At 37.8% G+C, this 60,948-nt stretch overlaps 5 protein-coding genes, 2 long non-coding RNA genes and 1 pseudogene across 13 annotated transcripts; 6 read left to right on the top strand and 2 right to left on the bottom strand.

Moving 5' to 3' along the window:
* Positions 1-2,922: 2,922 nt before the first annotated feature.
* LOC130723041 (F-box protein At2g32560-like) lies at positions 2,923-8,764 on the top strand (annotated as a pseudogene).
* LOC130723033 (protein MAIN-LIKE 1-like) lies at positions 8,256-10,356 on the top strand. The gene is made up of 3 exons (XM_057573956.1): positions 8,256-9,223; positions 9,305-10,065; positions 10,147-10,356. Exons 1-3 carry the CDS (start codon positions 8,818-8,820, stop codon positions 10,354-10,356), a joined length of 1,377 nt encoding a protein of 458 aa, XP_057429939.1. The 5' UTR covers positions 8,256-8,817.
* Positions 10,357-10,600: 244 nt separating this feature from the next.
* Positions 10,601-11,578, bottom strand: LOC130732575 (uncharacterized). 2 transcript variants are annotated; one of them, XM_057584592.1, is made up of 4 exons: positions 11,207-11,578; positions 11,021-11,122; positions 10,877-10,942; positions 10,601-10,784 (listed from the first exon to the last, which is right to left on the bottom strand). In XM_057584592.1, the coding sequence occupies exons 1-4, from the start codon at positions 11,564-11,566 to the stop codon at positions 10,725-10,727; spliced, it is 588 nt and encodes a 195-aa protein (XP_057440575.1). In that variant the 5' UTR covers positions 11,567-11,578; the 3' UTR covers positions 10,601-10,724. The 2 variants fall into 2 exon arrangements, with proteins under 2 accessions (XP_057440575.1, XP_057440574.1); XM_057584591.1 differs by having other exon boundaries at positions 11,021-11,578.
* Positions 11,579-12,750: 1,172 nt separating this feature from the next.
* Positions 12,751-14,968, bottom strand: LOC130723027 (uncharacterized). Its single transcript, XM_057573944.1, has 5 exons — positions 14,951-14,968; positions 14,268-14,876; positions 13,988-14,198; positions 13,699-13,897; positions 12,751-13,603 (listed from the first exon to the last, which is right to left on the bottom strand). The coding sequence occupies exons 1-5, from the start codon at positions 14,966-14,968 to the stop codon at positions 12,751-12,753; spliced, it is 1,890 nt and encodes a 629-aa protein (XP_057429927.1).
* A 5,155-nt stretch (positions 14,969-20,123) lies between these two features.
* On the top strand, positions 20,124-23,874 carry LOC130730073 (uncharacterized). Its single transcript, XR_009016227.1, has 4 exons — positions 20,124-20,746; positions 20,942-21,114; positions 21,354-21,428; positions 23,526-23,874. It is a non-coding gene; the product is annotated as an uncharacterized LOC130730073 (long non-coding RNA).
* Positions 23,875-25,791: 1,917 nt separating this feature from the next.
* On the top strand, positions 25,792-33,163 carry LOC130730071 (F-box protein At2g26850-like). Of its 5 annotated transcripts, XM_057581955.1 has the most exons (10): positions 26,072-26,209; positions 26,317-26,352; positions 26,421-26,482; positions 27,113-27,187; positions 30,201-30,265; positions 31,008-31,490; positions 31,603-31,670; positions 32,115-32,284; positions 32,460-32,534; positions 32,652-33,163. In XM_057581955.1, the coding sequence occupies exons 6-10, from the start codon at positions 31,026-31,028 to the stop codon at positions 32,831-32,833; spliced, it is 960 nt and encodes a 319-aa protein (XP_057437938.1). In that variant the 5' UTR covers positions 26,072-26,209; positions 26,317-26,352; positions 26,421-26,482; positions 27,113-27,187; positions 30,201-30,265; positions 31,008-31,025; the 3' UTR covers positions 32,834-33,163. The 5 variants fall into 5 exon arrangements, with proteins under 5 accessions (XP_057437942.1, XP_057437941.1, XP_057437938.1 ...); XM_057581956.1 differs by lacking the exon at positions 26,072-26,209 and having other exon boundaries at positions 26,300-26,352; XM_057581957.1 differs by lacking the exons at positions 26,072-26,209; positions 26,317-26,352; positions 26,421-26,482 and adding an exon at positions 26,798-26,863.
* Positions 33,164-35,666: 2,503 nt separating this feature from the next.
* On the top strand, positions 35,667-37,818 carry LOC130730069 (F-box protein At2g26850-like). Of its 2 annotated transcripts, XM_057581953.1 has the most exons (5): positions 35,667-36,217; positions 36,343-36,410; positions 36,919-37,088; positions 37,262-37,336; positions 37,453-37,818. In XM_057581953.1, the coding sequence occupies exons 1-5, from the start codon at positions 36,155-36,157 to the stop codon at positions 37,623-37,625; spliced, it is 549 nt and encodes a 182-aa protein (XP_057437936.1). In that variant the 5' UTR covers positions 35,667-36,154; the 3' UTR covers positions 37,626-37,818. The 2 variants fall into 2 exon arrangements, with proteins under 2 accessions (XP_057437936.1, XP_057437937.1); XM_057581954.1 differs by lacking the exon at positions 37,262-37,336.
* A 5,715-nt stretch (positions 37,819-43,533) lies between these two features.
* Positions 43,534-45,603, top strand: LOC130730070 (uncharacterized). Its single transcript, XR_009016226.1, has 2 exons — positions 43,534-43,613; positions 45,320-45,603. It is a non-coding gene; the product is annotated as an uncharacterized LOC130730070 (long non-coding RNA).
* The last annotated feature ends 15,345 nt before the right edge of the window (positions 45,604-60,948 follow it).

Below are 60,948 nucleotides of genomic sequence, written 5' to 3'. Positions count from 1 at the left end.
TGCAACGTGCGGCATTCCTCTGTGACGTGGCCCATGGCCTGGTGATAAACGCACCATTCACCTCCCGGTTCGCCGCTTATTCACGTCACTAACGGTTCCCGAAAGATTTCCGATTTAGACTTTCTGTCCCAGCACATCAGCTTTCCTTTTGGAGATGAATTTCTCCACTCCCTCGAGGATTTCCAATAGCTTTTCCTTTGCAATGTCCGAGGCTCCGCTGTTGTATTTGCTCCTCGGGCCTTCGTGTCTTGCTGCTTCAAACCACTGCTTACGTCGCGAATCAGCCACCTCCAATCTCTGAGAGTGTCCAACGGCTGAGGTGATGACGGTTCTTCTTCTGAGGGTTTCAACAAGGAGACTGAAGACTCCGCCTCCTTTTCGCGTCGCCTTCTATACGCGTGGCGCGGACCACGCGTGTGTTGCATCCTTTGTTCGCTTCGTCGATGTTGCGCTTCCATCAAGTGCCACTAACGAATCAAGAATTTTGACCAAAAAAATCAAAAACCAAAGAGAATTGCACGAAAAATCGAACTTCTCTCAGCCAAACCACAATCCACGTAGTCCGGGAATCGAAATCTACTGTTCCCCACAGACGACGTCAAATGTTCCATCCATGAACATTGAGATGAGGTATAGTACCTAAGGTGCAAGAACGTGATGTGAGATTCCTAAAGAGAATAAGAGCGTAACTGCTTTGGAGAGAGAATAACTGAATTTCAATCTTGTTATTTCACAAATGAGCCAAGAGTCCTTTACAATTGCTATCTCTCCCCTATTTATAGTTGGGGGAGTTGGGCTTAGCGCCTCTAACTCATCCTAATTGGCTAGTTGGCCTCCGGGAGGAAGGCCCAAGTCCCTGGCCCGCTCATCGCCCTAGGTCAACGCTCCTGGGCGAGGGACCCTGGGGTCTCGCCCAATCCAGTGGGTTTACATATTTCTACATAGATCCATTCGCAAGTGTAGCAACTTTGGTTTTTGGTTCATTGCAAGAGTCGAACAACTACAGTACAAAGAGTCTTCAACATCATATCTTCCAGGTGTAGTGGTGTTTAAGTACCATGCCTAAAACGATGAAGATGATCTTCACCACGCTCTTCTCTTCTTTTTATATAAGCATTAGTCATCTTCACTATTATATCCCCCACTTTCGCTCTCTTGTTTTCCTTTTATTTTCTAAAGCCTACTGGTGTGAATCTTTCACGATAAATTGAGTTCTTTTATAATGATGATGCAATTATTTTGGTATGTTGCTTTGGAGAATACATATTTTGATTAATTCTTTTTTTAGTAACTAAAGTATCTTGTATGTAAGTTGTGAACCTAGGCGCAACTTACAAGCAAAATGCTATAATTACCTATTAATTCATTGAAGTTTTTGTAAACGCTAAGATAGCAACCTAAGAGGGGAGAGTGAGTTAGGTTTACAGCAATGTAGTCAATTTAAAAACGCAAATTAAAAGTTCAAACGTAACGGAAGCTTAATCATACATATTAGGATGAAATCAAATATAACAACAAATAGAAATGCTGAAAAGTAAAAAGATAATGGATAAGAAGATCACAAATAAATGTATTCTAGTGCACCTTCACCAACCGAAGGGTACGTCCAGTCCCCCTTTCTGATTCAGGGATTTTTCCACTATATATGTAAGCAATGTTCAGTATGCCTCACACCAAGATTCTCTAGAACATCCTCAAGAAAACCACTTTCTTGTTTACACAGCACACACAAAACCCAATAGTGGACTCTGAATCACCCTGATTCAAAGAACCTTTTAACAATCACCAAACTCTATGATGATCTTTACCAAACACTATGGTGGAACAAGAATTAAACCGATTCAAGAAGAAGAAGAAGCTTTTACAATGGCTTAGAACTTCTATACTCAATCTTAGAACATAGATTTTTTTTTATGTTCACTATCAAGCACGTACAGTAACACTCAAGACTCTTAAATTTTTGTTTTGTGAAAGTTTGACAGCATTTTTCTATTTAAGATTTGAAGAACTCTCTCAAAGACTTGAGTTTTTGTAATCTGAATATTGTTCTTTTTGTTTTCAGAATCTAAAGGTGTATATGTAGTAGATTAGTTTGTAAAGAAACACAATGGTTCAAGACATCTGTTAAATGATTAAAAACGTACTGCTTGAGATTTAAAAGAAATTTCCGTTCAACAATTGTACTGCTTGAGTTTAACGATAAGACTATGTTTGAATTGATGGAACATAATGGAATGAAACGAAGCGGAATATAATGGAATGGAATGGAACGGAACGGAATGAAATGAAAATCTCATTCAATTGTTTGGGTATTTTATGATGGAACAGAACAAAGTTATCACTTCATTGTTTGGAGCGGAATAGGTTATAACTTTTTTATTCCTATATTACCCTTTCTTATATTTTTATAATTTTTCAAATATAATTCTCAAATCATATATCCCAAGTAAACATATTCCTTTTCTTTTTTATATTTTTTAATTCTTTCATTTTATCTCTCTTGAGTCTTGTCACAGAATTCATTTAGTATCTATCATTCATTCATTTTTTTTATAAAAAAAAAAAACTCAAATATTTGAGCTGTGTAGTATCAGGTGCCAACATTCTTTCTCACTACAACTCTGTATCTATCGATCTGTCCAGGATTATCTGATGCGTGAAGATAATAAGGAGACATGACATGGATGCTGCCTTCATCACCCGTGACTTCATCATTTGGTGTGCCTTCATCACCTTTAACTTTATCATCGGGTCCATCGTTCTTTGGCGGGGTAACCTTTTTCTTATTCCCAGCCATACCGATGCAATATCACGTTAACAGGTTTTTGGCTCTAGATACCATGTAAAATATTGTATTGTATTATATGCATAATTCAATTCCTCGTACACCATGTATCTATTTATAGGACAAGAGTCGCCTACGGTTGTTAACTCTATCCTATTATAAACAAATAGATAAAACAGAATCATCTACAAAAGATAAGGAACAGAAATAGATATAACAGATCTTGATATAACAGATCCTACTTATCTTTATCTACAAACTAGAACAAATATCAGCTGCAATCCATCAGTGTGACTCGGGGAGCCCTAGGAAGACGAAACATCACAGTGCGTTTTCCACTCGGAACTCTCCTTCAATGGAGAACACTGAAAAACGGGGTAACATGATCTCTCTCTTGAACCTGCCTGAACACGTTCTGGACTGCACCCTCAAACGCCTCTCACCAATGGAGCTCATCAAAATGTCCGAGGTGTGCACTTGTTTAAGGGACGCATGTCGAAGTGATCATCTGTGGGAAAACCACATGAAACAGAAATGGGGTAGAATCATTGGTGATGATACTTTCGAGGAATGGCAATGGCACCTAACAACTATAAAGTCAGGAAAAACCCTCTTGAATCAAGACATCAATCAGAATGGTTCACTTGGGTCTTTCTGTGATTCTAGGCCTGTGCTATACTTTGGTTCATATTTAGAAGGTTGCAAGGATGTTAAGACTTAAGAGCTTCTTATTAAATAACTTCATGATGGGTCTTTACTTGTCTCTAGAGGGTGGCAAGTTCTGGTTTTCAGCTCAAGTTTACAGGGTAAACTCTAGCTGCAGTTATCTAATTTTAATTTTATGGTTTTCATATAATGCTATTTTTCTTCAGGGCACGCTGGTTTCCAACGGCTTATTTAGCTATGACTTCAAAAGTGATACCTTTAAAGCAAGGTAAGGGAAGAATGACACCTTATTATTAAGTATTAACCATTTTTGAAATGTTACTTAATATTAACATTAGTGATTTAATGGGTTTATTTGGCGAATTAGTTTGAGTATGATACGGTTCGCGGTTCCTGACTCCGTGTGTAGGTTAGTGCATTTTTGCAAATCCTTTATTTTGAAGCTGAAATCAATTCTGGCTCAAGAAGCTTCCTGGTGACAGAATTGATTTAGTGGAAAAAAAACTAATTCAAATGTGCTATATACTAGGCCACCATGTGGGGGATGGCTGCGTATGTTGGACGGTATCCTCTGGGAAAAGCTGAGACTTTCCCCAGTTGAAGTCCCTCCATGTGTTCCTTACGTCTCTGACTGTTTGGAAGACTTAAAGCCCGGTGATCATATTGAGATCCAATGCAAAAACAATGGTGAACCTCATTATGGTAGGTTTCTATTTTCTAATTGAACTCATTCTATAAATTTTAAGCTGAAAACAACCATTGATCAGATTTATGTAGGTTTCGATTATCAATTTCTGTCTGCATTGCATGTTAATTTTTCTAATCAGTGGTGTTGTTGATAGCTTTACCTTAATTTTCATTTGCAAAATGAATAATGAAGTATTGAATTAAGGTTTATCAATTATCACTAAGGAATTGTAATGAGTGGTTTGCAGATTGGTCGCATGCTATTATTGGTCACTTGGACTCATGTAATGAGAATAAGGTTTACTGTAGCTGTCGTGATTCAGGTGAGAAATCATTTTGCATAACTTGAATTGTCTTGTATCAGTCACATTGTTATGCTTAATTGATTATTTGATTTGATTATCCTAGAAAATGAGTGTTGGCAGCACTCCTCTATTTAAATGAGTCTCCTGTCACCAAAAAATGAGCTTAGACAACTGTTACTTAGCAAACTAGTATTTTTAGAGAGCAAGGGTTTGTCGCGTCAACAACACATTTTTGCTCCATTCACGTTTAGTGCCTAGAATGCAAAATGTCTGTTGATTTTGCATCAGTGACATTTTGCAGCACTCCTAAACTATTTTCTGATGCAAAATCAATTGACATTTTGAGTTTTTCATAAGTTCAAACACACACTAAACCATTTTGTATAAATTGAATTGTCTTGTATCAATCAAATTGGTTATGTATAGCTGATTATTTGATTATCCCCGAAAATGAGTGTTGGTAGCACTCCTCTATTTAAATGAGCCTCCTGTCACACAATAAAGATACCATACAAGCATAGACATCTGTTACTTAGCCAACTAGTATTTTCAGAGAGCAAGGGTCTTTTTGCATAGACGTGTGTTTCGTTCAATGTCAACAACACATTTTTGCTCCATTCATCTTTGGTGCCTAGAATGCGCAATGTCACTTTCTGATGCAAAATCAACTGACATTTTGAGTTTTCAAAAGTTCAAACACACTAAACCACTTGGCATAAATTTCAGTCTTGTATCAATCAAACTAACTGCTGCATATTCTAAAAACAAAAGATCTACATAATATCTTAGAATACTGTAATGTAAGGCACACTCCCTGCTGCAAAATACAACCCCATAATTCCCCCACATACCTGTCCTTTCACTGGTATTTGCTTCATGATTCTTTGAGCACGGTATGATTTTAATTCTCTTTCCTGATTACAGAGACACTGGTCCTAGAGTTCAGGCAATTTCCTTCTCAGGGGAATGCCTTGAGACGAGTTAAGCTATCGAGACACAATAATGGGGAACAAGCAGACCAAGAGATCGGTATTTTTGGAGGAATTAGAAAGCTTCGCACTGAAGAGGAGATTGGAAAATGGAATGAGCATTTAACCTCAGGGTCCTCTATATAAACTTTGCATTTCAGTATACTTTATTTTCAGTAAGGATTGTTATTACGAATTTTTTATAAACAAAACACATTAGTGCATTACTGTCTAAGTTGAACTCCGAGCCCTGGATTTGGCACCCCAGGGCTTAGAAATGCCACCCCACTTAAAAGTGGGGAAATACTATTATGCCCCTCCGTGTTTTATTTCGGAATACCCATTTCCGAAGTCTTTCTGATTTTGAGATTCTGATATGCTTCGGAGGGTAAAGTTCCGAAGGCTGTTGTATTAATTCAAAACACGGGCTCATTTCCCATTTCATTCCGAATTCCTTCTTGAACTTCCATTTCCGAAGCCCTCCAAACCTTCACAGCCTTCATCAGAGCTCTCCCTTCATCGCTCTTCATCATCTTCTTCGTCAACTGGAAGTAGAATTCCGCCCGCAATAGAGGTAAGGGCCTTCATAATCTTCGTGATCTTGTTGTTGCTGTCAGGGTTACGGATTCGAATTGTTGCTCTTGAAATTGTTGAATGCGGTTTGGTATTTCGTGTATTAGGGTTTTAGTGATTTGTGGATTGTGCGGTTTTAGGGTTTGTTGAAATTGTTGGGTGCGATTTGTTGGGTGAAATTGTTGGGTGCAGCTTGAACAATTGTGCGGTTTTAGTATCTCATTCTTGAAGATGTCTGATTGAAGCTCTTGTTGATGTTGGTTTACTGTAAATTAACTTGTTCATGTTCATGCAGAGCCAAGGGAGCATGCTTTCTGCCTTGATTGTGCTAGAAGTGATTCACTGTGCTACCTGTAAGGATTTCTTATCTTCTGATCCTGATCTTCATATAGTAAAACAATGGACACTAGTGGCTTTTGTATGTTTTACTTTTATGCTTCATATAATAGGAAAGTCTGGTGCTTAAATATGTTGATTTTGGTGCTTAATATGTTGAATGAGATACTCAACCAAGTAAGGCTAATCCAATACTTGATACTCTTAACTAGGACAAACAGCCCTTACTCTACCGTGATAAATGAACACCTCTAATGGTTGTGGCATGCAGATCATATTGGTCCCAACCAATTCCCATAGTGTTTCTGTACAGAACTATGAAAACACACTTATGCTCTATCTTTGATAATTTTTTAGTTTAGTTATTTTGGATTGGCTTTTTCATCAGTTAACTTTAGTTAAGTCATATTTAACATTGTGCCAACATGTTTATATTTTACATTCATTTATATTGCCAGAATTAATTCACTTCTGAGGAGAGAAAAGAGAAGTTATCCAAACATGCTATGAGAGTACCAACTTTATGACTTGCTGCTAAAAGCATTGTATAGTGGAAATGGCAATCACACTTGTCACTACAGCTACTATTATCATAACCAGTGCTATAATTTTATCCCTTCTTGCTGATATACCATATGCATCCCTGTCATTGTAAACAACAAAGAAAATTAGGAACCTGATATGGATGTTGATTTCAGGCAGATTTGATTAGTTAGGTTAATTTAGCATATTTCAATTTTTATTTTTATATCTTTATTAGTTAGGAAATATTATATTTTTATTAGTAATGATTTGAATGTTTTTCTTTAACAGATAAGATTTGATTGTTTCTTATCTTATTAGATATAGGATCTTTTTAATTAGATAAGATTCTAGTTTCCCTAATTAGATAAGATTCTAGTTTCCCTATTTGCTTGTACTCAACCCTTAAGTTGATAATCTTAGTTTCTACTTTTTAATTTGAATAGAAACACTGGCCTTGCTACTCATGCAGCTGTGTGCTTTTTGCTGAATGAGATGCTCAACCAGAACACTTTTGTTTCTTTTTCCATTTGATAATCAATTTTGTTTAAAGAAAAGTTGATCTAAACATCCTCAACATACTTGATACATGTTTTGCCCTCCGTACTTTCAGTTTTCATTCTTAGAAAACTGTGTTCAAGTTGAGTAGCATTTACATATACTGGTTTATTCTTTTCAGTACATAAATATGCTAGACATGCTTATTGATCAAGTATGTTAGACATTCTTTTTATTTACATATACTGGTTTACATATAGCATTTACATATACTGGTTTACATATACTGGTTTATTGATAATCTTAGTTTCTACTTTTTAATTTGAATAGAAACACTGGCCTTGCTACTCATGCAGCTGTGTGCTTTTTGCTGAATGAGATACTCAACCATAACACTTTTGTTTCTTTTCCCTTTGATAATCAATTTTGTTTAAAGAAAAGTTGATCTAAACATCCTCAACATACTTGATACATGTTTTGCCCTCCATACTTTCAGTTTTCATTCTTAGAAAACTGTCTTCAAGTTGAGTAGCATTTACATATACTGGTTTATTCTTTTCAGTACATAAATATGCTAGACATGCTTATTGATCAAGTATGTTAGACATTCTTTTTATTTACATATACTGGTTTATTGATCAGGAAACTGTTGAAAAGATTAGAGTTGCAATCAAAGAACAAACAGAAATCACTGTTCAGTTTATCAGAGGTAAATAACCTGTCTTGGTTGATATATGTAGCCTCTTGAATATTAAGTTTCTTCTAGCTTTCAGCTGATTGCATGAATATTAAGTTGATAATCTGTCTTGGTACATATCTCTTGCTGATTGCATGAATATTCAGTTATAAAGCTCATCAATTGGTACTTTTACAATTATCTGATGAGTATTATTTTTTAATAGATGGCTAAGAGGAAGAGCCAAGGTCGCAGGAAATCACATGTTGTTGGGAGCTCCCATGATGCCACGGAGGATGTTGAGGATCGCCACACAGCCCCGGATGATGTTGAGGATCGCCACAGACGGCTGCATGCTTCTTTTCGTAGAGTCAGAGGCAGATTTGGTGAGGACCAGGATGTTGGTGGGACATCAAATGAGGAGCGTCGAGACCCTTGTGAGATGATTCCTGAGCCTTCTCGTCAGACGACTCCCGAGCCTTCTCCGCCTTCTCCGCCTTCTCGTCAGATGACTCCTCAGAGTTCGACAGAGAATGAGCATGAGGTTGATGTGGAGCATGAGGCTGATGTGGAGCTTCAGGTTGATGTGGAGCCTGAGGTTGGTGTGGAGCTTGAGAGTGATGCTGGAGCACGACGGGATGAGGTGCCAGTCCAGACAGAGGCACCGTTGTCAGGGGGCCTGATGATCTGTCACTTTTGGTCCGTTACCCACATCACGTTGCGCCGTGTCTGTGGCATCATATTATAGGCACCGACCCGCGTTACCCCGATCGAGGTGTGTTGAAGTTTGCCATCGCTGGGATGAAGCTGGAAAAGCTGACATGTGAGGGCGAGGGAGACGATATGAGCGCTGTTCGTCAGCGTGTGGAGGGGACCGGACTCTATCCGCTCTTCAGTTGCACCTATCCGGAGATAGACACACCCCTTCTATCTACCCTCGTCGAGAGATGGCATGAGGATACCAGCAGCTTCCACATGCCATTCGGGGAGATGACCATCACCCTGGATGACGTGTCATCTATACTTCATCTGCCGATGGGTGATAGGTTTTATACTCCCGGACAGGCCAACAGAGAACAGGCAGCGGAGACCTGTGTTCTGCTCTTAGGAGGGGTAGCCACAGACTACATCATGGAGTTTAAGGCGGTGAAGACCATTGGCTTGCGGTTCGGGTTCTTGCAGACTCTTTACACTAGGGCTCTTGCTGGTTAGTTATACTGTATATTTAATTTATTTTCAACTATTATATGTGAATTAAATGATTAATGGTTTCTTTGTTGTACTTTAGAGCATCGGCATGACCATGCAGCACGGATGTGGCTACTTCACCTCCTCGGCTCGACCTTGTTTGCGAACAAGAGTGGAGGACACTACACTTCTGTCCATTGGATCGGCATGCTGCAGCACCTTGATCGGGTGTTAGAGTATGCGTGGGGCGCCATTGCACTAGCTACACTGTATGATGCACTTGGTCATGCCTCACGGAGGAAGACCAAGCAGATGAGCGGTTGTTCTTCCCTCCTGGTAGCTTGGGTGTTTGAGCACTTCCCACCCACCATTATTCAGCGGATTGAGGTCCCCGAGTACACGGAGGACCAGCCCAGAGTGTGCAGGTGGATGGAGTCACGGGCTGGGCATGCAGGACTGATGGAGAGGCGAGTTCTCTTTGATGAGATGACGGCAGAGGACGTCATATGGACACCGTATGAGGAGCACAGGAGTCACAGAGAGCTGGACGTCCGAGCTTTATACTCAGGCTACATCCGGACTCCCATCCGGGCGGCCGTGCGACCTCATCTTCCTGAGCGTGTGATGCGGCAGTTTGGGTACGTGCAGCCTATCCCGCGACACCCATCTGTTGTGATGGGCATGAGTTCTGCTGCGGAGGTCGATGATGCAGCATACCTGGATTATGAGCCACACTTGATTCCAGAGGGGGTCCCTAGTATAGTGGATGGAGCGGCAGTAGATGATTACCTGGACTGGTACACCGGTGTATCTCACCGGTTCATCATCCCGGATGAGAGTAGGGCCGATCTCAGTGCTGTGGTAAGTGTGAACTTAATTTTCTTTATGCATTTGTGGTTTTGTGTATGCGGTTTACTAACATGTATATTGATTTATTTTCAGGCTTCTTTGCGTCGGGTCGTTGATTTGCTAGAGCAGGGACTTGAGGTCGATGACGGTCCCCCTAGAGATACACGCTCCCGCACTTTATTAGAGAAGTGCCTCACTGTCATCAGGGACTTGAGCAGGACCCAGGGCGTCGCTTTCGTTGGTGTACGAGGAGGCAGAGGTCGAGGTAGAGGAGGAGGCGGAGGTGGAGGTGGAGATAGATGAGGTGGCAGAGGCGGAGGCAGAGGTCGTAGGGGTAGGGTGGGTCGTAGGGGCAGGGGACAGTGACATTATTATTATGTGTACTTTTATCGCACTATTAGTTTATACACGCTTTATTATCGGTCTGTACTTTTATCGCATTATTAGTTTGGATTTCACATTATCACGCTTTACTTGATTTAATTACATTTTTATCTCTTTTTAAATCAAGTAAAATAACAAACAAAATCCAATGGGAAGTAAAATAACGCACATAATCCAATTGAAGCAAAATAACGTACATAATTCAAGGGACGCAACATAGCCTACATAATCCAGGTCAAGGATTTTTTAAAGTTGCAAATAATTCAAAATTAGCCAAATAACATTAATCAATCTTCTGTAATGTCGGTGAATGTTTCTGATGGAGGTCCACAGTCACTGGAGAATACCTGTGAAAATTCACATAAATGAAAATTGAGATGTGTAAAAATCCACAGTCACTTTTATTTTAATTATATATGTGTAAAAAAGATTTTCATACCTTAACTATGTTGGGCAATGTTATGTTCAGGTAACAATTAGATTTTCTAGGAGAAAACACAGCTACCTAAAAGCAAAAAAGGAAGAAATAATGTTTAGTCTAAAGAAGTAGAAACAATAGTCAAGTCGGTTAGAAATAATAAACCTTCTGGATAAGCATAACAGATCCAACATTTATGTCCTTCGCGAATTCGCTTTCAGTGAAAACCTTGTGATGGACACTAGCACCGACAGTGCCCGTAGGATCCTGAAACTCAAACTCATATGGCATTGACAGAGGACATTTAAATACCATGACATTGATGAAAAAGAACGCGGAAGATGGAAATACCTTCAGGGTAACTGACACATCGCCGAATCCGTTTGGCGTGCATGATTTGATAACTGCGACGATGAGATCGACCCTTTCTAGATGGTGAGTGATGGAACCCAGAGGAGTTGCAGATCCGCCTAATTGCAGGGCTGAAAGCCAAGCATTGGAGTGAAAATCGGGATCAGTGTCGTGACCGTCTTCGACGACGCGCCAAACAAATTGTTGGGTTGGAATGAGGTGTCCGTCGGTGGTGGAGCTGCGTTGAATCATGGCGGCCTGGACAACACCAGCAGGGCCGGGAATGAGAGGACGAGAACTTGCAAAAGAGTTGCCTCGGAGTTTGCAAGGGCTGATGAAGGTGGGCAAATCTTGTTCCATTTTGATTTTGAAGGTTTCGTTGAAAGAATGGATGAATACCAGAAAGCTTAAATCAAGCAAATTTATAGATGAAGGAGTAATGGGGTTGGTTGTTGTTGGTGGTTGATAGTAATTAGGTTGGCTGTGGTTGGTTGAGAGTAATGAGGTTGGTTGTGGTTGGTTGTGGATAGTGATGGAGAGATTTAAAATTAAAATGAGAAAAAAAATTAAAGTTCGAATCCCCATATTCCGAAGTTGTTCGGAAAGTAAATGTCAATCGTGTTCCGAACTATAGTTTTCGGACTAGAGCCTTCCGAATGGTGAAAACAAATGGGGTGGCAAGTTACCTGACTCTAATAATACGGACATTAGCTTTCCGAAGTACTTCGGAAACCAAAGTTCCGAAATCTGCTTAACCAGTTAAAATGACAGTACCAGAAACAATGCAGGCAGAAACCACAAATTCTCATAACCAGCTACATTGCAGGGCAGAAACAGATAAAATGCACATGAGAAACAGTTTAATACTACATCATAATACTTTGAACTTCTAATTAGTGGTACATATGTCATAGATACAAATTAACAAACATCAATCCTAGTCTCAATCTTCTCCAAGGTCTATAAAGACATTCTCTTGAGGACCACCCGTAGCATCAATCCAAGCATTCAATTCTGCCGTAAATGTAGCCAAACGCGCCGCATACGGGATGATCCATTGGTCGGTGGGTTCTTTGGCCAAAAACGGCCATTGGGGAGCTAGTGTTGGCATAGGATGTCCCGGCTTTAGCTTGAGCTACATTTGAGAGTATAGCAATAAAGTTAGATAAGAACAAAGTGGCTGAGTACAAAGTATACTAATTTAACGTGACAAGCGAGTGTAAGGTACTTAACAAAAGTTATACCTGAACAAAGTGGTTGGTGACGTGACCAACTGCTATAACGGGATGTACTTCCGGTGGGGCGCCTCCTCTCAATGGCAGATAAGTGTAACAACCGTCTAGTGAAATGGAGATGAAGACAACTTGAAACCTCGTAGCAATGAGGTACCCCATCTCCGGTAGAGACATCCACTTGTCTTCAGTTGCAATTGTACCAATCGGAAGGATGAGACGATTTTGTAGAGACTGAACCCTCTCGTAACCAAATATGTTGCTATAGTAAGCGGTATTCTATGAGAGTTCTACAAGAAACTCTTCCCTAATCTAAGGCCAACCGTCTTGACCTATGTCGGGTCTGAACAATGCAGCAACTGATCTATAACCACAATTACCATCTGGAATAACATCTATGACTTTTTCTATATATTGATGGAAGAAAGATGGCAAATCATCCAAGTATATGTTGGTGGAGGACTGCTTGCTCTTCTTAGATTTCTTGTTTCGAGGACAAGAGACTTTGTTAGGTGTTGGCTTGAGGCTATTGTTAACATGTTCCCAATAACAAGGATCACGCTGTAAGGATGGTTTTTGTTGACTAGGTGGTTTACTCTCCATAGCCTTGGACGAGCGCTTGGGCTTTATCTTCACTTGAGGAGGACACAGTGAACTACTAGAAGGACAATAGAGCTCCTTTACCTTCCTCCTTAGCATACTTTGGCCCGCAACATCCAAAGTGTTGAAATAAGCGGTCAAGCAATCAATCTCTGACTTGAGGTCTCCTTGGTTTGAGGCTTGACTCCCAATGGGTACATGGTCCCAACCAAGTATCTTCCAGAAAGTATGGATTGCCTCATACGGAATTCTATCATAACTATGAAGTGCACACGCACAAGGAAGCCCATGGGTAACTTGGAACGCGCATCCACAACTATCACGCATCACTCTGTTCTGTTCATCTTCCATGAGTTGCATGGCCTTTCTGGACACAAATCCCCTGATATTTGTATACATGGGCGACTTGAAACGATGTTCTACAAGGTTGATACTGCGCTCAAATGATGCCTTGATTTCATTGTGTCGTACAGTGGTCAACCTATCCACTGCATCCCACGAGGCGCACAAGTCACCTCTGCCGTCTTTCAGCATCCTCTTCAAGGTTGAGTGTGCACTTTCAGCCCTGCATACAAAAGATCATACTCTATCAATTTCTGGTAATAAAGCAAGACTATGAAATGAAAAAAAATATCACAACCAATAAAGTGTGCATTGTACCTGTTACTCGTTGTTGTTCCAAAATGCAACACAGAATTGGTCCACGCACTCACAAATTTATCCTTGTGCTTTAACCATGTAGTAGAAATGTAGGATATGAAATCTGGGAAGTCCTTACACATGACACACATTTCCTTCCATTCCTCATCAAATTGTTCCACTGTTTCAGCATATATCAGGCATTTCCAGTTCTCCATCACTGAAAGGGCAAAATCATCCGTGCCAATCAACACTTTGCACTTTGCCTCCACATTCTTGTTTATGTGGAACAGGCATAATAAATTGGTACAATTGGGAAGACATTGCTTAACAGCACTCAGTAAAGCCAAATCTCTGTCAGTCACAATCACTTGAGGTAATCTGGCATCATCGGCAATAAGAGACTTCATGCACTCCAAGGCCCAAACATAGTCAATTGTGTGCTCCCTAACTATGTAGCAAAATGCTATGGAGAAAGTCAACCCCGTAGAAGTGAGACCAACCATTTCAAGCAAGGGGATCTGATATTTGTTTGTCTTGTACGTGCAATCCATGATGACCACATGAGGGAATGTGTTGAAGAGTCTGACCGCATCAGGATGAGCCCAAAAGAGATCCCTAATCTCACTTGAATCAGCTTGTTGCCTTTCAAAGTGAACATACTTGGCTTCTACCAACTTCTTCATCAAATGTTGCATTTCTGTCAATGGTCCCCTCTCATCTTTTTTAAACCTTTTGTTGCAACTGTAAACTTGAGTGATTGTAGTCAAGTTACCTGGATTGTTTTCCTTCAATGCCGCTAGTATTTGTCTCGGTGGAGTCCAAGTACTAGTCATGGTGCCCACAAGCCCCTTTTCTTCCTCTGTAAGTCGACCAACGTAGGGGTGGCCAACTAGTGATTTAGCTGATTCATGGTTGTGTTTACCATCCATCACTTTCAGCCGCCACATTCTATCACCCTTCGCAGGTCGTCCTTTGAGATTAAACTTACAATCAGTCTTTTGTGATGCGGTCTTTTTGTACTTGAATGTATTCGGGTCCTTGTATGGCTTGTAAATACCATGCTTCGCACACTTAATAGTAACAAATACCTTTCCTCCACTTATAGCATAGTCAGACCTTGCGATCACCAGCACATAACCATTCGCCTTTCCAACATTCTTAGCCCATTGTTCAAGCTCATCACGAGTATCAAATATCTGTTCAATGATAACATATTGCTTTAGAAATAAAATATCCTACCAACCATCACTAATTATTCAATGATCATCACATCATTTTCCAAATACATAGTAGTATGTTCCAACAATAATTATTCAATGAATACCTGATCAGTTGTAAATAAATGTGTGGCGTCCACGCTTATACGAGGGGGCACCCACGGAATGATATTGTTAGGCTCAACATTCCCAGAACCGCATGCGGCATCGCATGCGGCATCAACCAGTAAATCTTCTTCATATAGGTACGGTTCAGTCATTCAGCCTGCATGTAACAAACTGCAACTGGTTAACAATTTCGGATATTGTGATTCTGAAACAATTCGGATAGAGACAATCCGAATTAGTTCGGATACAGACAATCCGTAACAAGCTCGACAGCATCAGAATACAAGCAAACAATGGTGGTGCAAAACGAACTTCCAACAAACAACAATGAAATGTAACTACAATGATAAGTAAAGCAGGATATGAAGGGGGAGAGAAATGAAACTTACCAGAAGGAACTTGGTAGCAAGGTGGAACTTGGAAGGAGATGGTGGTTGAGGGTGGAGCAAGTGGAACTTGGAAGGAGATGGTTGTGAGGGGGAGGAAAACAAACGTGGAGGAAGAAGAGGAAGAGTGGTGGTGGTGGAGTTTTTTGAATCTGATTGTAATGGGGGGGTGGTGATGGGGTTGGTGGTGGAGGAGTAATGGTGATGGAGTTGGTGGTGGAGGAGTAATGGTGCTCAAAAGGTGGCAGTGTGCGACAGGTTTTCGGACTCAAAGAATCCGAACTAGTTCGGATAGTAATGTTCCGAATTATGTCTGTCATTTAAGTGTCTGATTCAACAAGGTATTATTCGAAACTTTGGATTCCGAAGTGTTACGGATACCTTGTGTCTGAAAGGGTAGTTCTGGCATTTTTTAAAAAATCTGGGGTGGCATTTCTAAGCCCTGGGGTGCCAAATCCAGGGCTCTTGAACTCCTAGTAGCTTTTTTGGGAGCTGAATTTATTATAGAGGATCTGAACTTGAATCCAAACATGGTATTAGTGTATGGTGTGTACACACATGCAAAATCTTAACTATACAATATACTATGGGTTAAAATTTAAAGAGGACTAAGTTATAATATATTGTCAATTTTGAAAATCAAAGGCAGAAGTTTTCTGGTGTCAAACTCTAATTTCTATGTAGCTGAACAGTTAAGTTCATTTTAATTCAGCTTCATATGTACCTAACATGACTAGCACACTTTGTTTTTGTTTTTGTTTTTGTTTTTGTTTTTGTTTTTGTTTTTGTTGTGTATCTAGATAGATAGAGATCAGTATGATTTGAATCCTGGACTTCAGAAATCTTAATCCATCAAGTTCCATATAGGTTATCCATACCAGTCTTTTTTTTTCTTTTTCTTTTAGTGTACAAAATTTAGCATTTGTGTCATTCATTGTGCGGAACTCGACACAAAAAGTGAGCAAATTAAGAGATTCTACATGTAATTTATAAATAATAATAATAAGATTTGAGGATAAATATAGTCGTAGTTTATCAAGAAGATCACTTCAAATTAACTTTTTTCCTTAAAATCATACACAAAAATGTATGAATCAACTTAATGATGATTAATTTGAATGGAAAAATTTCTTTCTGAGTTTAATTTTGATGCACCGACGGTGTAAAGTTTTTTTACACCGTCAACCAATTAGATTTTAAGGATGTGAGAAAATCTCTCTTTTTATTTAATTTCATTAATTGACGTGGCATATTCTCGAAATCTGATTGGTTGACGGTATAAAAAAACTTTACACCGTCGGTGCATCAAACTTTTTCTCTTTCTAGAATATGAATTATGTGTTCTTCGCTCAATCGTGTTCATATCCAATTCATTAAATGGCAATTTTCCAACATCAATTTGATCTCAACCAATAGAACTTTGAGAAGATTTATATATATATATATATATATATATATATATATATATATATATATATATATATATATATATATATATATATGAGATGTATCATATGAGAAAGCTTTTTTTTATGAGAAAATGAAAATGAGTTTTGAGCCATTAGATTAAAATAAATGGCTATGATTAAAACCCTTAAGTAATTAAGTCACGTGCCTCCTTTCAGTGAAACTTTTTACTATGTGCGTTTAAGGGTTCATATTCTGGCCAGACGCTGAGGCCGCCGTCTTCCTGCCAATAATTTACTGTGATGTTCTCCACATAAACCACAACGCACAACGCCACAACCCCTATATCACATGCCTTCATGGAGGTTGAATTGTTCAATTTATTGGAGGTTCTTCAAATTTTAGGAGAAAAAGAACATGACAGATGGATGTGTGGCATTGATTGCAGTGGGAATTTGTTTCCCCTATATTAGATGAAGTTAAAAAGGTATCGCAGTGGAAGAATGATTGCAGGGGGAATGACTCTCGCAAGTAATGGGCAGCGGTGGCGAGCAAATTTTGTAGGGAGGAAGAGTGAAACTCTATCACGTGACTTTAGTAATCAAATATTTTAATCAAATCTAATGGCTTAAAATCATTCACATTTTCTCATATAAAAAAAACTTTCTCATATGATACATCCTCTATATATATATATATAGGTCACCCAAAAAAAAAAAAAACAGCACTTACTATCATGTGGATCAAAATATAAATTTAAGAGTTCAATTAATTATTTTCCCTCTTCTTTTATATCTTATCAACAAATCATTAAGGCTTAATTGCAGTTTTCATCCCTGATGTTTGACCTTTGTGCAATTTGAATCCCCTTTGTTTAAAACGAGCGATTTTAGTCCACAGACTTTCAATTTGTGTCAATTGGATCCTGCCGTTAGTCTACCGTTCAATTGAAACATAAGTTACATACGTGGCGCTCATTAATGACGTGGCTCTGACACATTTAACCACTCAGATGCCACCTGGACTCCACGTAATACAAAATAAAATTAATTAAAATTCTAAAAAATAAAATAATCATAATTTTTTTATTTTTAATTTAATCAAATCTTTAATCTCTAATCACTCTCCATCTTCATATCCAATAAATCAACACCAAAAAGATCTAGAAATAAGTTTCAGAAGTAACAACAAAACAACAAGTTATAGAAATTCCAGAAACAAAAATCAACTTTTCCCCTTCCTTCGCCCAAATCCAGGAAAAAAAATCCAGAAAGAGAAAAAAAAATCTGACATCAACCACCATCTCCATCTTCATCTCCATCTTCATCTTCATCCCAATAACACCAAAAACCTATTTCCATAAATAATAAGTCGCTCTCCTTGCTGTGCGTCCAAGATCCTTTCCTTTTTACGGTTTTACCCCATTCTCACTCCTTTTTACCCCTATTTCGTCTGGAGAGTGGTTGTAAGAACCCAGATCTGAAAGAAGAAGAAAGATGGGGGCCATTTGTCTTTTGTATTCGAAGAACCCAGATCTGAAACAATTGCGCCAACTTGAATAACAATGACCACAGGAAAGGGAATTGCGAGAACAAAAAAGAAATCAGAATCAATAGGAAGTTGAAATAAATTAAAGCAATCAGTTTTTGTGAATCGAAGAAAGATCTGAAGCAAATGAAATAGGTTTTTATCTTCATTCAAGGCTCGATTGGTTGAATGAAACACTCACAATCCTTCGTCCTTTCTGCTTATGATCACGGCTTTTTTGGATTTTGGTGAAAATGGTCGAAGAAAGATAATGAAGATGGTGGGATGCAGATGATAGAAGATACATTAGATTTTTTTTTTGACGTTCAATGATTAAAAATTGAAAAAAAAATAGTTTATGTAGAATTTCATTTTTTTTTTCTTTAGTTTATTTAGTGATGTATCATCTTTTTTTTTTTTTGAAAAGGTGATGTGTCATCTTTGGTGGTGTAATTAGCAAAAAAAAAAAAATCTATATAAGAATATTCTGTTTGGAATTTAACGGAGACTAACAGTAGGACTCAATTCGCACAATTTGAAAGTTCGTGGACTAAAATCGCTCGTTTTAAACAAGGGGGATTCAAATTGCACAAAGGTCAAATATCAGGGACGAAAAATGCAATTAAGCCAATCATTAATTTAACAAAAACAATAGGCCTGTTTCCCCAGTGGTTTCTTGGTTCAGAGATTTTATCTTGAGACTTTGGGATTGGAACCAGCACAACAATTTGGATTCTAAATAACCACGGTATTGCATTATAGACCACTTTTTATATCATTCTCAATGCTAGGTAGAGGTTGACTAAAAAGTGTTTTTTTTTCCATTTACACAAGTGATAATCACACTCTCAACCACTTGCTTCAAGGACAAAGTACTTAACCATATGGCGAATGGAACCCCATAGAAAATAGGCCTAGTCCTTGGAGACGCCCTTTGCCACATGCCCTCAATTTGGAGTTCTCATCAAAGACCATATGGGAAAGACCATCTTCAAAAACTCGAGGAAAGTGGTAGCCTCTTTGGTGTTGGTAGCGGAAGCCCTAGCCATTAGGGAGGACTTCATCTTAGCAGTGAACTTCCATATCGAGCACGCCTTGGTGGAATCGAATAACCAACAAGTCACGTCTCTCATCAAAAGCGACAACTCCAATTGGACCATCTCTCCATCCTCCAAGATAGCCATCGACTTAGGCAGCAATTACCCTTGAGTGGAGGAATGTGGGTGGTGAGGGAAAGAAACTCTGAAGCCTACGAGCTAGCAGCGGAGCACCACCAGGAAGGAACGAGGTCCGTCTTCTAGATTATTGTGCGTTGAAGGAGAGAGATAAGTCTCGGGTCTAGTGTTAAAGCTAACAAGGTTCTCTCACACTAATATTAATAGCTCTTGTACTTGATGTATCTAGGGATATATTTTACTACTGACAAGCGAATAGCCCTTATCTGAGCCGGTGCGCTGACATTCTGTCCCATCCTTGTAATGTTCTACAATTGGGCCTGAGCCTTCTTTCTTCAATTACATTATCAAACAAATATTTACCGTGTTACTAAAAATTTAACTTTAGCCTCAATAGCAACTATCAAGTGTAAGTGTCAATGACCTTCACCAAATCATTAGCAAATGTTCAATTAATAATAAACTGAGGGGAAATATAAATTGACAAATTGACTCAAACTCAACCCATCATTGACCCGTCAAAATACGGGTTGGGTCGAAACATGTGGGGCCAAGTCCACTTTGCCTCCCTATTAACATCAATCACAACTCTTTACTTTTTCATTATTTTCTTCCCATGTCTCTTCTCTTCACCTCATTCACAAGCCCTAGGAAGACGAAACAAACGTGCGATTTCCACTCGGAACTCTCCTTCCTTGCCACCCCAGTTGGAGAAGATTGAAGATTCACGGTTCCCTTCCATGGAGAATGCTGAAAAACACGGTAACTCTATCTGTCTCTTGAATCTTCCTGAACTCATTCTTGATTGCATCCTCAAACGCCTCTCACCAATGGAGCTCATCAAAATGTCCGAGGTGTGCACTTGTTTAAGGGATGCATGTAGAAGCGATCATCTGTGGGAAAACCTCATCAACCAGAAATGGGGTAGAATCATTAATGGTGAGTCTACTTTCAAAGAGTGGCAATGGCACCTAACAAAATTGAATTCAATAGAAACCCTCTTTAACATCAATCTGGATTGGTCACTTGGGTCTTTGTGTGGTTCTTTGCATGAGCTATGCATTGGCTCATATCTAGAAGGTTGTGGGCATGTTCAGAGGTTCTTGTCAAATAATCCCATGATGGGTCTTTACTTGTCTCTAGACACTGGCAAGTTCTGGTTTCCAGCTCAAGTGTACTGCGATTGCGCTCTCGTTTCCAACGTCTTATTTAGCTATGACTCCAACACTGATACCTTTAAAGCAAGGTGAGGTGACCCTTTTAAGTTTTCAGTTTTGAAATGCTAATTCAATTGTCACATTAGTGGTTTCATCACTTTCATGGCTTAATTAGGTGAATTAGTTTGTGGTTTGTGACTAAATGTATAACTTAGTGCATGTTTGGTGACAAAATTGATTGATTTAGTGGGAAAAAATACTGATTTAAATGTACTATATACTAGGGCACCAAGTTGGGGATGGAAGGTTATAGGGCACGGTTTCCGCTGGGAAAAGCTGAGAATTTCCCCAGTTGAAGACCCTACATGTGTTCGTTACTTCTGTGACTGTTTGGAAGACTTATAGCCTGTTGATCATGTCGAGATCCAATACAAAGAAAGGCGTGAAGCTCATTATGGTATGTTTTCAATTTTATAATTGAACTTTTTCTATAAATTTTAAGATGAAAACAACTGTTGGTTTGGATCAGATTTATGTAGGTTTCGATTATCAATTTCTGTCTGCATTGCATATTAATTTTTCTAATAGTGGTATTGTTGATAGCTTTACCTTAATTTTCATCTGCAAATTGAATAATTAGGTGTTTGATTAAGGTTTATCAATTATCACTAAGGTACTGTATTGAATGGTTTGCAGATTGGTTATACGGTATTATTGATCACTTGGACTCATGTAATGAGAATGAGGGTTACTGTAGCTGTCGTGATTCAGGTGAGAAATCATTTTGCACGACTTAAATTGTCTCGTATCAGTCACATTGTTATGTTTAACTGACTATTTGATTTGATTATCCCAAAAAATGAGTGTTGGTAGCGCTCCTCTATTTAAATGAGCCTCCTGTCACAAAAAAATGATATGATACAAGCCTAGACCTCTGTTACTTAGCTAACTAGTATTTTTCGAGAGTAAGGGTCTTTTTGCATAGAAATTGTGTTTTGCTCAACGTCAATAACACAATTTTGCTCCATTCATGTTTAGTGCCTAGAATGCAAAATCTCACTTTCAGATGCAAAATTAACTGACATTTGGGGATCAAGAAAGTTCAAACACACACTAAACCATTTTTTCCTTTTTACCAACAAAGAAAAATTTATTCATTGGAGTATAAGGGCTTCCAACTTCTCCAACTCTTATACATAAATCTGAGTTACTTTAGGTGAAATTAAAGGTCAAGCTTCCAAGAAAAACCCAATCCAAATTCTTTTCCCAAATATTAGCTAATGAGAAAACCTAAATCTGATTAAAGTCCATAAAGAAGCTACCACATGAGCAGCCCAGTAAGCCGCAGATGGTGTCACTAACATTGTAGACCAAATCGATCTACATGCATGCTAGATTGCTAATAGTGCTAAAATAATGTGCCACATAAGCTACAGACAATTTCCTATCAGATCCTAACTTCTCTGGAGTTGTTTGCTGACAGAACAAAAATTCAAGCATAATAAGTAGCCAAAATGATCCGACAGTAACTGCACAAATAGTCCCAAAATTCTGCCACATATAGAAGAGACAAAACTCCTGTGTCCACTTAGGGTGTGTTTGTGAGTTGAGATTTGGAGGGGAGGGAAGGGAAAGGGGAGGCGTAAGAGCTTCTATCTATACCCTTGGAGCTAGCATACCATTTATGGAACTTCAAACTTGTGCAGTAAAAAGATTTCATCTTTCAAACATATACACCTGGAGCTAGCACACCTATAATGGAAAATTTTGTTAAAAAACAACTCCTTTCTTCCATTGAAACCCTTTGACGACCAAGCGGGCTTTGTACTTTACCTGCTTCCAATCACTGTTCAGCTTGAACACCCGTTTGTTCTGAAATTTTCTCTTGCCCTTCAGAAGCTTTACCTACTCATACGTCTGATTCTTCTGCAAGGAACTCATTTCTTCTTGCATGCCTTGAGTCCATCTGTCTTTATCAGCATGAGATCTAGCTTCACAAAATCTTTCTAGCTCACTTTGATGCGTGAGAAGAATATAATCTGATTCTGAATACTTTTGTTGATGAAATACTTTTGTCGATGTATTCTTGTTGTTCTCTCTCGAGGCTCATCAATAAGAGGATGTTCTTCATCATCACCCAGCGCGGGTGATTGTTCCCCCCATTAAAGACCTTCGTCCTCTTACTCTTCCTCTCCTTCTATGGGCTCTCTTTACATTCTTTCAATATCTGTGGCTAACTGAATGGGCATAGGCCTGGAAGGACTTTATGAAGCACTTGTAAATGGATTTAAGTAATCTTTGTGGAACACGGCATTTTTTCTTCTGATGGCCTCCTTCGCTTCAGGATCACATAACCTTTATCCAAATTCTTCATCTCTGTGTCCTATTAAAATTAAAATTTATGGAGTAAACTTGACACATCAAGTTTTTTGTCTCTGATCCTAGGATTAATGTGCAAACCACTTTGCATATGGATTGATTGAGATCCTCTCCCTTTTTTCTATCTCAATTCCCATCCCACCAATTAACAGTTGACACGTATTTAAAATTTCCCACATCGTTTAATGTTGGTATCTTGAACAGTGCATTTTCAAATCATGTGACAAATTTCAAGTGGTGAGATAAGAACAAAGAAGAAACAATTCAGCATGTATATAGGGAGTGAATGAGGCAGCTGATAAAATGGCTAAGTTGGCTCTCAACAAGATTCTTAGTTATAAATATCTCCTCCTCATAGTGTGATCCGATCCCCTTGCTTTCTGTTAGTTAGTTTTGTCTTTTAGGTTCACTGTACCAAAAAAAAAAACAGACAACTTAGATCCCTAATGTATATATAGTTGTGATTTTAATTTTCTTTCCTGATTATAGGGACGCTGGTTGTAAGGCTCAGGGATTACCTTGATGGGCAACTTGCCGGAATTACGCAAGTCTATCTACCAAGAGATAATATTGGGAGAGAAGGAGACATGCGCACTGGATTCTATGGAGGAATCAGAAAGCTTAACAGTGAAGAAGAGATTCAAAAATGGATGGAGCAATTTAGCTAATGATCGTTGCTTGTTCACAGAGCAAAACTTTGCATTTCAATATATTTTATTGTAGGTAATGGTTTTTGCTGTGAAATTTCTATTAGCAAAACACATGAAATGAATTATGGCAGTCAGATTTTAATCCCAGTCTAATAGTGTATGGTTACTCATTTTCGAGTTTTTCTCCACAGATGAAACTGAGCTATTCTTGTATTTCGTTGGAGAATCCATATATAAAATATTAATCTGAATCCCGCGAAAATGTGGCGTCGCCAACTCATCTTTATTACATCAAACAAAAGCATACAGCTCATCATTAAATTTAATGTGTCATTTTTCAAACCTATGAAACTCTTCTTTAAACCCTTCGAACTCTAGACATTGCTATTACTTTCTTACTACGACTGCCCGGCATGCCGCCTTCTTTGGCTCACTACGGCTCATAACTGACCCATCACAACACACTAACTACCTCCTCCACAGTCCATGCCACAGCAATTGCGACACTATTCTAATCGTCTAAGTTTGATTGATTTGATGTGGTTATGACCGGTTTAATTACATGACTGGTCCTGACCTGTGACTGGATCGACCATAGATCTGGTTCTCGATCAAACTGTCTGGTCCGATTTTTATAACAGATTTTGGATTATGTGAAACCAAAAATCTTCAAGCTTCAACTTGCTATGAATCTTCTTAAGAAAATCAAAATCGGTGCCATGTTTAATATGATATATCTTCTCACTTTTGAACATCAATCCTTCATCGCCATTAAACATCCTACAATTAAAATAAGCAAAAACAATAATGTGCTTCATTTTCACAAAGTAAATGCAAGAACCTAAGAAAATAAGAGAGAAATGAGGGAGGGTGGATGCGAGATGCACCGGAAAAAAAGCGCTAATTACAAACAGCTTTTGGTCGCTGTACTCGCTAGTAACCATTAAAAACTGCTAGTCCGAGGTCCAACCAACGACTAAAAATTTATCGGTATTGGTCTCACTAGTATATATTCCAATTTTTTTTTAGAAAGTTGTTGCTAATTTAATGACAGGCAAAGACTATCGACAACTTATCGACGACTTTTTCCGACAGCTAAATCTCATCTGCTATGGATGAAAGTGCTTCATAAGTCAAAAACAAATTCAACTCTTAATTATTTGTCCCCTTTATGATAATATCACAATCCCCAACCACCTAAGTCTCGCATTCATATTTATGTTTCCAATACACCACAGAACAACATACGCTTATTAATAAAATATTTATCAAATGAAGGAAATTTCTTAAAAGGCGACAAATTGAATTTTAAAATTTGAACTTGCAACCTAGTAATAAATTTTATCATAAGAAGCTTACTAATAAAATGACAATTTTTTAAGATCGTTTAGGAATAAAGAATGTAATATGACACTTAGATGAATGAGGATTGCAATATTATCATAAAGAAGGTAAAAATTAAAGACATGTTCGGGGTGGTTGCAAGTTTTTGTTGTAGAGCTTAAATGATATTTTACTTAATTTCAAAATTGTTTCATCCTAATTTTTAAAATCATAAAAATAATTATTTTGTAGTTATGATTTTAGATTCAAGAACATGTAACCACCACCCCGCCATCACCACCAACCACCATCAACCGCCACCATTGCTGTTATCACGCCGCCGCCACACCCGACACCACCACAACTATTGCCACCACCACTTCTACCCTCCACTACGATCATTCTCCACTACGACATTACCTCTACCATCTAGGGCTGAGCACAGACCCAATGCCCGACCCAAACTCGAGCTACCCGGGAGCTTCAAACAAAAATAGGTCGGTCTGGACGGGTCATCGGGTTTAATATGGGACAAAAATGGTTTAGTATGGTTATTGTCGGGCGGGTGCGAGTTTGAAAAATATTTCCTGTCGGTGCCCGAACCCGCCCGAGGTAATAATTATATATATATATATATATATATATATATATAAACTTTGAACCTAGTCTGCTACGGCTATGTATGTCACTTCCCACTAAAGTCTATGTCTCACTTTAACTAGTCTCTACTTCCTATGCTTTTATATTTTTTATTTCAAAAAGCAAGACTTGGGAAAAGTAAAGCAACCTGGTCACGTCTCTCTCTATTCCATTATTTCTCCTCCGTTCATATATTATTCTTAACGTGAGTATGTCATATTCTTAACAAGTATCGCAGGAAGATCGAATTCACCCTTCCCTTCCCTTCCATGGAGGAAGATCACATTGACAGATCTCTCTTGAATTTGCCTGAACCCATTCTGGATTGCATCCTCAAACTCCTCTCACCAATCGAGCTCATCAAAATGTCCATGGTGTGCACTTGTTTAAGGGATGCATGTCGAAGTGATCATTTGTGGGAAAACCACATCAACCAGAAATGGGGTACAATCGTTGGTGATTTTGCTTTCAAAGAGTGGCAATGGCACTTAACAAAATTCAAGTCAGAAGAAGAAGAAGAAGAAGCCCTCTTGGATCAAAATTGCTCACTTGGGTCTTTCTGTGGGTCTTGTCCTTTGCCATGCACTGGCTCATATTTACAGGATTTTAATCAACTTAGGACCTTCTTGCCAAATAACTCCATGTTGGCTCTTTATTTCTCTCTACAGGGTGGCAAGTTTTGGTTTCCAGCTCAATTTTACCGGGTAAACTCTAGCTTCAATTTCAATTTTATGCTTTTCATTATCAAATTCTCATTACTATTTTTCTTCAGGGACCAAGGGTTCGAGACGCCTTATTTCGCTATGACTCCACAAGTCAAACCTTCACAGCAAGGTAAGGGAAGAGATGGGGGACACTTTATTATTATTAACACTTTTCACTTTTTATTTTTGAAATCTTAATTTAATATTAATATTAGTGATTTAATGATGGGATTGGTGGTCTGTGATTGAATGTGCATTCTGGTGAGAAGCTAGAAGCTATAGTTTCTGGTGCCAGAATTGATTCTGTGAAGAAAAAAAACTTGTTATTATACCAGGGAACAGAGGGTGGGTGGGCGATGGTTGTTGTGGAAAGGTATCATGTGGGAAAGGCTGAGACTTTCCCCAGTTGCAACCCCTCCATGCTTTTGTCACGTCTCTGACTGTTTGGAAGACTTAAAGCCTGGTGATCATATTGAGATCCAAGGCAAAAAAAAGAGTGACCCTCATTATGGTAGGTTTCTATTTTCTAACTGAACCTCTTTAAAATTTTAAGATGAAAACAACCATTGGCTTGGATCAGATTTATGTAGGTTGGTTTCAATTATCAATTTTCATCTGCATTGTATGTTAACTTTTCTAATCAGTCATGTTGATGATACTATGATAGCCTTACCTTAATTTTCGTTTGCAAAATAAATAATTGAGTATTTAACTAAGGTTTTTCAATTATCACTAAGGAATTGTAATGGATGGATTGCAGAATGGTTTTATGCTGTTATTGGTCACTTGGACTCATGTAATGAGAACGAGGAGTACTGTTGCTGTCGTCATTCAGGTGAGAAATCATTTTGCATAAATTGAATTGTCTCATATCAATCACATTGTTATGTTTTGCTGATTAGTTGATTTGTTTCATTATCCTTAACCATTGATTTGTTTGTTTTACTAGAAGCAGAACAAGTAACTTCTCGGAAACAAGAATATATAAAGTTACTGATTTCATCATATTAACTTGAAAACCGTGATGTTTTAACCCTATTGTGAATTTGTGATGTTATGTTTAATCAGTATGCCTGTCAAAATAAAAATGAGTATCATAATGCCTAGCATTTTGGAGAGGGAATAAATAGTTTTTTTATTTTTATTTTTTATAAAAAAAGCCAAATTTATTCAATGGAGTATCAGGGCTTCTCCAACCCTTGTACATAAGTTACTTTAATGAAATTCGAAGTCAAAGTTTCTTGGTAAACATAATCCACATTCCTTTCCTAACATTAACTAAGAAGAAACTTTAACTTTGATTAAAGTCCATAAAAAAGCCATCACATGAGCAGCCCTGAAAGCTGGATGTCACCAACATTGCAGACCTAACTGATCTTTATGCATGCCAATAGAGCTAAAAGAATGTGCCACTTAGATTGTGTTTGGTTGGAGGGAAGTGGAGGGGAGGGGTTTTTATAAACTTATCATGTTTGGTTCAGGTTTTAGGAGTGGAGTGGAGGGGGCCAAAACCCCCCATAACTCAATGGCCAATTGGAGGGGGATATTTCATTAGACAACAATACCCTTACTATGTTTTAAAAGCTTTTAAAAGTAAGGGTAACTAAAGTAGTTTTGTTTTAAAATCCCTCCTGTCCCCTCATGAACCTAACAAGAAAGGCGTTGTTCCCCTCCAGATTGATGATTAGGACCACAATTTTCATCACATCTAAATCATTCCCCTTTTTTCAATTTCTATTGTAATTCAGCTTCTATTAATCTTTTGAAACCTCCTTTTTTGATTTTACTCTCTGTCTCATTGCTACTGCCTTCACTCCTGTTGGATACTTCACTGCTCACCCCATTGTTCTTAGAGTTTTGCTCTTCAGATACAGAGCGAGTACCGGCATAACTCTTATAAGAGTTGCTGAGTTTACTACTAGAAAGAATACTCATTTACCAATTAATGCTTTCTTCATCATTGTACAAAGAGAAAGAGGTTCATATAGCTTCACCTTAGACCCTATATCTTCTCTCAACCCATTCAATAACACTTCCATTAGATAATCTTCAACTAATCCAGTTTCAGCCCCTTCATACCTTTCAATATTGCTTGATAAATTCTGCTAGTGACCCACTTTATTTCAGCCTTAGCAAAGCTGCTAACAGATTTTGTGCAATTTGGGGCTGAAATCTCACCAAGATTGCTTTCTGAAATTCCTCTCAATCAATTATTGAATTGCACCTTTCCAACCATTGAAACCAGCTTAAAGCATCACCATCCAATGCCATAAATTCAGCTTCCATTCTCTTCCTCCAACACCCCCTCAATGTGAAATACCTGTTCATTTTATGAATCCAGCCACATGCATCTTCACCAGAAAAAATAGGCATCTCTAATTTCCTCCACTTCCCTATCTCATCGCATGTTGTTTGATCAAAATCACCATTTTGCAGTTTGTCTCGAGTTTCCCTCATAACTACTTATTAAGTGGTTTATTCAGCTAGTTTCATCTGATTACAACAGAAATTGACAGAAATGACCCATCCCTTACTAAGAGTTATGATCCCCCTACTATTCTTTTATTTCTCCTCTCATATACATACATGCTTAATAGGGGGTCGACCCCCATTCCTACCAGAAGACCACTTAAAAGGCTTCCAAGTTCCAAACTGTTTGAAATAGAACTCAGGAAGACTATGCGAGGCAGGGAGATGGTTTTCCAAAACTTGGCAAAATGGTAACTCAAATTGTAAAACCTCTGCTTCAAATACTTTATGTGGGAATAAGAGGTAAATTTTGACAGTTGGATCAAATCGTGCACTGTTAATATTAGAATATAATATCATGTGACTTTCTTAACTAGTTTTGTGAAAATTTGATATAATTATTCTTAAATTGGGTAATGATTTACTCCTCTGAAACTAAAATGAAAGAGTCCTGTGACTGTAAAATTATTAGTATACCACACACCAACTTCTAATTATTTAATGGTTCAAATATCTCAGTGTCATTCATATGCACTCTGACAGAAAAATTAAAATTGTGTCAGCAACATCTATCAAGTATTTGTAGTTGTGTGTTTTTAATTTTCTTTCCTGATTATAGAGACGCTGGTCGTAGAGTTCAGGGAATACCCTCAGTTTGGAACATGCAAGGGATGGTTAAAGCTACTTAGACATAATAATGGGGAACCAGGAATATATCATGGAGGAAGATATCATGGAGGAATTAGAAAGCTTCAGACTGAAGAGGAGATTGAAAAATGGATGAAGCATTTAAGTATTTAACTCATGATCGTATGATAAGATTAAACCTCCTTTGGTCCAAGTTTATCGCCGGAAAAAGAAGAATTTCAGGTCTGGAACCACCTTGGGGGGTGGCGCAGCCACTACTGTGGCCATGGAGACTGCTGAGCAGCCAAAACAGCAGGGAGAGAGGGGAAATACGAATTTGGCAGATGGGTAGAGGCAGTTACCAGTCTGTAGTTATTAGGAGTTAGCCGTTATTAAGTGTGTAAGTTGGTTATTATGTGTGTATGTCAGTTTGTATTCAAAATAGAAACTGCACTATGCAGTTGTATAAATAATAGATGCAGCCTATTAGATGATTGTCCAGAAAATTATAAGTGTGTGGTAGTATTGAGAGAACAGGCTCTCGAATTCCTGCTGTATTGTACTATTGCCAGTAGAGATTCTTCATCTCTGCAGTATCAATAATAATTATCCATTATTCTATTCCCTTATCTTATCATCCTATGTATACATAGCTAGCTTATTCACAAAGCAAAACTTTACATATCCATATCTTTTATTTTTATCATGAAATTTTTATAAACGAAACTCATGAAATGAATTATGCCTGTCAGATTTCGAGGTGAAGAGTAAAGACAAATAACCCCGTCAATAAGACGGTCTCTAAATCATTATTGAGGTAAACTTGTTTTCTTTAACTGAATATTAATTTTAATATTTTGTTCATGTTCTTGCTCAAATATCTATCCATATGCTAAAGACAACACAACAAGCAAGAGAAAAAGTTGGGTGAATAACACAATCACAATGAATGGCGTATAAATCTTAAACTCTTTTTCTAACTAAAATATCATGTTCTTAATTACTCAAATCTTCATACGATAAAGAACAACCCCCAAGAGACAAATCTGGGTGAATAAAACAATGAGAAAATAACCTAGATATCATCATCAGCATGCATGTAGAGATTAAGAGATAGAGTTATGAAGAGTTAATAACCTAGATATCATCATCCTATAGTGGGTCAACTCGCCCTTAAGTGGATGGACCCACTCTTTAATTGGTGGGTCAACCCTCCCTCCCCACTTTTGGTGGGGCGAAATACAAATTGACACAATTTGTCACCTTATAAAATTTAAAAATGTTTTATTCAGATCTTTACATCTCACACTTTGAGATAGATGAAAATAGAAGAGAAAGCACTGAGTAATATAATGTGTGATGTGATAGGAAATACTGTGAGATTAGAAGAAAAAAAAAAGAGTGAAAATGAGATGAAAAAAGAAGTGAAGGATGAAAAAATCATTATTCCTTAAAATTCGTTATTAATGAGGAAACAATAATTTGCTACCCATTCCTCCAAAGGTTGCTTTGTCTGGCAGAATCAGCAAAGTTCTTTCTAACTCTTTGCTTTCTTTAAGATTCCCACAATCATAATAATGTCTCCCCACAAGAACTCTCTACCAAAATTGGAGAACCAAGAAGACCGTAAGATTTCTCTCTTGGATTTGCCAGGGTGGACCTTGGATATCATTCTTGAGCTCCTTCCACCATCAGATTTGTGCAGGGTAGCAAAAGTGTGTACTTATTTGAGAAACAGATGCAGAAGTGATGATTTGTGGGACAAACAAGTGAAGCAGAAGTGGAGTAACCTAATTGGTGATGTTGCTCTTCAAGAGTGGCAGTGGCATACAACAAAGATAAACACACAAAGCATCTTGCTTCTGCAAAATCAGAGTACAGGATCATGTGGCTCTTTTAGTGGTGTTTGGCCTTCTCTAAGCCTTCATTCTTATTTGGAAAATTTTGGAGATTTGACTAGTTTGTTTCAAAAATATTCCAAAATGGCTCTGCTTGTTTGTCTTGAGAGTGGTCGCTTCTGGTTTCCTGCCCAAGTTTATAAGGTTGTAATTTAATTTTAGAAAACTTAATGGTTAGACTTTCATTATAACATTTTCAATAATTGTTATCCCTTGCTTTAATCCTCAGTTTAATTTTGTGTGACTTTTCCTGCAGAGAGTACCACTGTATTGTTATGATGCCATAGTCAGCTATGACTCTAAAACAGACACCTTCCGAGCAAGGCAAAATTCACTTCCTCTCGGAGTTAATTTTTTTTTGAATTTTTTTGTTGGTTCAATTTGGTATAGAGAGTTAATGATATATGATTCTTCTTCAACACTAAACTTAGTGTCTTTCGATAGTTCAGTGTAATATGAACAGATTTTCATCTCAATCTATAAAAAAGTTATGTTTATTTTTTTATCTCATAGTGAGTGCTAACATTTGTTTACACCAATATCCAAAACAATCTTAGTTGGTACTAGTATAAAAGGAAGTTTAAACATATACAAAAGCACAAGCTCATCTAATCATGTACCATACGTTGAAAAAACTGTACATCACTTGATCAAAGAGATTAAATGTCATGAACTAAAATTTTCAAAAGTTGTGTGAAAACAGGTGAATATATAGTTTTTATATTATATTTTTATTTTGATAGAAATGATATGCTTTCTATTTTACAGGTCCCCAAATAATGGGTGGCGAATGATTGAGGGAAACATTGAGTGGGATAGGTTGAGATCATCACCAGTTGAGAATTTTTCGAGGAAATTTTATTTGTCTGATATGAATGATTTGAAGCCAGGAGATCATATTGAGATTCAAAAGAGAAAACGCAAAGAATACCCTTATGGTAATAATAGACCCTCAATATTATATCTTTTATCTAAATATTAAGATATGTGTCATTTTAACTTAATAGCATTTCTTAATTATTTTATGTCTAGGATTTTACATTGATTACCAAATAGTATAATTAAAATTCTTTTCTAACAAATCTATTTACTTACATTTTGAATGAGCTATAGATTGGTGGTTTGCTATAGTTGGTCATCTGGAGTCATGTGATGAGAACGTGAATCATTGTCTTTGCCAACAGAGTGGTGAGAATGAGATTCATACAATATATAGATGCTAGCTTATTTTGTTGTTTTTTTTTTTTTTTCCCTTTTTAGTTGTTGCAAGTTGTAATGTTCAATACATATTATCTTTGTTGATAGATATGTTGGTGGTGGAGTTCAAGCAATACCAACATGGGAGTCGATGGAGAAGATCAGTACTGAACAGAAATGTGTATGAGGAACAGGGCTCTAGGCTTTGCTGGATGGGTGGAATAAGAAAACTTGATAAGGAAGAGGAGATTGAAAGATGGAACAGCCTCTTGAGTTCTAGAAATAATTGACCCTTCCGTGGACAAAATGCATAAAGTTGCATCTTAGTTGTTTCATGCAGTATTAGAATATGCTATTTGCTTTGCAATGGAATTGTATTTCTCACATTTAACATGCTTGGTCTTGATCAATTCCTTCGTAGGGGAGGTGCTATACAAAAAAGGGTCCAGATATAGAGATTAGTTCCCTGCAGTATGTGTTCCTAAGCTCAGTTATAGCTTCTAGTTTGGATTTGTATTGGTTTTCTCTTTTGGCCTTTGGGCGGTTCTCTTGTAATTAGTGGGTTGGAGTACCCCGAGTACTCCTATTAATATACTTTTGCTTACCCAATTTTATTTTCAGCCAAGGAATACATTGTGAAAGTATTGGTTTGAATGGTTCTGGAATCCTAGAGAGTGAGCTGGCGGGGAGGGGGGGTAGAAGTGGCCAGATGGTTGAGGCCCCCTGCTTTTACCCTCAGTGTTTTGTGCTCTTTTGTTTCTTCCCTTCCCTGTACTATGGTTTATTAGCAACCTTCAATGCTAATATTTATTCATTCTTTTTAGCTGTTCAAAAAAAAGAAAAATCAGCTCATAGTCAGTTTGACTCCTTTTATCTCCCTACAAGATGTCGGTCAAAGTTCACATCTAATAAGCCACCAATATATAGTAATATTTAAGCATTCTCTATCAAATATTATATTTTAAACAATCATCTTCACAACTATAGGAAAAATATATGCTAAAGACAAATAACTCCGTGAATAACACGGTTCCTAAAGGCTAAAGCATTATTGATGTAAAACTTATTTACTTTAACATAAATATTGATTTTTTATTTTTGTTATTTTTTTATTATAAGCAATATTCTTGCTCAAATATATATCCATATGCTAAAGACAACAAGCAAGAGATAAAGCTCGGTGAACAACACAATGAATGAGGTATATTATATCTTTAACTCTTTTTTTTTCTAACTATATATGTCATGTTCTTAATTACTCAAATCTTCATATTTATACGATTGAGAACAATAACCAAGCTAAGAGACAAATCTGGGTGAATAAAACAATGAGAAAAAGACCTAGATATCATCATGAGCATGCATGTAGAGATTAAGAGAGAATAATGAAATTATTTACACTTTCATTACACTCACACAAAAGTTAGATAAAAAGAGAAATAATAATATGATACAAAATATATAAAGATAGGAAGAAAAATATGAGTAAAAATGCGATAAAGGAAAAAATTGGTGCAAATGGATAAAAACTCTGGTAAAGCTCAAGCGCAATCAGTGGCGGAACTTGACATAAATGTTTGGAGGAGCTAAAATATTGTGTAAGTTAGAGTATGTTTTGATTGATAATTTTTGTTCAAACACAAACATGATTCCGCATATCTTTATGTATTAATTAATAAAGAAGTTAAAATTTATCACGCAAAACTTGATTCGGAAAAATAAAAGTTTACCATGATAATTTTAAAAACATCTAACTAGCTAACACTCGCAATAAAAAAGAAGAGAAGAGAAAGAAATAATATATGTGATATACGATATAATTTATTTTTCATTTCACCTTATATCACATATCACGTACATTTATCACTTATCTTTTATTTTTTATCCTCTCATATAAAAAATGAAAATACAGATTACAATTTCACTTTTGATTAACAAGAACAATTTTTATAAAAAGATATATAAGATCTTTATTAACTATAAAAAGATATATGATAAAAAGACAATGCTTTAAGTTTAGAGGTACATAGGTTGCACGAACATCAAAAAAGAAAAAAGTAATTGAAACATGTGAGTGTGAATAGGTATAGGTAGTTAGTATAAGAGAAAGAGTGATTACTTTGAAGTATTATTTACTAAATGTAATCTCTTAATTTGCTTCAACACAATTGTATATATCTTACTAATACTTTTAGTTTTTTAGAAAATGGTGAGGGAGCTGCAACTCCCTTATGTCCCCATGAAGGTCCGCCGCTGAGCACAACACAATTTTTATATATATATATATATATATATATATATATATATATATATATATATATATATATATATATATTATGAAAATGTATTGATAATATGAGAATGAATCATGACCATTAAATTTAATTATGTATGATCAAGATTAAAACTATTCAATGGTCATTAGCCCCTTAGAAATGTCAAGAAAGTCACATAACTTCATATTTTAATCTTGACCATTATAATTAGATCCAACGGTCATGATTTATTCTTATATTGTATAAAAACTTTTTTTTATAAAATACATTATATATATATATATATATGATTAACATTGAAATTTATTTAATAGTCTCACCAAATAAAAATGTTGTGTAATTAACTTGTAAAAAAGTCACATGTATGTGTGCATGTGACTATATATGGATGTACATTAGGTCACATGCTATGTGACTTTTAATTTGTAGATAAAACACATTAAGTTAATGAACAAAGTAACTTTATCGGAAAAATGGCTTTGACCTAACACATCAATCCAGTTAACCCGCCAAGAAAGTCTAATGAGTTAGATGATTCAATTCATAAACCCGTCCAACCGACCAACCACCCGAGCTAGCCAACGATGGAGCTTTATTTCCTTAAACAAATGTTTTTGTGTTTGTTATGTTTTGAGCAAGTTTTGGCCGAGAAACTCGAAACTCGTTAATTTTACATCACACTATTTATTTTTTTCAATTTTTAATTTTATAGTGGGTCAGCTCACCTTAAGTGGGTCAACCCATTTTAATTTGTGGGTCAACCCGCCCCTCCCCACTTTTTTTTAGGATCACAAATTGGCATACTTAACCACCCTATAAAATTCCTTATTAATGAGGAAACATTCGCTACTCATGTTGCTTTGTGTAGTAGAATCATCAAAATTATATCAAACTCTTTGCTTTCTTTAAGGTTACCACAAAATTATAACCATGTCTCTCCACAAGAACTCTCTACCAAAATTTGAGAAACAAGAAGACTGTAAGATTTCTCTCTTGGATTTGCCAGGGTGTATCTTGGATGTCATTCTTGAGCTCCTTCCACCATCAGATTTGTGCAGGGTAGCACAAGTGTGTACTTATTTGAGAAACAGAAGCAGAAGTGATAATTTGTGAGACAAACAAGTGAAGCAGAAGTGGAGTAACCTAATTGGTGATGTTGCTCTTCAAGAGTGGCAGTGGCATACAACAAAGATAAACACACAAAGTATCTTGCTGCTGCAAAATCAAAGTAGAGGATCATGTGGCTCTTTTAGTGGTGTTTGGCCTTCTCTAAGCCTTAATTCTTATTTGAAAAATTTTGGGGACATCACTAGTTTATTTCAAAATTGTCCCAAAATGGCTCTGTTTGTTTGTCTTGAGAGTGGTCGCTTCTGGTTTCCTGCTCAAGCTTATCTTAAGGTTAGACTTTTAATTAGAATAATTAATTATTAGCTTCCATCAAGTAATTTTGCTCCTAATTTTTCATTATTATACTTTTAATAATTTCTATTTCTTAGTTCGATCTTCTATAACTTTGTTTGCAGAGAATGCCACTATATTTTTATGATGTCATTGTTAGTTATAACTCTGAAACAGACACCTTCAGAGCAAGGTAAAATTCACTTCCACTCTTCCTATCTAGAGTAATAATGAACTCCAATTTGTTTGTTCTTGTTTAAACTTGGTGTAGAGAGTTAATGAAATTATTGTTCTTCAACGCTCAACTTGATCTGTATTTTATATCAGTTAGTATTAACATATACGAGCTTTCATTTTAATTTATAAAAAGAGTTTGTTCATTGATTTTTAAACCCCAAAGTAAGCTAAAGTTTGTTTTCACAAAGTGCCAACAAGTATCCAAAATAGTCTTAGTTGGTATAAAAGAAATTATAAACATATACAAGTGCACAAGTCCATTTAATCTCCTACCATACACTAAATTCAACATTTGGAATAACAAGGATAATATGGATAGAATTATAGACCAAATGACCGTAGATACTATAATTCGATTTCATAAAGTAACATTTTCAAAAGTTAAAGTTGTGTGTGGAAACAGGTAAATAATTTTTATATTATATTTTCATTTGATAGTAAATTATATGCTTTCTATTTTACAGGTCCCCAAACAACGAGTGGCGAATGATTGGGAGAAACATTGAGTGGGATAGGTTGAGATCATCACCAGCTGAGAATTTTTCAAGGAAATTTTATATGTCTAATAAGAATGATTTGAAGCCAGGGGATCATATTGAGATTCAAAGGAGAAAACGTAGAGAATGCCCTTATGGTAATTAATAGACCCTCAACATATCTTTTATTTAAATATTAAGATGTGTCATTTTAACTTAATAGCATTTCTTAATTATTTGATGTCTAGGATTTTACATTGATTACCAAATAGTATAAAATAAAAATTATTTTCTGACAAATCTATTTACTTACATTTTGAATGAGCTGTAGATTGGTGGTATGCTATAGTTGGTCATTTGGAATCATGTGATGAGAACGTGAATCATTGTAGTTGCCAGCAGAGTGGTGAGAATGAGATTCAAACAATAGATGCTAGCTTATTTTGTTGTTTCAGTTTTTTTCCTTTTTAGTTAACGTTGTTGCAACTTGTAATGTTCAATACATATTATCTTTGTTGATAGATATGTTGGTGGTGGAGTTCATGCAATACCAACATTGGATTGGATGGAGAAAAACAGTGTTGAACAGAAATGTGTATGAGGATCAGGCTGACTCTAGGCTTTCTTGGTTGGGTGGAATAAGAAAACTTGATAAGGAAGAGGAGATTGAAAGATGGAAAAGCCTCTTGAATTAGTAGAATAATTTACCCTTCCTTGGACAAAATGTATAGCAGTTGCTTCTTAGATGTTGAGCGATGATGTATCAGTATCGGTTAAAAGGCAAAATGGTGCCCTTCCTGCAAATTTAAATTAATGACTCAAAACCCAGGAGTAAAAGAGACTTTCCAGTTTCCACCTCTCAAGTAAGGATAGAGGTGACCTTTCATATGTTGTGCTCTATCATCGCTCAACTTTTCGGTAATTACGTTGAATCAATTCTCTCCGATTGACGAGATACACACAATTGCCGCCATGCCAAACAATCTTTTCATGAAGAGACATATACTTATAGTTAAGCTAAACTAGCAAGACCAATCCGGAATTTCGCCTCCAAAGTAATCACGCTCACCCCAAATCATGGGTATACCAAATACGTAAGGCAAACAAGACCATTTTAATTGTCCTGTACCACTACTAGAAAAAAGACTTTTCACATCAGGGTTTTCACATCGGTTAATCAATTACCTTATGTAAAAGATGACGCGGTGGCAATATTGAAATTATCGTGAAGTTTTATGATAGTTTTCACATCAGTTAGGAATATGTCTGATGTGAAAAGTAATTAGGAAACACTTTTTACAACGGTTGTTAGAATAAGCGATGTGAAAGCTAAATGCGGTGGCATTTTTGAAATTTTAATGAAATACTTTTTACATCGGTTATAATATAAGCGATGTAAAAAGCCCATCTTTTCTTTAGTTTTCACATCGGTTATATTATAACCGATGTGAAAAGTCTCAGTTTTTGAGTTTTGACATCGGTTTTGTTATAACCGTTGTGAAAGATCATTTTTTTTTTAATTTTTACACAGGATACAAAGATCAGTATTCGTTCAAAGTGCTTTCTTCCTCTTTCACCGTTGAAAACCTAAGTCGCCTACGCTCTTGCTCCTCTTTCGCCGTTGCTCGTCGTCGCTTGCCGTCGCTCGCCGTCGCTTGCCGTCGCTCGTGCGTTGTGCAGGTCCTGTTTCGCCGTTGTTCGCCGTCGCTAGCTCACCGTTCACCTCACTCATTCTCTCTCAGTCTCGCCGTTGTTCCGCAGTCGCTCGTCGTCGCTCGTGCAGCTCTGTGGTCCACTTTGATTCCTTGCGTTAAGGTGCGTTGCTTTCTTGTTCTTTGTTTCATGGATTGGAGCATATTGTTTGATATGGGTTTTGAAGTTTGCAGTGTTCATAACATACTGTTGGTTTTTTCTTCAATCTATGAATATATGAATGAATCTAACTGGTTACAAATCCTTTGAAAGCTTGATTGGTTGAGTGCTTGTTGTTGAAACTTGATTTGATGTGGATTGGGATTATTAGCGTCGTTTAGGTTTTGGTTGATTGAGAGAGTTTAATGTTGGACCTTAGCTGAAAAGGAAAAATTTCAAGCAACCGGGTTAGCCATGAAATTGATGATTTCACTGATACTGGTCTGACTTGGTTACTATTTTAACAGTGTTTGAAATGTAGATTTACTGGAATCAAGATAATTTTTTAGTTGCTTTATTAGAAAGAGATTTCTCTGGCTTTGAACCATTGAATGTATACTGAGTGAGCTGTTGCAATAAAAATTTTGAGTTAGGGACACTAATGGCACACAAAGCTTATGTGGTACACATTCAATGTAGAAACCAAGAGATTTCTCTTCCACTGGGAAATACCTAACAATTTTTCATTGATAAAATGTAATTACTGCTGTTTATGTTATTTGATTGGGAAATAGCTTAAGGGCACATTGGCTGTGGAAATATAGTAATATACATGAGTGGTGAATTTGAACATAAATGATACATAATTACATGACAATTCAAAACTTACCTCTGTATCAATCCTTACCTATCAATTGTACTTCTATTCCGTCCCTATTTACTGACTGAGTTCCCTATATCACGCTGAACTTTACTGCTGTTGATATAGTTTTAAGCCAGAAAATCAAATGCATCTGTGATCAAATATGTAAACCTGCGCGTTCAGACCAAAATGCTTATTGCATTTGAATTAAATATTTACTGGCTTTTTTTTTCCTGCCAATTTGGGCTTTGTGGGAGTTTTAAGTAAAAAGGTCTTTGCTAATTCGTGCATCATTAGCTATTAGCTATTATATTCATACTGTGGCTATATTTTACTAGATGCAACTATGATGTTAGTTTGTCTGACCTAAAGATTAGTCTTGCAAGTTAAATTGACTTGCTTTAGTTGAGAATTTGAGGACAGTTTCAGTGCTCATCAAACTTAGAAACGGGGGCTTATAAATGATGATGACTCATAGGAAAGTTTGTAGTGTTAATCTTTTTTAATCAAAATGAAAGTTTTACAAGTCATGGATCCTGCATGATGTATTTTCTGCCAACCTGTTAACTTCTTTTATTTAGTTTTCCCATTTTTTGATTACTACAATTTTATGGTACAGGGTGTTTACTATTATTTCTATCAAATATTCAGGAACCGAGCTGAAGCAGGTGCATTAGAACAAAAAAGGCTAGGCATTGGTGATGGATCAGTTGGGATGATGTCCTCACTTTTTGTTGCTGCTTTATCTGGGTATAATTTACTTGTCTGTAAAGAACCCCTGTGTTTTTACTTTTTAGTTTGCTTTTTCATCTCGCAATCGAGTTGTTAGGATCGCAGATCGTGTAATGTCTTTATGTTCATGTGGTTTGACCCAACTTCCTCATTAAATCCTTCTTGTAGGTGTGTTAATGTGCTCTTGACAAATCCCATATGGTTAGTTGTTACTCGCATGCAGGTAATTGTTGTTAGTTGATTTTCACCTTTATGCTCTCTATCCTCTGACGCTCCCCTTCTTTCCTCTCCCTGTCCCTTCACTTTTCTTATTTTCTAGTATGCACTAAACATGAATTGAGACATATTGTTATCTGTGGGAAACTTCCTTTTCTCATTATTTGATTCTAGAATATGGTTACTTGGGGCGTGGGGGAATGAAATAACAAAGACTTCCGGATGTTTATTTATTTCTTCCCTCCTAAAGAATTTCTCAAAGACTTTCAACTTTTATATAAATAAACTTTTAACTAAAAGATTCGTGAATTCTGATGCTTATTTGGACTTGTAAAAGAGATTAGGGGTTTTAGGAATTGCTGCTGTTTTGGAACCTCTATGTCAAGAATACACAAAAGGGATACTGTTTGTAGCTATTGACCATAATAGGCCTCTTTCAGACCAAGGTCCTTTTGATATAGTGTTGAATAAGGTAATAAGGTTATAGTTTTACCTGCCCTGAATTTTTTTCATTTTTCTTCTAGTATAAACATTAGTCTATAGCTTCTTGTTCACACTGAAAATAGTTCAATGTCTTGTGCTTAACATTTGAAGTTTAATATCTCATGTTTAAATGATTGATTGGTTCTGTTCAACTTTGATAGTCTCTCATTATAAAGACTAAAGGAACATAAAGAACAAAGGGCATTGATAGTCTTTTTCTGCTGAAAATTCTGTTGTCTCCGGCCAATTATTGTTGCTGTTTGTGAGAGCTCAAGAGTATTGATAGTCTTTTTCTTTTGGCTTTAAATTGAGAATAAGTTAAAGCCATCATAGTATTGATAGTCTTGTTTCTTTGCTTTTGTTTTTATCTTACCTTTCTTTTGCTGGCAGTGTTGTGTCATTTGTTTTCTAGTTTAGATAGTCTTTTTCTTTTGGCTTTGTGATGCCTTCTTATAGCGACTCCCTTTCCTTTTGTTTTTATCTTACCTTTCTTTTGATACTTTGCAGAAGCTTGGCACCTGTTGTGGAAAGGTACTTAGCTTGAGTTGAAAAAACAGTAGCAGCTGAGTTGAAAGGTACTTTGCAGAAGCTTACCTATCTAATATTCACTTTAAAACTATTTTAGGTTGTCTTTGAGCATGTCTTGATCATTGAAGTGTGATATTTTTCTGGTTGGATGGAGTAAATATTTTCAATGTAAGAGAGGTGTGTGATCAGTGTAAGACCCAAGTTTTAAGCTTAGAATAAGTGGAAGAGATTTCCATTTACGATTAGGTTTGACGTATCGTGAAGGGAAAACCTGAACAAGAGTTTATCGAATGGAATAAATTTATGAAGGAGAAAGTTCAGGAAAAGTCAAAGGATTGTATCGAAGTCGATTTAAGTTATAGCACGACTAATATTCGTTTTAAAACCTAGGACAAGAACCTTAGGAAATCAAACTGTGTTCCACCCTTGGAACACTGTAGGAATTTAGTCCAAAAATCTTCAGAGAAATGTTAGAACTTCTCTTTTTCCATATATCACAATCGTTTCGAGGCGAAACTCTAGAATCTACGAACGTCCGATTCCAATCATCGGAAGTTTGCCGAAACCAAAACCCTGGTATTTCAAAACCCTAGAATCACCCGACGATGAAGACTTTTTCTATTCAGAGCTTCAAATGAAGATTCTACACGCGTACACCCATTTCTCTCGATGATTTCAATCTTTCTTCAGAAGGAAGTTTTCTATTCCGACATCCGATGCAAAAAGCAACTTATCGGGTAAAATAGTTTTACACCGACTTTGCATTAGTTACCAAAAATACAAGGAAACCTTTTCTTAGTTTTGGATTTATGTCGCCAAAACCTATCTTAGAATTCATGGAGAATGAAGCCAGAAAAATCAGATTCGCGAAACTTTCATTTTTCCGCGTTTTGCCAACCTCAATATATAGCATTAAAAACAAGCCTCGAAAACCAAAAATCATACCGATATTTCTTTAAAGAATTAGAAGATTCAGCGGGGAGAATATCGTGTCTAGAATACCTTGGAATCAGTAGGAAGAATCGGAAATCACTCTCATATTTTTATCTTAACTCTATGAGCTAAATCCTCCGATATCTAAACAAATCTGTACCGGTTTACAAAATATCTTCTCAAAAATATCTTCACAAAATATCTTCTCAAAATATCTTTGATAAATATCTATCCATCCTTATCCAATCTTTACAAAATATCTTCCATTTCATTCCCTATATATATATGTTGAAGCTTGAAACAAAAACCTCACAAAACACAAAAAACTCACCCATTTTCTCTCTTGAAGCCGCGAGTTTGCTAGGAGGAGGAGGAGAAGAGATTTTGTTCATTTCTTGCTGGATCGTCGATTAAACAGTTGCTACTTCAAGGTTTCGAGGTATAGTCGCTTTTCCTTACCTCTGATCGTTTTTTTTCATAGCTTTTCTCTATGTCCTTCTGTGCTCATAGTTTTGAGGTTTTTGCAAAACTATCTTGAATACTTCATTTTTGATTCTAAACATCTTCCTTACGTGCCCAAGAGCACTTCTGTCGGATTAGTTTTTCCGTTATGTCGCCGGAACTCCGCCAGAATCAATTTCTGCTTAAAATACCCATTTTTAAGCAAAGTCTCAACCTTTGGGCTGAAAACTATCGCCTTAGCTTAGTGCTAGTAGGATTAGTCGTCATAATCGTCGTTAGTATCAACCCCATCTAATTTGTTTTTCGAAACTCTGATTTTGAAATTCTGAGCTGAAAATAATGACCAAAATACCCCTGCGACAGTTTTCGATTCGATATTTTTTCTGAGAGTTTCCTTGGCCTAGATATCGCCTAAGAATACCTAGGAATCGATTTAGATCGAAGAAAAAGTTCGGAAACCCTATTTTACATAGTGGCCGAAACCTATTGCTTAGAGTACCGTGTCCAAAAATAATTTTTGGGTCTCTATGACCTGAGCCATTGCGTAGCTCTTCCGATTGTCGAAATTTTGGCGCTGGTTTCGTGTCATTCCGAGTTCTGTAGCTCGAGTTATGCTCGTTTTAGCGAACGAGGTTATGTCGTCTATTCATGCTTAAAAATTGTACTCTGACGCTTCTTAAGCTTTGTCTAACGCTAGTTAGTGTTATATTGACCGAATTGACTTGTTTTGATTGAACTTCGCTTCGTTTGCTCAAAGATTCGTTTGGAGGAACACTTGGAGCAGGAAAAGAGGATTGTGAAGGAGCCTTGCTTGAACACACTGGACGAGTTCGAGGTTAGGGCAACTTACTTACTAGCTATTTGCATTGTAGGCGTCGATAACTTCGACTTGAATATTGCTTGATATTGAATATTGCTTGAATATTGTTTATCGCTTTGAACTGGAAAATGATTTCTGGAGGCTTCGGCCGAGTGAAACTAATATGGGGCGTGTGTCTCCTTTTTTTGAGAGGCTTCGGCCGTTTACTGGTTTCTGTCTTATCGCTTTCTAGTGGATATGACAAGGTTATGTTTACAGCACTGCCATATTGATTCATCGCTCGATAGAGCTTGATGTATTTGCGTTATGATTAAATTGTGCTGACTATATTCGTGTATTTTGATACCACTTTTGGGAGTGTAGAATACACTTACCTTCGTCATGACAAGGACGGGTTTGTTTTGGGAACGTTTGTTAGGTCGGACCAAGGTTCGAACCTTCATTGTTTTAGGGGATCTAGTGTTTTCTCGGAGAGTTGTTTGGGTTTGATGGGAACTTTGAACTTATAGAGTTTTGGACCGAAAATAATCATAATATGTTTTATGTAAATAAATCCATAATATACTTACTAAGAATATAATGTTTTTAATTAATGACGATGATTCAACAGAAAAGACTTAGGAATGAAAGTGAGTTTGGAAAACGGGAATGGGTCGGTGATCCTAGCTTTGGGAACTTTATTTTGAAAGGTGTTGGAAATGAAAACTGAACTTTGGAATTAACGACATAATGGATTAACTCACGATGGAACACTTTACCTAATAAAAGAAATATTGTTTTAAGGGAACTCATTTTTATGGAAAAGAATTTGAAGACGGGCTTTAGCCAAGGGTCTGGGCATTAGTAAGGTACCTAGTAGAGTACACTTGGCACAACAGGTAGTGACGGTCAGCCGTGTAGAGTTGTATCGTGCCTGTTGATGTCTGGCGTAGCAAGCAGAATGGTTAAACCCGTAGGGTCACAACCGACTTGACTATAGCCTAGGGTTCTCGTTGTAGAAGCCTTTGGTCAATGAACCAATTTTACCTGTGAGGACGAATCGTTGTTTAGCTAACCATATTGCACCCATGCATACACGCGATGAAGTGCCAAGTGGAGTACTTCGGTATAGCAGGAAGCAACGATCAGCCGTGTAGAGTTGAATCGGTCCTGATTATACCTGGCACAACAGGAGGTAACGATCATCCATGTAGAGTTGTATCGTGCCTGTTGATGTCCGGCATAGCAAGCAGAAATGGTCGAACCATGTAGAGTTTGTACCGTCTTGACTATAGCCAAAGGTGATAAGTGACGCCCGAGCAGAAATGGTTAAACACGAGGCCAGTGTTACGACCGTCTCGAGGTGCCCAGCCTTTAAGTGGCAATACCATTGGTTTGTCCCGTCGCCAAGCAGAGTGACGTTATTCGGGTTTGTGTCAGCATATTCTGCATTGGCATACCATGCATTTAACTATATTCGTTGATATATTGCTTATCGAGTTTTCGAGATATAACTTATTGAACTGTTGAGATATTGAATATTGAATTTAGAAATCTGATAACATGTTATGTATATACCTTAGGGTAGACGATACAGAACTTATATGGATATATACAACCTATATATATATACCCCTTTATTCATCACATGTTGCTTGTATTATCTATTATATTCTGTGAGTTGACCCTAGCGCCTTGGCTTTGTGTGTATGGTTGTGTTTGGGCGGTCGGCCTGCTGCCAGACGTCCAACAGCTGATTCAAGATGGATCGTCGTTCGGGGAGGATCCGGAGCGCAATGACTATTACTGAGCCTTTGACGTGGACCCGGACTTCATGCATGATCGGATGAGGGTCGATGTTAGGAGTGTATTATATGGGGGGATTGTTTTCACAGCTCTGATTGTCATTTCCCGTTTTGGGGCTGACTTATCTCCTTGAAAACTGTATTCATAAAACTCATGGCTCTGACCATGGGATGCACTTATTCGCCTGCGGGCACTATCCCCAATTACTTTATGTTTATTATCTTTGGGTTGAGTCTTCATTATGTTAAGTCTTCTATTTGAAAAGAAAACGAAAAAAAATATTTACGCATTTTCCGCACTATTGATTTAAAGTCACTAAAGTGACACCACCGAAATCGGGGTGTTACAATCAGAGCTCAAGGGTAGTTGGTTTCTGGGAATTCTTTTCCATGATATATTGTATTCTGTTAGAGTATGCAATATACTTAGTCATTACAAGCTGATAATTTATGATGTGAATAGACTCTTAGTGGGTTAGTTTCTGTACTCAAGCTCTAACTAATTCTATTTCTGTTAAAGAGCTCAACTTGTACAGGGATTTATATACCCTCATTCAAACAACTTATAGATAGGTAGTTCCTTACTGTCCTATATGACAGAACCTTTAATTACAGTGAAGAAAATGATAGTGGTTAGATTCAGTGATTAATTTTCCATTATTGTGTCACTAGATTGTCTTAGCCTGTAACATTCCTGATATTGTGTCACTGTGTTAGTTTTCCAGATATTAGTTGGCTCTTGTGCTAACCTTTTCTTCTCATTTTCATGAACCTTGCCTCTTCATTCAAGCATCTTCTTAAAGTGATTCTTAGAAGTGATTATGATGCTTTCTATATAAGAATCAATTAGATTTCTGATTCAAGAGTGATTTAATTTCACTTATTGTGGGTGGCATGACAGGATTTCTGGTGAGAACAAGCATTATGTCATACCAACCAATCCTCTGTTGTCGTCTTGCATTCCTGGAGGTTCTTCAAGTGGTTCAGCTCTAGCGGTTGCTGCTGGCCTAGTTGACTTTGCTATTGGTGAGTTTACTTGGTTACCACTTTCATGTTCCATCATTCATTTCAAAAATGCTAATCTGTCCATTTATTTATTGCCTTTCCATGTTTCACTTGCTATTGGTGAGTTTACTTGGTTACCACTTTCACTTGCTTTCTTGACTTGTATAAATTAAACCTTAGAATTTATTTGGTATGTATTTAAAGTTTGTGACTAAACAGTCTGAATTAAAGTTTGGGCAACTTGTTTTTTACATTATAACATGGATTGTTGATCTCTGTATTTATTGCATCTGTTTATAGGGTTCAAAGTTGCTCACCTCCGCTGCTCTCCTAATTTATGCTTATGGTGCTGGTGGCTTTCCTGCTTGGGGCATTAATTTGCTGAACTGTTGCTGTTTTGCTGAATTGTTGTTGTTTAACTATTTTGTCCTAATTTCATGAGCAGTTGCTGTTTAAGTACATTTAAAGAACTAGAATTGCTGAATTGTTCTAGTTCTTTTAGGCTATTATGTTTTCTTTTTTGCTGGGACCTTGGATGTTTAACTCACTTGAGAGAGTGTGTTCTCAAGATCTCTTTTTATGTTAATAAATTTTCATTAAAAAAATATGTATATTCAGGTCAAATTCGTGTGGAAAAAAAAAAGAAAAAAAAATTGTTGAGCATTCACATCGGTTTTCAGTCTAACCACATCGGTTTTTTGTCTAACCTACACATTTCACATCGGTTTTTTGTCTAACCGAGGTTGGCTGACAGAACCGATGTGAAAAGTGTACATTTCACATCAGTTGGCTGACTGAACCGATGTGAAAGGTCACATCGGTTATAAACCCGATGTGAAAGGGTTAGGAGATACCACATCAACATTGTAAGATCAAGTTTTGATCTAGTAGTACAACTCTATGTTTTGATGATTACAAGTTAACCTTTTGATATGAACAATTGTGGTACTCTAACGTGTTTTTCTGAGTGTGCTATTTACAGGCTCTGACCCTGACTCAATTTCACACAAATCAGAAGCACTGTGTATAAAGGGTAACCCAAGCAACGCTTTCGCATTCACCATGTTCAGTATGAACAGTGGAAAAGCTTCAGAAGATCTGAAGCTATACAAACTCTGATGAGGACTCAGTCGCTAGAAGCTCTGATGATCCAGAAGTTCTGACAACCAAGAAACACTGAAGGTTCAGATGTTCCGATGGTGTAGAAGACTCTGAAGATCCAGAAGCTGAATAGTGGAAACTCTGAAGTCCAGAAGCAAGAAACTCTGAAGGCCATGTTCTTCCCTCTGAGTTCAGAATCAGAAGATACAATGGTCAGAGGATCTGTGCTTTCCCTCTGACTCTGATCAACCTGCTTCACAAGTTCCAATACGAAGCATTCCTCTGATCAGAAGTCTCCTAGGTTAAAAGGTCAAGTCGCTATCCAAGTACAAAAGCAAGTGTACCTTCCTGACGACCTACCTAACGTTCTCAGCCACAGCAGAAGCTGGATTTTCCAGAACTGCCCTCCAACGGTAGCATTTCCATGCAACGCTCAACCCTAATCCTTGGAGTATATATAGAGGCTGAAGATTGAAAGAAGCGGCTAGAAAAATAGAAGAAGAAAAAAATATAAAAGAAGCAATACACACGCGCAAGACATATTCTAAGCTTTCTTTTATCTTGTAATTTATTTTAGTTTACACTCAGCTTATTCAGAAGCAAACCCTTGTAAACACCAACCTCAAACAGTTGTTTGATTTTCCTTTAGGAGATCAAGGTTGATCGGATCCTAGAGAAGACTAAGAGAGTGAATCTTAGTGTGAGCTAAGTCAGTGTAATTGTTAGTCACTTGTAGGTTTCAAGTGCAGTTGTAACTCTTACCTGATTAGTGGATTGCCTTCATTCTAAGAAGGAAGAAATCACCTTAACGGGTGGACTGGAGTAGCTTGAGTGATTTATCAAGTGAACCAGGATAAAATCCTTGTGTGCTTTTCTATCTCTATCTTTTGCACTTAGTTCTCGAAAAGATTTGTTAAAATCTTTAAGGTGGTAGTTTTTGTACTGAAAACGTTATTCAAACCCCCCCTTTCTACCGTTTTTCATACCTTCAATTGGTATCAGAGCGCAAGTTCTGATTACCACACCTAACAGTGTTCAGTGATCCGGGCCGGTGTGAAAAACAATGGCTGCCACCACCAGTGAAACTCAAAGAGATGGTTACAACGCAAAGCCTCCTATGTTCGATGGTCAAAGGTTCGAATATTGGAAAGATAGACTGGAAAGTTTCTTTCTGGGTTTCGATGCAGATCTCTGGGATATTATTGTGGATGGCTATGAGCGTCCAGTTGATGCAGATGGCAAAAAGATCCCAAGGTCAGAGATGTCTGCAGATCAAAAGAAGCTGTACTCACAACATCATAAAGCAAGAGCAATTCTTCTAAGTGCTATCTCCTATGAGGAGTACCAGAAGATTACAGATCGTGAGTTTGCTAAAGGCATTTTTGATTCTCTGAAGATGTCTCATGAAGGAAACAAGAAAGTCAAAGAATCAAAGGCATTGTCTTTGATCCAAAAGTATGAATCCTTCATCATGGAGCCAAATGAGTCCATTGAAGAAATGTTCTCCAGATTTCAACTGCTTGTAGCTGGCATACGTCCTCTCAACAAGAGCTACACAACAAAAGATCACGTCATAAGGGTCATCAGGTGTCTTCCTGAAAGTTGGATGCCTTTGGTGACTTCAATAGAGCTCACGAGAGATGTTGAGAATATGAGTTTAGAAGAACTCATCAGCATTTTGAAATGCCATGAGCTGAAGCGCTCAGAGATGCAAGATCTGAGGAAAAAGTCCATAGCCTTGAAATCCAAATCTGAAAAGGCTAAGGTTGAGAAGTCAAAGGCTCTTCAAGCTGAAGAAGAAGAATCTGAAGAAGCATCAGAAGATTCTGATGAAGATGAGCTGACTCTGATCTCCAAGAGACTCAACCGCATCTGGAAGCACAGGCAGAGCAAGTTCAAAGGCTCTGGAAAGGCAAGAGGAAAGTCTGAATCCTCAGGTCAGAAGAAGTCATCAATCAAGGAAGTCACTTGCTTTGAGTGCAAAGAATCAGGGCACTACAAAAGTGACTGTCCAAAATTGAAGAAGGACAAGAAGCCAAAGAAGCACTTCAAGACCAAGAAGAGTCTGATGGTGACATTCGATGAATCAGAGTCAGAGGATGTTGACTCTGATGGTGAAGTCCAAGGACTCATGGCTATTGTCAAAGACAAAGGAACAGAGTCAAAGGAAGCTGTTGACTCTGACTCAGAATCAGAAGGAGATCCAGACTCTGACGATGAAAATGAGGTATTTGCTTCCTTCTCTACCTCTGAACTGAAACATGCTTTGTCTGATATCATGGATAAGTATAACTCCTTGTTGTCTAAGCATAAGAAGCTGAAAAAGAACTTATCTGCTGTTTCTAAAACTCCTTCTGAACATGAGAAAATCATATCTGATTTGAAAAATGATAACCATGCTTTAGTTAATTCTAACTCTGTGCTTAAGAATCAAATTGCAAAGTTAGAAGAAGTTATTGCCTGCGATGCCTCTGATAGTAAGCATGAATCTAAGTATGAAAAATCTTTTCAAAGATTCCTGGCTAAAAGCGTAGATAGAAGCTTAATGGCTTCAATGATCTATGGTGTAAGCAGAAATGGAATGCATGGCATTGGCTATTCTAAACCAATTAGAAATGAGCCTTCTGTGTCTAAAGCTAAATCCTTGTATGAATGCTTTGTTCCCTCTGGTACCATATTGCCTGATTCTGTACCTGCTGAAGTTGCTAAAAACCCTCTTAAAAAGGGATCTTTCTCTATGACTAAATATCATGCAAATATTCCTTTAAAATATCATGTTGAGACACCCAAGGTGATCAGAACCCTTGGGGTAACTAACAAAAGAGGACCCAGAAATTGGGTACCTAAGGACAAGATTATCTATGTTGCAGATATCCTTGATAGCTCCACTGAAACACCAATCATGGTATCTGGACAGTGAATGCTCGCGTCACATGACGGGAGAAAAGCGTATGTTCCGAGAGCTGAAACTTAAGCCTGGAGGCGAAGTTGGCTTTGGAGGAAATGAAAAGGGTAAAATTATTGGTACTGGTACTATTTGTGTAGATAGTAGTCCATGCATTGATAATGTTTTATTGGTAGACGGCTTAACACATAACTTATTGTCTATAAGTCAATTAGCTGACAAGGGTTATGATGTTATATTCAATCAAAAGTCCTGCCGGGCTGTAAGTCAGATCGATGGCTCTGTTCTGTTTAACAGCAAGAGGAAGAACAACATTTATAAGATCAGATTATCTGAGTTGGAGGCTCAGAATGTGAAGTGCCTTCTGTCTGTTAATGAAGAGCAGTGGGTATGGCATAGACGGTTAGGGCATGCCAGTATGAGAAAGATTTCTCAGCTGAGCAAGCTAAACCTTGTCAGGGGCTTACCCAATCTGAAGTTCGCTTCAGACGCTCTTTGTGAAGCATGTCAGAAAGGCAAATTCACAAAAGTCCCTTTCAAGGCAAAGAATGTTGTCTCAACCTCAAGGCCGTTAGAACTTCTGCATATCGACCTGTTTGGACCAGTGAAAACTGAGTCTATAGGTGGCAAGAGATATGGGATGGTTATCGTTGATGACTATAGCCGCTGGACATGGGTAAAGTTTCTAACCCGCAAGGATGAGTCTCATGCTGTGTTCTCTACCTTCATTGCTCAAGTGCAAAACGAGAAGGCTTGTAGAATTGTGCGTGTCAGAAGTGACCATGGTGGAGAGTTTGAGAATGACAAGTTTGAGAGTCTGTTTGATTCCTATGGAATTACACATGATTTCTCTTGTCCCAGAACTCCTCAACAAAATGGTGTTGTTGAGAGGAAGAATAGAACTCTTCAGGAGATGGCTAGAACCATGCTCCAAGAAACTGGCATGGCTAAGCACTTTTGGGCAGAGGCAGTAAATACAGCATGTTACATTCAGAACAGAATCTCTGTGAGACCAATTCTGAAAAAGACTCCTTATGAATTGTGGAAGAACATAAAACCCAACATTTCTTATTTTCATCCTTTTGGCTGTGTTTGTTATGTTCTCAATACTAAGGATAGATTGCATAAATTTGATGCTAAATCTTCTAAGTGTCTATTACTTGGTTATTCTGATAGATCTAAAGGTTTTAGATTTTATAATACTGATGCTAAGACTATTGAAGAATCTATTCATGTTAGATTTGATGATAAGCTTGACTCTGACCAGTCAAAGCTAGTTGAAAAGTTTGCAGATTTAAGCATTAATGTTTCTGACAAAGACAAAGCTCCAGAGGAAGTTGAGCCAGAGGAAGATGAACCAGAGGAAGAAGCTGGTCCCTCTAACTCACAAACTCTGAAGAAGAGCAGAATCACTGCAGCTCATCCTAAGGAATTGATTCTGGGCAACAAAGATGAACCAGTCAGAACCAGATCTGCCTTCAGACCCTCTGAAGAGACCTTGCTGAGTCTGAAAGGATTGGTGTCCTTAATTGAACCCAAGTCCATAGATGAAGCTCTTCAGGACAAGGATTGGATTCTGGCCATGGAAGAAGAATTGAATCAATTCTCCAAGAACGATGTTTGGAGCTTAGTGAAAAAGCCTGAGAATGTCCATGTTATTGGAACGAAATGGGTATTCAGAAACAAGCTAAATGAGAAAGGAGATGTAGTCAGAAACAAGGCAAGGCTAGTTGCTCAAGGCTACAGCCAGCAGGAAGGAATAGACTACACTGAAACATTTGCTCCAGTAGCAAGACTGGAAGCAATCAGACTATTGATTTCTTTCTCAGTAAATCACAACATAGTTCTACATCAGATGGATGTAAAGAGTGCCTTCCTAAATGGTTATATCTCAGAGGAAGTCTATGTTCATCAACCCCCAGGTTTTGAAGATGAAAAGAAACCAGACCATGTGTTCAAATTGAAGAAATCACTCTACGGTCTGAAGCAAGCTCCCAGAGCATGGTATGAGAGACTTAGCTCATTCCTTCTGGAGAATGAGTTTGTAAGGGGTAAAGTAGATACAACTCTCTTTTGCAAGACTTATAAAGATGATATCTTAATTGTGCAAATTTATGTTGATGATATCATATTTGGTTCTGCTAATCAATCTCTATGCAAAGAATTTTCTGAGATGATGCAGGCTGAATTTGAGATGAGTATGATGGGAGAATTAAAGTACTTTCTGGGAATACAAGTTGATCAAACACCAGAAGGAACATATATCCATCAGAGCAAGTACACTAAGGAACTTCTGAAGAAGTTCAATATGCTGGAATCTACAGTGGCCAAGACTCCAATGCATCCAACATGCATTCTGGAAAAAGAAGATATAAGTGGTAAAGTATGTCAGAAGCTCTATCGTGGCATGATAGGTTCACTTCTGTACTTAACTGCATCTAGGCCAGACATACTATTTAGTGTTCATTTATGTGCTCGTTTCCAATCAGATCCAAGGGAAACCCACTTAACTGCTGTTAAGAGGATCCTAAGGTATCTGAAAGGCACCACTAACCTTGGCTTGATGTATAAGAAAACATCAGAGTATAAGCTTTCAGGTTATTGTGATGCTGATTATGCTGGAGATAGAACAGAGAGAAAAAGTACTTCTGGAAATTGTCAATTTCTGGGAAGCAATCTAGTCTCATGGGCAAGCAAGAGGCAATCAACCATTGCTCTATCAACTGCAGAGGCAGAATATATCTCAGCAGCAATATGCAGCACTCAGATGCTCTGGATGAAACATCAGCTGGAGGATTATCAGATCCTTGAGAGCAATATCCCAATCTATTGTGATAACACTGCTGCAATTTCGTTGAGCAAGAATCCTATCTTGCATTCAAGGGCAAAGCACATTGAGGTAAAGTATCACTTCATTAGAGATTATGTGCAGAAGGGCGTACTTCTTCTGAAGTTTGTTGATACTGACCATCAATGGGCAGATATCTTTACAAAGCCCTTAGCTGAAGATAGATTTAATTTTATTTTGAAAAATCTAAACATGGACTTTTGTCCAGAGTGAAGATAGATCAGAACCTCTGACTATGATACTTCTTGATCAGAAGATGTCTAGTCCAGAAGGTAACTCAATCAGAGTGTGTGTGCCCACTGGTACTGACTCTGAAGCTGAGACAACAACACGTGCGTCAGAATTTCTGATGCATAGTTCCTTGTGCCCGTGTGACAGTCTGTTGTGATTGCGTGTAGATATGCTTATCTTCTGTGTGTGATTGTGTATTTTACTGTTACTGTCTATCTTTAATTTTCAACCGTTGATCTTAAAGTGCTTTTTGAATCAACAACGGTTATTTGATAAAACCCACTATACACACACGTTCTCTCTCACTTCCGGTTTTCACTCTCGCACTCCCTGCTTTTCAAAACCGCCTCCTTCGTGATTTCTCTCTCGATCTCTCTTCATCCTTCAAACTTCATCTTCTACCTCAAACCTTCAACCTCTTCAAAATGGTGAGACAAACCAGAAGATCTACTGCAGATGCACCTCAGTTCCCTCACATGGTAGTCGGGTTGGCAACGGGTCAACGGGGCTCTGAGAACCCAGCACAAGAACAAGCTCAAGCTCAAGAGGAGATTGTTCCTATTGCAGAACGGGGCTGTGCCGTTCACTGTGTATTCCCTCCTGAGGAACTCCAAGTCCTTGCAGAATGGAGATTCAACCTCGACAACTTGGCTGCAAATGGGTTTGATCTCCGTCCTGAAGTCCAAACTCAAGGTTGGGGAAACTACTTCAATCGACTTCGAGGACCGGTGTATGAGAAGCTGGTAAAGGAATTCTGGAAGCACGCTGATTGTGATGACACTCAGGTGGTCTCTTACATACTGGGTAGGAAGATCATCATCACGGAGAAGTCATTCGTGAATCTGCTAGGTGCAGAAACTGCTCATGGGTATCGGTTCTCACTGACGGAATCGAAGCTGAAACCCAGAACCAAGGACATCGTCAACAAGGCCCTGTACACCACCTTCAAACCGGGCAAGACGAGCTACAAAGTGATGGACCTTCAACCCAAACTCAGGGTCTGGCACAAGATCCTGCTCAACTGCATCAATCAACGACCAAAGGGCAGTTCTCCAGACTACATCAACTTCAATCAGAAGGCGATGCTGTTCTTCATTCAAGACAAGGAGAAGATCTGCCTTCCCTACTTCCTGTTCTCCTATTTGAAGGAATGCATCCGGAAGTCTCGCACCACCTCCTCCATCAAGTCAGCCATCAAATATATCCCTTTTGGGAGGCTGATCTCAGACTTTCTCATTGAAAGCAACTTGGTGCAAGATTTGATCAATGCTGGTTGCACAGAGGATTTGAGCACAATTGTTAGCGACGTCTTCACTGCCAACTCTCTGAAGAAGATGGGTTTGGTCCAGAAGAAGATTGCTCCTGCTCATGAGGACACATCTTCTGAGATCAGAGGAAGAAGAATGCCTCTGAATGACTACCCTCTGTGGACTCAAGCAGACCATCCTGAAGCCATCAGATGCTATGTTGAAGACCTCAGGGCTCAAGGATTCGAGATTGACCTTGATGATTTCGTCAGCAGACTTCCACCAGCTCCAGAGTTTCCTTCTCCTCCCAAGAAGAAAACCAAGAGGAAGATGGTTCTGGACGAATCCTCAGAGGAATCTGATGTCCCTCTGGTCAAGAAGGCGAAGAGCAAGCCTGATGATGATGATGGTGATGATAGTGAGGATGGTCCTCCAAAGAAGAAGCAGAAGAAAGTCAGAATTGTGGTGAAGCCTACTCGGGTGGAACCAGCTGCTGCAGAGGTCAGAAGGACTGAACCTCCTGCCAGAGTGACTCGATCATCAGCACATACAAGTAAGCCTGCACTTACCTCTGATGATGATTTGAATTTATTTGATGCACTCCCAATTTCTGCCTTACTCCAACACTCTTCAAATCCCCTCACTCCTATTCATGAATCCCAGCCAGCCGCACAAACCACCTCTCCACCACATTCCCCAAGATCTTCATTCTTTCAACCTTCTCCTACTGAAGCACCACTCTGGAATTTGCTTCAGAACCAACCCTCTAGGTCAGAAGATCCAACCTCTCTCCTTACCATTCCATACGACCCATTAACTTCTGAACCCATCATCCCCAACCAACCAGAACCCAAACCAACAGAACCACAACCCAGAACGTCTGATCACTCTGCTCCCAGAGCATCAGCACGTCCTGCTGTCAGAACCACGGATACAGACTCTTCATCAGCCTTCACACCTGTATCCTTCCCCATCAATGTCTTTGACTCTCCTCCCTCCAATACCTCTGAATCACTTAGAAAATTCATGGAGGTTAGGAAAGAGAAGGTATCTGCCTTGGAAGAATATTACCTTACCTGTCCAAGCCCTAGGCAATATCCTGGCCCTAGACCTGAACGTCTAGTTGACCCAGATGAACCTATCTTGGCCAATCCTATCCAAGAGGCAGACCCCTTAGTCCAACAGGCTCACCCTGTCCCTGACCAACAAGAGCCAATTCAACCAGACCCTGAACCTGAACAATCAGTATCTAACCAATCCTCGGTTAGATCACCTCACCCTCTGGTTGAAACTTCAGACCCTCACCGTGGAACCTCTGAACCCAATGCTCCCATAATTAACATTGGTTCTCCACAAGGTGCCTCTGAAGCTCATAGCAGCAATCACCCAGCCTCTCCTGCACCCAACCTCTCCATCATTCCCTATACTCACCTTCAACCCACATCTCTCTCTGAGTGCATCAATATTTTCAATCATGAAGCCTCCTTGAGGCTCCGCAATGTGCACGGTCAGACTGACCTCAGTGAGAATGCTGAAAATGTGGCTGATGAGTGGAACAATTTGAGCACTTGGCTGGTGGCTCAGTTTCCCGTTATGCTGCAGCTCTTGCATGCAGAGGGAAGTCAGAGCATTGAGGCTGCAAAGCAAAGGTTTGCTAAGAGGGTGGCTCTTCATGAACTCGAACAGAGAACCAAGCTTCTTGAAGCCATTGAAGAAGCCAAGAGACAGAAAGAACAAGAAGAAGAAGCTGCCCGTCAAGCAGCAGCTCAGGCTGAACAAGCCAGACTTGAGGCCGAACGTCTTGAAGCTGAGGCTGAGGCAGAGCGACTTGCACCAGTTCTGTTTACTCCTGCTGCTTCTGCTTCCATTCCAGAACCTCAAGCTGCTCAGAACGTTCCTTCCAGCTCTACTCCGACAAGCTCATCCAGACTCGACATCATGGAACAACGTCTTGACACTCATGAATCCATGCTGATTGAGATGAAGCACATGATGATGGAACTTCTGCGCCGTACTGACAAATCTTAGTTTTTAGGATCTCTTCTTTTTCTTCCTTTTCCTTTTTATTTAACGTTGTTTTATTTAAACTCTGCTTATTTACTTACTTTAATTTGTTCATTTGTGATTCTATATGCATATATCTATATATATTTGTGGCACATATGTTTGCAAAACCTGTTTTATTCATAATTTTTCTATGTTTACATCATAATTCTTTCCATCATACATTATTCCCTATATCTAGAATGGAGGATCCTTCCTCATTCTTCTGCATTCTTGGCGCTGCTCCACTCTTTCCTTCTCCAGACGATCCAATGCATACTCTATGTTGCCAAGTTTGATGCTCAGATCATCTTTTTCTAGACTATCTTCTGTCGTCTTGAGTCTCTTTTCCACAGTCTCCTTCTCTTCCAGCAGATTCAGCTCCCGCTGGCAAAGCTCCTGAATCTCTTCCACGAAGCAGAGGAACTCCTTCAGATCTTTCTCCATCTCTGGACCAAGATCTTCTTCAAGCAGTGTCTTCGTCAGCTCTTGTATGGTCTTTGTACCATCGGGATGCCTAATATTGAGGAACATATCTTCCTCAAACGCCTTCCTTCTGAGCTCTTCTAATGCCATTCTGTATGATGCCATTTTTTTTTTTTTCTGAATATTATTCGAGGTGTGAAGCTTACCTTTCTCTCCAACGTTTTTATAGGCTTCACTTTCTCTCTGAAAGTTAATGCTCTTACAGTTTCTCGAGGTTAAGTACTTGGTAACTGACCCTTCTATTTCCTCACTTGACCGGTGGTAAACGTTCATCCCTTGCATTAACTCTTCTATTTATTATCGCCTCACTCTGATTCTTACATCGTCTTCATTTTCTTTCAACTTAGACCTTCTCTAAGGGGGAAGTACCTTGTACTTCAAGCTAAGTTTTTCACACCCCAAGCTTTTTGCTTATGACAAAAAGGGGGAGTAAACCCAGTTTTTGATGTGTAAGATGTGTTAGTGTGACTTATTTTTCTTTTGGAGATTTTAAGAGTTCCACCTTCATGACCATAGATGTGTCACTGGGCAAATACAAGGAATACATTTCACTTCTTCTGAAGTGATTCTAAGTTGACTCTGATACCTTGTCCATGACTCTGATCACTTATGCGCTCTGATTATTCGTTTTTCATCTATGTCATAAGCTTTTCACTCTGAACTCTTATATAATTTAGCTCAGAATCTAGACTTTACTAACGTTTTCATCAAGTATTAGATTCAGGGGGAGCTAAGCTCAGAATCAAGCAGTGACTTGAATTCAGAATGAGCAAGATAAACTATTCACATCAGGATAAGTCTTATTCTATATCTCTAAACTCTGAGTGAATTCAGTTTAATGTTTAAGAATTGTTCATCAAAAATCTTAGTTTTGTCATCATCAAAAAGGGGGAGATTGTAAGATCAAGTTTTGATCTAGTAGTACAACTCTATGTTTTGATGATTACAAGTTAACCTTTTGATATGAACAATTGTGGTACTCTAACGTGTTTTTCTGAGTGTGCTATTTACAGGCTCTGACCCTGACTCAATTTCACACAAATCAGAAGCACTGTGTATAAAGGGTAACCCAAGCAACGCTTTCGCATTCACCATGTTCAGTATGAACAGTGGAAAAGCTTCAGAAGATCTGAAGCTATACAAACTCTGATGAGGACTCAGTCGCTAGAAGCTCTGATGATCCAGAAGTTCTGACAACCAAGAAACACTGAAGGTTCAGATGTTCCGATGGTGTAGAAGACTCTGAAGATCCAGAAGCTGAATAGTGGAAACTCTGAAGTCCAGAAGCAAGAAACTCTGAAGGCCATGTTCTTCCCTCTGAGTTCAGAATCAGAAGATACAATGGTCAGAGGATCTGTGCTTTCCCTCTGACTCTGATCAACCTGCTTCACAAGTTCCAATACGAAGCATTCCTCTGATCAGAAGTCTCCTAGGTTAAAAGGTCAAGTCGCTATCCAAGTACAAAAGCAAGTGTACCTTCCTGACGACCTACCTAACGTTCTCAGCCACAGCAGAAGCTGGATTTTCCAGAACTGCCCTCCAACGGTAGCATTTCCATGCAACGCTCAACCCTAATCCTTGGAGTATATATAGAGGCTGAAGATTGAAAGAAGCGGCTAGAAAAATAGAAGAAGAAAAAAATATAAAAGAAGCAATACACACGCGCAAGACATATTCTAAGCTTTCTTTTATCTTGTAATTTATTTTAGTTTACACTCAGCTTATTCAGAAGCAAACCCTTGTAAACACCAACCTCAAACAGTTGTTTGATTTTCCTTTAGGAGATCAAGGTTGATCGGATCCTAGAGAAGACTAAGAGAGTGAATCTTAGTGTGAGCTAAGTCAGTGTAATTGTTAGTCACTTGTAGGTTTCAAGTGCAGTTGTAACTCTTACCTGATTAGTGGATTGCCTTCATTCTAAGAAGGAAGAAATCACCTTAACGGGTGGACTGGAGTAGCTTGAGTGATTTATCAAGTGAACCAGGATAAAATCCTTGTGTGCTTTTCTATCTCTATCTTTTGCACTTAGTTCTCGAAAAGATTTGTTAAAATCTTTAAGGTGGTAGTTTTTGTACTGAAAACGTTATTCAAACCCCCCCTTTCTACCGTTTTTCATACCTTCAAACATTGTTTACATCGGATAAAAACCGATGTTAAAACTCAAAAATACCCGATGTGAAAACTAGTTTTTCTAGTAGTGTACCAGAGAAACTATCTCAAAGTTTGGTAGTCCAAGCACGCTCATGTACTCGGACCAAGGGACAACTATTACAAAATAATAAATATAGGTTCAATCTTAGAGGTAAATTTAAAATTAAGAAAACACGATTACTAATAAGTAATATCCAATAATAAGTTTGCATGATCTTATCTAAGTTTGCAACCGTCCAATGTATAAACAAGAGATATATCTCTCTGGTTCTCTCTCAATCTTTGATGACTAAGGTACTAAGTTTCGATAATTCTACTACCGAACAATACTATTAAATTACAACGACCTTCCGAGAAAAGATGCCTTAATTACTAAATCTCATTATGATAATAGTTTTTATTATTATCATCATTTGTGTTCTTTTTTATCTTTTTTTTTTGAAAGTTTTCTTTTTTATCGTAAACTAGTATTTTTTACCCGTGCGATGCACGGGAATATTCATTTTTTTATTGCGTAAAATTTTAAAATATGTGTTATTGTTGTTATATGTATTAAAAGATAATGGACATTAATATTAATATCACACACACCTATCATTATCATCCCCCAATGTGTACACACTTTAAAGTGTGTTACATTCTCACTACCGCTACACATTAGGGTGGTTGGTGTTAATAAGGGTGTGTGTAGTATTTTTAACAATGGCCAAAGATAATTTATGGATTAATAAAGGATAAAATTTAATTTTAGATATAAGAAAATATTAGTTTGTAAGTATTTTTATCATGATAAATGTGTTTGTTTTTATCTTGTAAAAAAAAACTATTTTATAAACATGTAAAAAGAAATCTAAGAAATAAAAGGGAGTTAAAAAAAAGGAGAGAAAAAATGAAAATACATGAGAGTATTAAGCTAGGAAAATTATGGGAGGTAAATTTGATGTGCATTTAGGTAATTTTCATATAGATTTTTATTTTTTGTTTCATGTGGAATGGAAGTAACTTTCCCATATGAGAGATAACCTCACATGATATGAATGTTCTCTACTCGAACATGATTTCCTTCAAAGAAAGACGTCTTACCCAAAAAGAAAGTAATTTTCATTTTTTTTGAGGTAACAGTAGTTTTCATATAGAATAATTGTTGATTGAGCACAAAAACATAAAAAAATGGAAAACATAAACATATTTTGACTCAGGAAGTTTTAATTCAGATCCTAGTATTGTGACCCGTGAAATACACGGAGATATTCATTATTGTTTATAATGTGTATTTTTTCATATTCTTGGTTATTTTTATAGATTTACGAAAAGAAGAATCATGAATTAAAAGAATAAAATTCATTTTAAATATAGGAATTGTTGAATCTGCTTCACACTGGTGTTGTCATGCCTGATTTGGGAGTTTATGCATCTTGAAGTTATGGCGGATTTGTTTTGCATTTTTTTAAGCCAAGAAAAGGTTTTTACTTAGATATCCAGATAACTTTACTATGGAGTATGTATATGATTCTCACATAGAAAAGAAGAGCTTACCTAGAACAAATTG

The sequence above is a fragment of the Lotus japonicus genome, chromosome 1 (genome assembly GCF_012489685.1).
Source record: "Lotus japonicus ecotype B-129 chromosome 1, LjGifu_v1.2".
NCBI lineage: Eukaryota > Viridiplantae > Streptophyta > Magnoliopsida > Fabales > Fabaceae > Lotus > Lotus japonicus.
Note: the sequence above shows the minus strand (reverse complement) of the source record. Positions and strands in the feature narration are given on the sequence as shown.

Coding starts and splice junctions, on each gene's coding strand:
- LOC130730069 (XM_057581953.1), top strand. CDS start 36,155: ATGGCTCTGTTTGTTTGTCTTGAGAGTGGTCGCTTCTGGTTTCCTGCT. Junction 37,089..37,261: donor ACGTAGAGAATGCCCTTATG/GTAATTAATAGA, acceptor AATGAGCTGTAG/ATTGGTGGTATGCTATAGTT. Junction 37,337..37,452: donor TTGTAGTTGCCAGCAGAGTG/GTGAGAATGAGA, acceptor CTTTGTTGATAG/ATATGTTGGTGGTGGAGTTC.
- LOC130723027 (XM_057573944.1), bottom strand. Junction 14,199..14,267: donor TTTGGGCTCATCCTGATGCG/GTCAGACTCTTC, acceptor AACAAATATCAG/ATCCCCTTGCTTGAAATGGT. Junction 13,604..13,698: donor GGAACAACAACGAGTAACAG/GTACAATGCACA, acceptor TTTTGTATGCAG/GGCTGAAAGTGCACACTCAA.
- LOC130730071 (XM_057581955.1), top strand. CDS start 31,026: ATGTCTCCCCACAAGAACTCTCTACCAAAATTGGAGAACCAAGAAGAC. Junction 31,671..32,114: donor ACAGACACCTTCCGAGCAAG/GCAAAATTCACT, acceptor TCTATTTTACAG/GTCCCCAAATAATGGGTGGC. Junction 32,535..32,651: donor TTGTCTTTGCCAACAGAGTG/GTGAGAATGAGA, acceptor CTTTGTTGATAG/ATATGTTGGTGGTGGAGTTC.
- LOC130732575 (XM_057584591.1), bottom strand. CDS start 11,566: ATGGAACAAGATTTGCCCACCTTCATCAGCCCTTGCAAACTCCGAGGC. Junction 10,943..11,020: donor CTGTTATGCTTATCCAGAAG/GTTTATTATTTC, acceptor TTTTGCTTTTAG/GTAGCTGTGTTTTCTCCTAG. Junction 10,785..10,876: donor CATTGCCCAACATAGTTAAG/GTATGAAAATCT, acceptor GAATTTTCACAG/GTATTCTCCAGTGACTGTGG.
- LOC130723033 (XM_057573956.1), top strand. CDS start 8,818: ATGAAGCTGGAAAAGCTGACATGTGAGGGCGAGGGAGACGATATGAGC. Junction 9,224..9,304: donor TTACACTAGGGCTCTTGCTG/GTTAGTTATACT, acceptor GTTGTACTTTAG/AGCATCGGCATGACCATGCA. Junction 10,066..10,146: donor GGGCCGATCTCAGTGCTGTG/GTAAGTGTGAAC, acceptor ATTTATTTTCAG/GCTTCTTTGCGTCGGGTCGT.